This window comes from Balaenoptera ricei, chromosome 7 (genome assembly GCF_028023285.1).
Source record: "Balaenoptera ricei isolate mBalRic1 chromosome 7, mBalRic1.hap2, whole genome shotgun sequence".
Classification (NCBI taxonomy): Eukaryota; Metazoa; Chordata; class Mammalia; order Artiodactyla; family Balaenopteridae; genus Balaenoptera; species Balaenoptera ricei.
In genome coordinates, this window is record NC_082645.1 from 27,732,331 (window position 1) to 27,804,419 (window position 72,089).

Here is a 72,089-nt window from a genome sequence, read left to right on the forward strand (position 1 = left end):
ATTAGCGTTACCATATGTATACAAATTCATATTATATACATATATCAAAAAGACCGACCATATAGCAAGGAAGGTTTACGGAACACTGTGTAATAATTTACACGGGAAGAGGGTCTCTACATAAATAGGTATATAGAATATGTAGATGAACCAGAGTATGTACACCTTGGACAAGCAACATTCTAACCATTACCCCAATTGAAAAAATTAAAACAACCAACTAGGAGTAATGAGACATAAACTTATGGGGGGTTCTCCTGGCACATTCCATTCAAATTTACAACCTAGGCAAACGACTTCCAGAACGGCTCTGCTGCCCTAGTACCCAGATTTGGGAATGGAGAAATGCTGCATCCTTGTGGCCGTTTCCCACAACAGCAGCTTTAAACCCACTGCAAAAGGTCACTAAATATTCACCAATTGCAGGTCTGTAAATGACACCTGCCCTCCAAAAAATACTGAGGTCGAAAATCGACCAAAATATTCTAGAGTGCAACCTTCCAAAAAGAAAATTTGAAGAGGTATATTGTACTCACACTTTTTTTTCTTTTTTCTTTTAACAGAAAAGGAAAAGGCGTGGAAAAATGATGAATTGTAGGAATTTTTACAGACATGTAAACCCAAATTACAAAAACCTATCAGCTCACACCAGTCAGAATGGCCATCAAGAAAAATGCTGCAAACAAGAAATGCTGACGTGATTGTGGAGAAATGCGTACCCTCGATTCTAAGGGGGACGTGGTAAGAGCCACTAATGAAAGCACAATTGAGGTGCCTTGAAAAGGTAAACGTTGAGCTACCATACCAGTCAATCAATCATACCCACTGCTGGGTCTATCACCTGAGAAAATGAAAATCAAAAATCGCAGGCTGGCAATCCTGCACTCCAGCAATATTTACCATAGGCAACACTTGGAAGCAACGAAAATGTCCATCAACAGCGGAATGCACCAAGAAGAAGTGGTCCATGTACACAATGGAATATTAGCCATGGAAAACATTGAAGCACTGCTCTTTGAGGCACCATAGATGAGCCTGGAGATAATCACAAAACATGAAGTAGGTCGGAAAGCAAAAGACCTATATCTTATATTATCACTTATGGCATTATCTAATAACTGACACAGATGAACATATTTCCAAAGAGAAAGACACTCACAGGCGTAGAACACAAACTATGCTCATCTAAAAGGAAAGGAGGGGGGAAATTGAGAAATGAAGATTAGTGTTACTATACATATTCAAATACATATTATATACATGTATCAAAAAGATCGAACATATAGCAAGGGAGGTCGACGGAACACTGTAATATTTTATATGGGAAGAGGATCTGTACATTAATAGACATACATAATGTCCAAATGAACTAGATTGTGTACACCTAGGACAAACACTATTCTAAACTTTACCCAGATTTAAAAAATTTTAAAAACCAAGAAGAAGTAATGAGACATAAACTTATGGGGATTTCTCCAGGCAAATTCCATTCTAATTTACAACCTGGACAATGACTTCCAGAAAGGCTCTGCTGCCCTAGAACCCAGATTGGGGAATGGAGAAATGCTACCTCCTTGTGGACGTATCCCACAACAGCAGCTTTGAACTCACTGCAAAAGGTCACTAAATTTTCACCAACTTGCAGTTCTGTAAATTGCGCCTGCCCTCCAGAAAATTTCTGGGGTCAAAAATCGACCAAAAAATTCAGAAGAGGGCAACCTTCGAAGAAGACAATTTCAAGAGCTGTGTTGTACTCACGGTTTTTTCTTTTAAGAGAAAAGAAAAAGGCATAGGAATAGGATGAATTTTAAAAATTTTCATGACATGCATACCCATATTACAAAACCCTATCAGCTCACAGCAGTCAGAATGGCCATTAGGAAAAATGCTGCAAAAAATAAACGGTGAAGGGAGTGTGGAGAAATGCGTACCCTCGGTTGTAAGGGGGGGCATGTAAAGAGCCACTAATGAAAACACAATGTAGGTGCTTTGAAAAGGGAAACATTGAACTACCAGTCCATCAATCACAACCACTGCTTGGCCTATCACCTGAGAAAATGAGAATCAAAAAGTCACAGGCTGGGAAATCTGTATGCCAGCAATATTTACCATAGCCAGCACTTGGAAGAAATGAAAATGTCCATCAACCGAGGAATGCACCAAGAAGAAGTGGTCCACGTACACAATGGAATATTACTCTAATAATAAATATAAATTAAATTTAAAAACAAACAAAAGCAAGGAGACATCAACATTTGTGGGTTTATCCGGGCACATTGCACTCTAATTTATAACCGAAAAACACCACTGGCCAGTAGGACTGTTTCCCTAGTGCCAGCAAGGGGAACGTAGAAAGGCTGTCGCTCTCTGGCCGTTACCTGCAAAAGCAGGTTTAAAGCCTGAGCTAATGGTCACTTCATATGAACAAGTACTGCAGGGCTGTAAATGAAACCTGCCCTCAAAATGTCTTGAGGGAGATAATGGCCAAAATATTTCAAATGGTGACACATACTTTAAGAAAACACTTTGAAGAAATAAGCTCTCATCACAGCTGGAAAAAGAAAAAGGACATGTCTTACAGCTCAATTTCAACGCATTATGAGACACATGCAAATTCAACCACAAAGAGGTATCAGCTCACACCACTCAGAATAACCATCAGCAAAAACTACAAAGAATAAATGCTGAAGGTGCTGGGAAGAAATGCATACCCTCCGCTTTAAGTGGGACGTAACCTGGAAAGAGCCACTAAAGAGAACGGAATAGAGGTGCCTTTAAAAGGTAAACATTGAGCTACCATATGATCCAGCAGACCTATTCCTGGACCTATAACCTAAGAAGACAGAATTGGAAGGACACAGGTACGCAAATCTGCATTGCATAGTATAACAATCGCCAAGATGTGGAAGTAACCAAAAAGTCCAACGACGGATGGGTGGACAATGAAGAACTGCTACATGTACAGATGGAATATGAGCTAGTGAAAAAATGAAACAATGCCATTTGCAGCACCATAGATGAGTCTAGAAGTAATCACGCAACTTGGTGTAGGTGAGAAAGCCAAAGACACATATCCTATCATATCACATATAGGTGTTACCTAAAAAATGATACAAACAAAGGTATTTCCACAGAGAAACACTATCATAGATTCATTAAAAAAACTTATGGTTCACCAAATGGAAAGGTGTGAGGATTGGATACATTACCGTATAGAGGTTAACAGAGTGATACAAACATATGTGAAATATATAATCACCAAAGACCTACGCAATACCAAGAGAAGACTACTCAACATTGTGTCGTAACCTACATGGGAAAAGGATCCGAAGAAAAATAGATATATGTCTATGTGTGAAAGAACCACATCTTGCACACCTAGAACAAACAAAACATTGTAATCAAGTTTGCTGTGATAAGAAATAAAAATTAAGTTAAAGATACCAACAAGAAGTAATGAGACATAAACTTAAAGGGCTTTTTCCTCGCACATTCCATTCTAATTTACAATCTAGAACACCACTTCCAGTAAGGCTCTGTTGCCCTAGTAACCAGATTTGGTAAAGGAGAAATGCTGCCGCCTTGTGGCCGATTCCCGCAAGAGCAGCTTTTAACCCACAGCTAATGGTCACTTACCATTCACAAGGACTCAGGGCTGTAAAGGACACCTGCCCTCAAAATTGTGCTGAGGTAGGGAATGGATAAAAGAAATTCAAAACAGGCAAAATGTTCACGAAGCTAGTAGGAAGAGGTAAGTTGTACTCACTCTCTTTTTAAAGAAAGGAAAATGGATAAAAGCTCAACCTCAGGAAGTATTAGACTCATGCAATCTAATCTACAAAAAGTTTTCAACTCACACCCGTCGACTGACCATTGGCAAAAAGTCTACAAACAATCAATGCTGAAGAGGTTTTAGAGAACTGTGTACCCTTCTAGCTGCTGGTGAGATGTAAAAGGGTTAAACGCTAATAATGAGAACAGAAAGGAGCTGCGTTGAAAAGGAAAAATTGAGGTACCATTCAATCCAGCAGGCGCACCAATGGGCCTCTCACCTGAGAAGACCAGAATGAAGAAGACCCGGGCTGCAAAAGCTGCACTGCAGCCTTATTCACAATAGACAAGACAGTGAAGCAACCAAAATGTCCATCAACAGATGAAAGGAAAAAGAAGAAGCGGTCCATGTACACAATGAATACTAGCCATGGAAAACAATGAAACACTGCTCTTTGAGACACCATAGATGATCTTGGAGATAATCACAGAACATGAGGTAAGTCGGAAAGCAAAAGTCCTATATCCTATGATATCACTTATACGCGTTCTCTAATAACTGACACAAATGAACATATTTCCACTGAGAAAGTCAATCACAGACTTATTAAAAAAAACTATGCTTATCTACAAGGAAAGGTGGGGGGAATGGATACATGAAGATTAGCGTTACCATATGTATACAAATTCATATTATATACATATATCAAAAAGACCGACCATATAGCAAGGAAGGTTTACGGAACACTGTGTAATAATTTACACGGGAAGAGGGTCTCTACATAAATAGGTATATAGAATATGTAGATGAACCAGAGTATGTACACCTTGGACAAGCAACATTCTAACCATTACCCCAATTGAAAAAATTAAAACAACCAACTAGGAGTAATGAGACATAAACTTATGGGGGGTTCTCCTGGCACATTCCATTCAAATTTACAACCTAGGCAAACGACTTCCAGAACGGCTCTGCTGCCCTAGTACCCAGATTTGGGAATGGAGAAATGCTGCATCCTTGTGGCCGTTTCCCACAACAGCAGCTTTAAACCCACTGCAAAAGGTCACTAAATATTCACCAATTGCAGGTCTGTAAATGACACCTGCCCTCCAAAAAATACTGAGGTCGAAAATCGACCAAAATATTCTAGAGTGCAACCTTCCAAAAAGAAAATTTGAAGAGGTATATTGTACTCACACTTTTTTTTCTTTTTTCTTTTAACAGAAAAGGAAAAGGCGTGGAAAAATGATGAATTGTAGGAATTTTTACAGACATGTAAACCCAAATTACAAAAACCTATCAGCTCACACCAGTCAGAATGGCCATCAAGAAAAATGCTGCAAACAAGAAATGCTGACGTGATTGTGGAGAAATGCGTACCCTCAATTCTAAGGGGGACGTGGTAAGAGCCACTAATGAAAGCACAATTGAGGTGCCTTGAAAAGGTAAACGTTGAGCTACCATACCAGTCAATCAATCATACCCACTGCTGGGTCTATCACCTGAGAAAATGAAAATCAAAAATCGCAGGCTGGCAATCCTGCACTCCAGCAATATTTACCATAGGCAACACTTGGAAGCAACGAAAATGTCCATCAACAGCGGAATGCACCAAGAAGAAGTGGTCCATGTACACAATGGAATATTAGCCATGGAAAACATTGAAGCACTGCTCTTTGAGGCACCATAGATGAGCCTGGAGATAATCACAAAACATGAAGTAGGTCGGAAAGCAAAAGACCTATATCTTATATTATCACTTATGGCATTATCTAATAACTGACACAGATGAACATATTTCCAAAGAGAAAGACACTCACAGGCGTAGAACACAAACTATGCTCATCTAAAAGGAAAGGAGGGGGGAAATTGAGAAATGAAGATTAGTGTTACTATACATATTCAAATACATATTATATACATGTATCAAAAAGATCGAACATATAGCAAGGGAGGTCGACGGAACACTGTAATATTTTATATGGGAAGAGGATCTGTACATTAATAGACATACATAATGTCCAAATGAACTAGATTGTGTACACCTAGGACAAACACTATTCTAAACTTTACCCAGATTTAAAAAATTTTAAAAACCAAGAAGAAGTAATGAGACATAAACTTATGGGGATTTCTCCAGGCAAATTCCATTCTAATTTACAACCTGGACAATGACTTCCAGAAAGGCTCTGCTGCCCTAGAACCCAGATTGGGGAATGGAGAAATGCTACCTCCTTGTGGACGTATCCCACAACAGCAGCTTTGAACTCACTGCAAAAGGTCACTAAATTTTCACCAACTTGCAGTTCTGTAAATTGCGCCTGCCCTCCAGAAAATTTCGGGGGTCAAAAATCGACCAAAAAATTCAGAAGAGGGCAACCTTCGAAGAAGACAATTTCAAGAGCTGTGTTGTACTCACGGTTTTTTCTTTTAAGAGAAAAGAAAAAAGGCATAGGAATAGGATGAATTTTAAAAATTTTCATGACATGCATACCCATATTACAAAACCCTATCAGCTCACAGCAGTCAGAATGGCCATTAGGAAAAATGCTGCAAAAAATAAACGGTGAAGGGAGTGTGGAGAAATGCGTACCCTCGGTTGTAAGGGGGGGCATGTAAAGAGCCACTAATGAAAACACATTGTAGGTGCTTTGAAAAGGGAAACATTGAACTACCAGTCCATCAAGCACAACCACTGCTTGGCCTATCACCTGAGAAAATGAGAATCAAAAAGTCACAGGCTGGGAAACCTGTATGCCAGCAATATTTACCATAGCCAGCACTTGGAAGAAATGAAAATGTCCATCAACCGAGGAATGCACCAAGAAGAAGTGGTCCACGTACACAATGGAATATTACTCTAATAATAAATATAAATTAAATTTAAAAACAAACAAAAGCAAGGAGACATCAACATTTGTGGGTTTATCCGGGCACATTGCACTCTAATTTATAACCGAAAAACACCACTGGCCGGTAGGTCTGTTTCCCTAGTGCCAGCAAGGGGAACGTAGAAAGGCTGTCGCTCTCTGGCCGTTACCTGCAAAAGCAGGTTTAAAGCCTGAGCTAATGGTCACTTCATATGAACAAGTACTGCAGGGCTGTAAATGAAACCTGCCCTCAAAATGTCTTGAGGGAGATAATGGCCAAAATATTTCAAATGGTGACACATACTTTAAGAAAACACTTTGAAGAAATAAGCTCTCATCACAGCTGGAAAAAGAAAAAGGACATGTCTTACAGCTCAATTTCAACGCATTATGAGACACATGCAAATTCAACCACAAAGAGGTATCAGCTCACACCACTCAGAATAACCATCAGCAAAAACTACAAAGAATAAATGCTGAAGGTGCTGGGAAGAAATGCATACCCTCCGCTTTAAGTGGGACGTAACCTGGAAAGAGCCACTAAAGAGAACGGAATAGAGGTGCCTTTAAAAGGTAAACATTGAGCTACCATATGATCCAGCAGACCTATTCCTGGACCTATAACCTAAGAAGACAGAATTGGAAGGACACAGGTACGCAAATCTGCATTGCATAGTATAACAATCGCCAAGATGTGGAAGTAACCAAAAAGTCCAACGACGGATGGGTGGACAATGAAGAACTGCTACATGTACAGATGGAATATGAGCTAGTGAAAAAATGAAACAATGCCATTTGCAGCACCATAGATGAGTCTAGAAGTAATCACGCAACTTGGTGTAGGTGAGAAAGCCAAAGACACATATCCTATCATATCACATATAGGTGTTACCTAAAAAATGATACAAACAAAGGTATTTCCACAGAGAAACACTATCATAGATTCATTAAAAAAACTTATGGTTCACCAAATGGAAAGGTGTGAGGATTGGATACATTACCATATAGAGGTTAACAGAGTGATACAAACATATGTGAAATATATAATCACCAAAGACCTACGCAATACCAAGAGAAGACTACTCAACATTGTGTCGTAACCTACATGGGAAAAGGATCCGAAGAAAAATAGATATATGTCTATGTGTGAAAGAACCACATCTTGCACACCTAGAACAAACAAAACATTGTAATCAAGTTTGCCGTGATAAGAAATAAAAATTAAGTTAAAGATACCAACAAGAAGTAATGAGACATAAACTTAAAGGGCTTTTTCCTCGCACATTCCATTCTAATTTACAACCTAGAACACCACTTCCAGTAAGGCTCTGTTGCCCTAGTAACCAGATTTGGTAAAGGAGAAATGCTGCCGCCTTGTGGCCGATTCCCGCAAGAGCAGCTTTTAACCCACAGCTAATGGTCACTTACCATTCACAAGGACTCAGGGCTGTAAAGGACACCTGCCCTCAAAATTGTGCTGAGGTAGGGAATGGATAAAAGAAATTCAAAACAGGCAAAATGTTCACGAAGCTAGTATGAAGAGGTAAGTTGTACTCACTCTCTTTTTAAAGAAAGGAAAATGGATAAAAGCTCAACCTCAGGAAGTATTAGACTCATGCAATCTAATCTACAAAAAGTTTTCAACTCACACCCGTCGACTGACCATTGGCAAAAAGTCTACAAACAATCAATGCTGAAGAGGTTTTAGAGAACTGTGTACCCTTCTAGCTGCTGGTGAGATGTAAAAAGGTTAAACGCTAATAATGAGAACAGAAAGGAGCTGCGTTGAAAAGGAAAAATTGAGGTACCATTCAATCCAGCAGGCGCACCAATGGGCCTCTCACCTGAGAAGACCAGAATGAAGAAGACCCGGGCTGCAAAAGCTGCACTGCAGCCTTATTCACAATAGACAAGACAGTGAAGCAACCAAAATGTCCATCAACAGATGAAAGGAAAAAGAAGAAGCGGTCCATGTACACAATGAATACTAGCCATGGAAAACAATGAAACACTGCTCTTTGAGACACCATAGATGATCTTGGAGATAATCACAGAACATGAGGTAAGTCGGAAAGCAAAAGTCCTATATCCTATGATATCACTTATACGCGTTCTCTAATAACTGACACAAATGAACATATTTCCACTGAGAAAGTCAATCACAGACTTATTAAAAAAAACTATGCTTATCTACAAGGAAAGGTGGGGGGAATGGATACATGAAGATTAGCGTTACCATATGTATACAAATTCATATTATATACATATATCAAAAAGACCGACCATATAGCAAGGAAGGTTTACGGAACACTGTGTAATAATTTACACGGGAAGAGGGTCTCTACATAAATAGGTATATAGAATATGTAGATGAACCAGAGTATGTACACCTTGGACAAGCAACATTCTAACCATTACCCCAATTGAAAAAATTAAAACAACCAACTAGGAGTAATGAGACATAAACTTATGGGGGGTTCTCCTGGCACATTCCATTCAAATTTACAACCTAGGCAAACGACTTCCAGAACGGCTCTGCTGCCCTAGTACCCAGATTTGGGAATGGAGAAATGCTGCATCCTTGTGGCCGTTTCCCACAACAGCAGCTTTAAACCCACTGCAAAAGGTCACTAAATATTCACCAATTGCAGGTCTGTAAATGACACCTGCCCTCCAAAAAATACTGAGGTCGAAAATCGACCAAAATATTCTAGAGTGCAACCTTCCAAAAAGAAAATTTGAAGAGGTATATTGTACTCACACTTTTTTTTCTTTTTTCTTTTAACAGAAAAGGAAAAGGCGTGGAAAAATGATGAATTGTAGGAATTTTTACAGACATGTAAACCCAAATTACAAAAACCTATCAGCTCACACCAGTCAGAATGGCCATCAAGAAAAATGCTGCAAACAAGAAATGCTGACGTGATTGTGGAGAAATGCGTACCCTCGATTCTAAGGGGGACGTGGTAAGAGCCACTAATGAAAGCACAATTGAGGTGCCTTGAAAAGGTAAACGTTGAGCTACCATACCAGTCAATCAATCATACCCACTGCTGGGTCTATCACCTGAGAAAATGAAAATCAAAAATCGCAGGCTGGCAATCCTGCACTCCAGCAATATTTACCATAGGCAACACTTGGAAGCAACGAAAATGTCCATCAACAGAGGAATGCACCAAGAAGAAGTGGTCCATGTACACAATGGAATATTAGCCATGGAAAACATTGAAGCACTGCTCTTTGAGGCACCATAGATGAGCCTGGAGATAATCACAAAACATGAAGGAGGTCGGAAAGCAAAAGACCTATATCTTATATTATCACTTATGGCATTATCTAATAACTGACACAGATGAACATATTTCCAAAGAGAAAGACACTCACAGGCGTAGAACACAAACTATGCTCATCTAAAAGGAAAGGAGGGGGGAAATTGAGAAATGAAGATTAGTGTTACTATACATATTCAAATACATATTATATACATGTATCAAAAAGATCGAACATATAGCAAGGGAGGTCGACGGAACACTGTAATATTTTATATGGGAAGAGGATCTGTACATTAATAGACATACATAATGTCCAAATGAACTAGATTGTGTACACCTAGGACAAACACTATTCTAAACTTTACCCAGATTTAAAAAATTTTAAAAACCAAGAAGAAGTAATGAGACATAAACTTATGGGGATTTCTCCAGGCAAATTCCATTCTAATTTACAACCTGGACAATGACTTCCAGAAAGGCTCTGCTGCCCTAGAACCCAGATTGGGGAATGGAGAAATGCTACCTCCTTGTGGACGTATCCCACAACAGCAGCTTTGAACTCACTGCAAAAGGTCACTAAATTTTCACCAACTTGCAGTTCTGTAAATTGCGCCTGCCCTCCAGAAAATTTCGGGGGTCAAAAATCGACCAAAAAATTCAGAAGAGGGCAACCTTCGAAGAAGACAATTTCAAGAGCTGTGTTGTACTCACGGTTTTTTCTTTTAAGAGAAAAGAAAAAGGCATAGGAACATGATGAATTTTAAAAATTTTCATGACATGCATACCCATATTACAAAACCCTATCAGCTCACAGCAGTCAGAATGGCCATTAGGAAAAATGCTGCAAAAAATAAACGGTGAAGGGAGTGTGGAGAAATGCGTACCCTCGGTTGTAAGGGGGGGCATGTAAAGAGCCACTAATGAAAACACAATGTAGGTGCTTTGAAAAGGGAAACATTGAACTACCAGTCCATCAATCACAACCACTGCTTGGCCTATCACCTGAGAAAATGAGAATCAAAAAGTCACAGGCTGGGAAACCTGTATGCCAGCAATATTTACCATAGCCAGCACTTGGAAGAAATGAAAATGTCCATCAACCGAGGAATGCACCAAGAAGAAGTGGTCCACGTACACAATGGAATATTACTCTAATAATAAATATAAATTAAATTTAAAAACAAACAAAAGCAAGGAGACATCAACATTTGTGGGTTTATCCGGGCACATTGCACTCTAATTTATAACCGAAAAACACCACTGGCCAGTAGGACTGTTTCCCTAGTGCCAGCAAGGGGAACGTAGAAAGGCTGTCGCTCTCTGGCCGTTACCTGCAAAAGCAGGTTTAAAGCCTGAGCTAATGGTCACTTCATATGAACAAGTACTGCAGGGCTGTAAATGAAACCTGCCCTCAAAATGTCTTGAGGGAGATAATGGCCAAAATATTTCAAATGGTGACACATACTTTAAGAAAACACTTTGAAGAAATAAGCTCTCATCACAGCTGGAAAAAGAAAAAGGACATGTCTTACAGCTCAATTTCAACGCATTATGAGACACATGCAAATTCAACCACAAAGAGGTATCAGCTCACACCACTCAGAATAACCATCAGCAAAAACTACAAAGAATAAATGCTGAAGGTGCTGGGAAGAAATGCATACCCTCCGCTTTAAGTGGGACGTAACCTGGAAAGAGCCACTAAAGAGAACGGAATAGAGGTGCCTTTAAAAGGTAAACATTGAGCTACCATATGATCCAGCAGACCTATTCCTGGACCTATAACCTAAGAAGACAGAATTGGAAGGACACAGGTACGCAAATCTGCATTGCATAGTATAACAATCGCCAAGATGTGGAAGTAACCAAAAAGTCCAACGACGGATGGGTGGACAATGAAGAACTGCTACATGTACAGATGGAATATGAGCTAGTGAAAAAATGAAACAATGCCATTTGCAGCACCATAGATGAGTCTAGAAGTAATCACGCAACTTGGTGTAGGTGAGAAAGCCAAAGACACATATCCTATCATATCACATATAGGTGTTACCTAAAAAATGATACAAACAAAGGTATTTCCACAGAGAAACACTATCATAGATTCATTAAAAAAACTTATGGTTCACCAAATGGAAAGGTGTGAGGATTGGATACATTACCGTATAGAGGTTAACAGAGTGATACAAACATATGTGAAATATATAATCACCAAAGACCTACGCAATACCAAGAGAAGACTACTCAACATTGTGTCGTAACCTACATGGGAAAAGGATCCGAAGAAAAATAGATATATGTCTATGTGTGAAAGAACCACATCTTGCACACCTAGAACAAACAAAACATTGTAATCAAGTTTGCTGTGATAAGAAATAAAAATTAAGTTAAAGATACCAACAAGAAGTAATGAGACATAAACTTAAAGGGCTTTTTCCTCGCACATTCCATTCTAATTTACAACCTAGAACACCACTTCCAGTAAGGCTCTGTTGCCCTAGTAACCAGATTTGGTAAAGGAGAAATGCTGCCGCCTTGTGGCCGATTCCCGCAAGAGCAGCTTTTAACCCACAGCTAATGGTCACTTACCATTCACAAGGACTCAGGGCTGTAAAGGACACCTGCCCTCAAAATTGTGCTGAGGTAGGGAATGGATAAAAGAAATTCAAAACAGGCAAAATGTTCACGAAGCTAGTATGAAGAGGTAAGTTGTACTCACTCTCTTTTTAAAGAAAGGAAAATGGATAAAAGCTCAACCTCAGGAAGTATTAGACTCATGCAATCTAATCTACAAAAAGTTTTCAACTCACACCCGTCGACTGACCATTGGCAAAAAGTCTACAATCAATCAATGCTGAAGAGGTTTTAGAGAACTGTGTACCCTTCTAGCTGCTGGTGAGATGTAAAAGGGTTAAACGCTAATAATGAGAACAGAAAGGAGCTGCGTTGAAAAGGAAAAATTGAGGTACCATTCAATCCAGCAGGCGCACCAATGGGCCTCTCACCTGAGAAGACCAGAATGAAGAAGACCCGGGCTGCAAAAGCTGCACTGCAGCCTTATTCACAATAGACAAGACAGTGAAGCAACCAAAATGTCCATCAACAGATGAAAGGAAAAAGAAGAAGCGGTCCATGTACACAATGAATACTAGCCATGGAAAACAATGAAACACTGCTCTTTGAGACACCATAGATGATCTTGGAGATAATCACAGAACATGAGGTAAGTCGGAAAGCAAAAGTCCTATATCCTATGATATCACTTATACGCGTTCTCTAATAACTGACACAAATGAACATATTTCCACTGAGAAAGTCAATCACAGACTTATTAAAAAAAACTATGCTTATCTACAAGGAAAGGTGGGGGGAATCGATACATGAAGATTAGCGTTACCATATGTATACAAATTCATATTATATACATATATCAAAAAGACCGACCATATAGCAAGGAAGGTTTACGGAACACTGTGTAATAATTTACACGGGAAGAGGGTCTCTACATAAATAGGTATATAGAATATGTAGATGAACCAGAGTATGTACACCTTGGACAAGCAACATTCTAACCATTACCCCAATTGAAAAAATTAAAACAACCAACTAGGAGTAATGAGACATAAACTTATGGGGGGTTCTCCTGGCACATTCCATTCAAATTTACAACCTAGGCAAACGACTTCCAGAACGGCTCTGCTGCCCTAGTACCCAGATTTGGGAATGGAGAAATGCTGCATCCTTGTGGCCGTTTCCCACAACAGCAGCTTTAAACCCACTGCAAAAGGTCACTAAATATTCACCAATTGCAGGTCTGTAAATGACACCTGCCCTCCAAAAAATACTGAGGTCGAAAATCGACCAAAATATTCTAGAGTGCAACCTTCCAAAAAGAAAATTTGAAGAGGTATATTGTACTCACACTTTTTTTTCTTTTTTCTTTTAACAGAAAAGGAAAAGGCGTGGAAAAATGATGAATTGTAGGAATTTTTACAGACATGTAAACCCAAATTACAAAAACCTATCAGCTCACACCAGTCAGAATGGCCATCAAGAAAAATGCTGCAAACAAGAAATGCTGACGTGATTGTGGAGAAATGCGTACCCTCGATTCTAAGGGGGACGTGGTAAGAGCCACTAATGAAAGCACAATTGAGGTGCCTTGAAAAGGTAAACGTTGAGCTACCATACCAGTCAATCAATCATACCCACTGCTGGGTCTATCACCTGAGAAAATGAAAATCAAAAATCGCAGGCTGGCAATCCTGCACTCCAGCAATATTTACCATAGGCAACACTTGGAAGCAACGAAAATGTCCATCAACAGAGGAATGCACCAAGAAGAAGTGGTCCATGTACACAATGGAATATTAGCCATGGAAAACATTGAAGCACTGCTCTTTGAGGCACCATAGATGAGCCTGGAGATAATCACAAAACATGAAGTAGGTCGGAAAGCAAAAGACCTATATCTTATATTATCACTTATGGCATTATCTAATAACTGACACAGATGAACATATTTCCAAAGAGAAAGACACTCACAGGCGTAGAACACAAACTATGCTCATCTAAAAGGAAAGGAGGGGGGAAATTGAGAAATGAAGATTAGTGTTACTATACATATTCAAATACATATTATATACATGTATCAAAAAGATCGAACATATAGCAAGGGAGGTCGACGGAACACTGTAATATTTTATATGGGAAGAGGATCTGTACATTAATAGACATACATAATGTCCAAATGAACTAGATTGTGTACACCTAGGACAAACACTATTCTAAACTTTACCCAGATTTAAAAAATTTTAAAAACCAAGAAGAAGTAATGAGACATAAACTTATGGGGATTTCTCCAGGCAAATTCCATTCTAATTTACAACCTGGACAATGACTTCCAGAAAGGCTCTGCTGCCCTAGAACCCAGATTGGGGAATGGAGAAATGCTACCTCATTGTGGACGTATCCCACAACAGCAGCTTTGAACTCACTGCAAAAGGTCACTAAATTTTCACCAACTTACAGTTCTGTAAATTGCGCCTGCCCTCCAGAAAATTTCGGGGGTCAAAAATCGACCAAAAAATTCAGAAGAGGGCAACCTTCGAAGAAGACAATTTCAAGAGCTGTGTTGTACTCACGGTTTTTTCTTTTAAGAGAAAAGAAAAAGGCATAGGAATAGGATGAATTTTAAAAATTTTCATGACATGCATACCCATATTACAAAACCCTATCAGCTCACAGCAGTCAGAATGGCCATTAGGAAAAATGCTGCAAAAAATAAACGGTGAAGGGAGTGTGGAGAAATGCGTACCCTCGGTTGTAAGGGGGGGCATGTAAAGAGCCACTAATGAAAACACAATGTAGGTGCTTTGAAAAGGGAAACATTGAACTACCAGTCCATCAATCACAACCACTGCTTGGCCTATCACCTGAGAAAATGAGAATCAAAAAGTCACAGGCTGGGAAACCTGTATGCCAGCAATATTTACCATAGCCAGCACTTGGAAGAAATGAAAATGTCCATCAACCGAGGAATGCACCAAGAAGAAGTGGTCCACGTACACAATGGAATATTACTCTAATAATAAATATAAATTAAATTTAAAAACAAACAAAAGCAAGGAGACATCAACATTTGTGGGTTTATCCGGGCACATTGCACTCTAATTTATAACCGAAAAACACCACTGGCCAGTAGGACTGTTTCCCTAGTGCCAGCAAGGGGAACGTAGAAAGGCTGTCGCTCTCTGGCCGTTACCTGCAAAAGCAGGTTTAAAGCCTGAGCTAATGGTCACTTCATATGAACAAGTACTGCAGGGCTGTAAATGAAACCTGCCCTCAAAATGTCTTGAGGGAGATAATGGCCAAAATATTTCAAATGGTGACACATACTTTAAGAAAACACTTTGAAGAAATAAGCTCTCATCACAGCTGGAAAAAGAAAAAGGACATGTCTTACAGCTCAATTTCAACGCATTATGAGACACATGCAAATTCAACCACAAAGAGGTATCAGCTCACACCACTCAGAATAACCATCAGCAAAAACTACAAAGAATAAATGCTGAAGGTGCTGGGAAGAAATGCATACCCTCCGCTTTAAGTGGGACGTAACCTGGAAAGAGCCACTAAAGAGAACGGAATAGAGGTGCCTTTAAAAGGTAAACATTGAGCTACCATATGATCCAGCAGACCTATTCCTGGACCTATAACCTAAGAAGACAGAATTGGAAGGACACAGGTACGCAAATCTGCATTGCATAGTATAACAATCGCCAAGATGTGGAAGTAACCAAAAAGTCCAACGACGGATGGGTGGACAATGAAGAACTGCTACATGTACAGATGGAATATGAGCTAGTGAAAAAATGAAACAATGCCATTTGCAGCACCATAGATGAGTCTAGAAGTAATCACGCAACTTGGTGTAGGTGAGAAAGCCAAAGACACATATCCTATCATATCACATATAGGTGTTACCTAAAAAATGATACAAACAAAGGTATTTCCACAGAGAAACACTATCATAGATTCATTAAAAAAACTTATGGTTCACCAAATGGAAAGGTGTGAGGATTGGATACATTACCGTATAGAGGTTAACAGAGTGATACAAACATATGTGAAATATATAATCACCAAAGACCTACGCAATACCAAGAGAAGACTACTCAACATTGTGTCGTAACCTACATGGGAAAAGGATCCGAAGAAAAATAGATATATGTCTATGTGTGAAAGAACCACATCTTGCACACCTAGAACAAACAAAACATTGTAATCAAGTTTGCTGTGATAAGAAATAAAAATTAAGTTAAAGATACCAACAAGAAGTAATGAGACATAAACTTAAAGGGCTTTTTCCTCGCACATTCCATTCTAATTTACAACCTAGAACACCACTTCCAGTAAGGCTCTGTTGCCCTAGTAACCAGATTTGGTAAAGGAGAAATGCTGCCGCCTTGTGGCCGATTCCCGCAAGAGCAGCTTTTAACCCACAGCTAATGGTCACTTACCATTCACAAGGACTCAGGGCTGTAAAGGACACCTGCCCTCAAAATTGTGCTGAGGTAGGGAATGGATAAAAGAAATTCAAAACAGGCAAAATGTTCACGAAGCTAGTATGAAGAGGTAAGTTGTACTCACTCTCTTTTTAAAGAAAGGAAAATGGATAAAAGCTCAACCTCAGGAAGTATTAGACTCATGCAATCTAATCTACAAAAAGTTTTCAACTCACACCCGTCGACTGACCATTGGCAAAAAGTCTACAATCAATCAATGCTGAAGAGGTTTTAGAGAACTGTGTACCCTTCTAGCTGCTGGTGAGATGTAAAAGGGTTAAACGCTAATAATGAGAACAGAAAGGAGCTGCGTTGAAAAGGAAAAATTGAGGTACCATTCAATCCAGCAGGCGCACCAATGGGCCTCTCACCTGAGAAGACCAGAATGAAGAAGACCCGGGCTGCAAAAGCTGCACTGCAGCCTTATTCACAATAGACAAGACAGTGAAGCAACCAAAATGTCCATCAACAGATGAAAGGAAAAAGAAGAAGCGGTCCATGTACACAATGAATACTAGCCATGGAAAACAATGAAACACTGCTCTTTGAGACACCATAGATGATCTTGGAGATAATCACAGAACATGAGGTAAGTCGGAAAGCAAAAGTCCTATATCCTATGATATCACTTATACGCGTTCTCTAATAACTGACACAAATGAACATATTTCCACTGAGAAAGTCAATCACAGACTTATTAAAAAAAACTATGCTTATCTACAAGGAAAGGTGGGGGGAATGGATACATGAAGATTAGCGTTACCATATGTATACAAATTCATATTATATACATATATCAAAAAGACCGACCATATAGCAAGGAAGGTTTACGGAACACTGTGTAATAATTTACACGGGAAGAGGGTCTCTACATAAATAGGTATATAGAATATGTAGATGAACCAGAGTATGTACACCTTGGACAAGCAACATTCTAACCATTACCCCAATTGAAAAAATTAAAACAACCAACTAGGAGTAATGAGACATAAACTTATGGGGGGTTCTCCTGGCACATTCCATTCAAATTTACAACCTAGGCAAACGACTTCCAGAACGGCTCTGCTGCCCTAGTACCCAGATTTGGGAATGGAGAAATGCTGCATCCTTGTGGCCGTTTCCCACAACAGCAGCTTTAAACCCACTGCAAAAGGTCACTAAATATTCACCAATTGCAGGTCTGTAAATGACACCTGCCCTCCAAAAAATACTGAGGTCGAAAATCGACCAAAATATTCTAGAGTGCAACCTTCCAAAAAGAAAATTTGAAGAGGTATATTGTACTCACACTTTTTTTTCTTTTTTCTTTTAACAGAAAAGGAAAAGGCGTGGAAAAATGATGAATTGTAGGAATTTTTACAGACATGTAAACCCAAATTACAAAAACCTATCAGCTCACACCAGTCAGAATGGCCATCAAGAAAAATGCTGCAAACAAGAAATGCTGACGTGATTGTGGAGAAATGCGTACCCTCGATTCTAAGGGGGACGTGGTAAGAGCCACTAATGAAAGCACAATTGAGGTGCCTTGAAAAGGTAAACGTTGAGCTACCATACCAGTCAATCAATCATACCCACTGCTGGGTCTATCACCTGAGAAAATGAAAATCAAAAATCGCAGGCTGGCAATCCTGCACTCCAGCAATATTTACCATAGGCAACACTTGGAAGCAACGAAAATGTCCATCAACAGAGGAATGCACCAAGAAGAAGTGGTCCATGTACACAATGGAATATTAGCCATGGAAAACATTGAAGCACTGCTCTTTGAGGCACCATAGATGAGCCTGGAGATAATCACAAAACATGAAGTAGGTCGGAAAGCAAAAGACCTATATCTTATATTATCACTTATGGCATTATCTAATAACTGACACAGATGAACATATTTCCAAAGAGAAAGACACTCACAGGCGTAGAACACAAACTATGCTCATCTAAAAGGAAAGGAGGGGGGAAATTGAGAAATGAAGATTAGTGTTACTATACATATTCAAATACATATTATATACATGTATCAAAAAGATCGAACATATAGCAAGGGAGGTCGACGGAACACTGTAATATTTTATATGGGAAGAGGATCTGTACATTAATAGACATACATAATGTCCAAATGAACTAGATTGTGTACACCTAGGACAAACACTATTCTAAACTTTACCCAGATTTAAAAAATTTTAAAAACCAAGAAGAAGTAATGAGACATAAACTTATGGGGATTTCTCCAGGCAAATTCCATTCTAATTTACAACCTGGACAATGACTTCCAGAAAGGCTCTGCTGCCCTAGAACCCAGATTGGGGAATGGAGAAATGCTACCTCCTTGTGGACGTATCCCACAACAGCAGCTTTGAACTCACTGCAAAAGGTCACTAAATTTTCACCAACTTGCAGTTCTGTAAATTGCGCCTGCCCTCCAGAAAATTTCGGGGGTCAAAAATCGACCAAAAAATTCAGAAGAGGGCAACCTTCGAAGAAGACAATTTCAAGAGCTGTGTTGTACTCACGGTTTTTTCTTTTAAGAGAAAAGAAAAAGGCATAGGAATAGGATGAATTTTAAAAATTTTCATGACATGCATACCCATATTACAAAACCCTATCAGCTCACAGCAGTCAGAATGGCCATTAGGAAAAATGCTGCAAAAAATAAACGGTGAAGGGAGTGTGGAGAAATGCGTACCCTCGGTTGTAAGGGGGGGCATGTAAAGAGCCACTAATGAAAACACAATGTAGGTGCTTTGAAAAGGGAAACATTGAACTACCAGTCCATCAATCACAACCACTGCTTGGCCTATCACCTGAGAAAATGAGAATCAAAAAGTCACAGGCTGGGAAACCTGTATGCCAGCAATATTTACCATAGCCAGCACTTGGAAGAAATGAAAATGTCCATCAACCGAGGAATGCACCAAGAAGAAGTGGTCCACGTACACAATGGAATATTACTCTAATAATAAATATAAATTAAATTTAAAAACAAACAAAAGCAAGGAGACATCAACATTTGTGGGTTTATCCGGGCACATTGCACTCTAATTTATAACCGAAAAACACCACTGGCCAGTAGGACTGTTTCCCTAGTGCCAGCAAGGGGAACGTAGAAAGGCTGTCGCTCTCTGGCCGTTACCTGCAAAAGCAGGTTTAAAGCCTGAGCTAATGGTCACTTCATATGAACAAGTACTGCAGGGCTGTAAATGAAACCTGCCCTCAAAATGTCTTGAGGGAGATAATGGCCAAAATATTTCAAATGGTGACACATACTTTAAGAAAACACTTTGAAGAAATAAGCTCTCATCACAGCTGGAAAAAGAAAAAGGACATGTCTTACAGCTCAATTTCAACGCATTATGAGACACATGCAAATTCAACCACAAAGAGGTATCAGCTCACACCACTCAGAATAACCATCAGCAAAAACTACAAAGAATAAATGCTGAAGGTGCTGGGAAGAAATGCATACCCTCCGCTTTAAGTGGGACATAACCTGGAAAGAGCCACTAAAGAGAACGGAATAGAGGTGCCTTTAAAAGGTAAACATTGAGCTACCATATGATCCAGCAGACCTATTCCTGGACCTATAACCTAAGAAGACAGAATTGGAAGGACACAGGTACGCAAATCTGCATTGCATAGTATAACAATCGCCAAGATGTGGAAGTAACCAAAAAGTCCAACGACGGATGGGTGGACAATGAAGAACTGCTACATGTACAGATGGAATATGAGCTAGTGAAAAAATGAAACAATGCCATTTGCAGCACCATAGATGAGTCTAGAAGTAATCACGCAACTTGGTGTAGGTGAGAAAGCGAAAGACACATATCCTATCATATCACATATAGGTGTTACCTAAAAAATGATACAAACAAAGGTATTTCCACAGAGAAACACTATCATAGATTCATTAAAAAAACTTATGGTTCACCAAATGGAAAGGTGTGAGGATTGGATACATTACCGTATAGAGGTTAACAGAGTGATACAAACATATGTGAAATATATAATCACCAAAGACCTACGCAATACCAAGAGAAGACTACTCAACATTGTGTCGTAACCTACATGGGAAAAGGATCCGAAGAAAAATAGATATATGTCTATGTGTGAAAGAACCACATCTTGCACACCTAGAACAAACAAAACATTGTAATCAAGTTTGCTGTGATAAGAAATAAAAATTAAGTTAAAGATACCAACAAGAAGTAATGAGACATAAACTTAAAGGGCTTTTTCCTCGCACATTCCATTCTAATTTACAACCTAGAACACCACTTCCAGTAAGGCTCTGTTGCCCTAGTAACCAGATTTGGTAAAGGAGAAATGCTGCCGCCTTGTGGCCGATTCCCGCAAGAGCAGCTTTTAACCCACAGCTAATGGTCACTTACCATTCACAAGGACTCAGGGCTGTAAAGGACACCTGCCCTCAAAATTGTGCTGAGGTAGGGAATGGATAAAAGAAATTCAAAACAGGCAAAATGTTCACGAAGCTAGTATGAAGAGGTAAGTTGTACTCACTCTCTTTTTAAAGAAAGGAAAATGGATAAAAGCTCAACCTCAGGAAGTATTAGACTCATGCAATCTAATCTACAAAAAGTTTTCAACTCACACCCGTCGACTGACCATTGGCAAAAAGTCTACAAACAATCAATGCTGAAGAGGTTTTAGAGAACTGTGTACCCTTCTAGCTGCTGGTGAGATGTAAAAGGGTTAAACGCTAATAATGAGAACAGAAAGGAGCTGCGTTGAAAAGGAAAAATTGAGGTACCATTCAATCCAGCAGGCGCACCAATGGGCCTCTCACCTGAGAAGACCAGAATGAAGAAGACCCGGGCTGCAAAAGCTGCACTGCAGCCTTATTCACAATAGACAAGACAGTGAAGCAACCAAAATGTCCATCAACAGATGAAAGGAAAAAGAAGAAGCGGTCCATGTACACAATGAATACTAGCCATGGAAAACAATGAAACACTGCTCTTTGAGACACCATAGATGATCTTGGAGATAATCACAGAACATGAGGTAAGTCGGAAAGCAAAAGTCCTATATCCTATGATATCACTTATACGCGTTCTCTAATAACTGACACAAATGAACATATTTCCACTGAGAAAGTCAATCACAGACTTATTAAAAAAAACTATGCTTATCTACAAGGAAAGGTGGGGGGAATGGATACATGAAGATTAGCGTTACCATATGTATACAAATTCATATTATATACATATATCAAAAAGACCGACCATATAGCAAGGAAGGTTTACGGAACACTGTGTAATAATTTACACGGGAAGAGGGTCTCTACATAAATAGGTATATAGAATATGTAGATGAACCAGAGTATGTACACCTTGGACAAGCAACATTCTAACCATTACCCCAATTGAAAAAATTAAAACAACCAACTAGGAGTAATGAGACATAAACTTATGGGGGGTTCTCCTGGCACATTCCATTCAAATTTACAACCTAGGCAAACGACTTCCAGAACGGCTCTGCTGCCCTAGTACCCAGATTTGGGAATGGAGAAATGCTGCATCCTTGTGGCCGTTTCCCACAACAGCAGCTTTAAACCCACTGCAAAAGGTCACTAAATATTCACCAATTGCAGGTCTGTAAATGACACCTGCCCTCCAAAAAATACTGAGGTCGAAAATCGACCAAAATATTCTAGAGTGCAACCTTCCAAAAAGAAAATTTGAAGAGGTATATTGTACTCACACTTTTTTTTCTTTTTTCTTTTAACAGAAAAGGAAAAGGCGTGGAAAAATGATGAATTGTAGGAATTTTTACAGACATGTAAACCCAAATTACAAAAACCTATCAGCTCACACCAGTCAGAATGGCCATCAAGAAAAATGCTGCAAACAAGAAATGCTGACGTGATTGTGGAGAAATGCGTACCCTCGATTCTAAGGGGGACGTGGTAAGAGCCACTAATGAAAGCACAATTGAGGTGCCTTGAAAAGGTAAACGTTGAGCTACCATACCAGTCAATCAATCATACCCACTGCTGGGTCTATCACCTGAGAAAATGAAAATCAAAAATCGCAGGCTGGCAATCCTGCACTCCAGCAATATTTACCATAGGCAACACTTGGAAGCAACGAAAATGTCCATCAACAGAGGAATGCACCAAGAAGAAGTGGTCCATGTACACAATGGAATATTAGCCATGGAAAACATTGAAGCACTGCTCTTTGAGGCACCATAGATGAGCCTGGAGATAATCACAAAACATGAAGGAGGTCGGAAAGCAAAAGACCTATATCTTATATTATCACTTATGGCATTATCTAATAACTGACACAGATGAACATATTTCCAAAGAGAAAGACACTCACAGGCGTAGAACACAAACTATGCTCATCTAAAAGGAAAGGAGGGGGGAAATTGAGAAATGAAGATTAGTGTTACTATACATATTCAAATACATATTATATACATGTATCAAAAAGATCGAACATATAGCAAGGGAGGTCGACGGAACACTGTAATATTTTATATGGGAAGAGGATCTGTACATTAATAGACATACATAATGTCCAAATGAACTAGATTGTGTACACCTAGGACAAACACTATTCTAAACTTTACCCAGATTTAAAAAATTTTAAAAACCAAGAAGAAGTAATGAGACATAAACTTATGGGGATTTCTCCAGGCAAATTCCATTCTAATTTACAACCTGGACAATGACTTCCAGAAAGGCTCTGCTGCCCTAGAACCCAGATTGGGGAATGGAGAAATGCTACCTCCTTGTGGACGTATCCCACAACAGCAGCTTTGAACTCACTGCAAAAGGTCACTAAATTTTCACCAACTTGCAGTTCTGTAAATTGCGCCTGCCCTCCAGAAAATTTCGGGGGTCAAAAATCGACCAAAAAATTCAGAAGAGGGCAACCTTCGAAGAAGACAATTTCAAGAGCTGTGTTGTACTCACGGTTTTTTCTTTTAAGAGAAAAGAAAAAGGCATAGGAATAGGATGAATTTTAAAAATTTTCATGACATGCATACCCATATTACAAAACCCTATCAGCTCACAGCAGTCAGAATGGCCATTAGGAAAAATGCTGCAAAAAATAAACGGTGAAGGGAGTGTGGAGAAATGCGTACCCTCGGTTGTAAGGGGGGGCATGTAAAGAGCCACTAATGAAAACACAATGTAGGTGCTTTGAAAAGGGAAACATTGAACTACCAGTCCATCAATCACAACCACTGCTTGGCCTATCACCTGAGAAAATGAGAATCAAAAAGTCACAGGCTGGGAAACCTGTATGCCAGCAATATTTACCATAGCCAGCACTTGGAAGAAATGAAAATGTCCATCAACCGAGGAATGCACCAAGAAGAAGTGGTCCACGTACACAATGGAATATTACTCTAATAATAAATATAAATTAAATTTAAAAACAAACAAAAGCAAGGAGACATCAACATTTGTGGGTTTATCCGGGCACATTGCACTCTAATTTATAACCGAAAAACACCACTGGCCAGTAGGACTGTTTCCCTAGTGCCAGCAAGGGGAACGTAGAAAGGCTGTCGCTCTCTGGCCGTTACCTGCAAAAGCAGGTTTAAAGCCTGAGCTAATGGTCACTTCATATGAACAAGTACTGCAGGGCTGTAAATGAAACCTGCCCTCAAAATGTCTTGAGGGAGATAATGGCCAAAATATTTCAAATGGTGACACACACTTTAAGAAAACACTTTGAAGAAATAAGCTCTCATCACAGCTGGAAAAATAAAAAGGACATGTCTTACAGCTCAATTTCAACGCATTATGAGACACATGCAAATTCAACCACAAAGAGGTATCAGCTCACACCACTCAGAATAACCATCAGCAAAAACTACAAAGAATAAATGCTGAAGGTGCTGGGAAGAAATGCATACCCTCCGCTTTAAGTGGGACGTAACCTGGAAAGAGCCACTAAAGAGAACGGAATAGAGGTGCCTTTAAAAGGTAAACATTGAGCTACCATATGATCCAGCAGACCTATTCCTGGACCTATAACCTAAGAAGACAGAATTGGAAGGACACAGGTATGCAAATCTGCATTGCATAGTATAACAATCGCCAAGATGTGGAAGTAACCAAAAAGTCCAACGACGGATGGGTGGACAATGAAGAACTGCTACATGTACAGATGGAATATGAGCTAGTGAAAAAATGAAACAATGCCATTTGCAGCACCATAGATGAGTCTAGAAGTAATCACGCAACTTGGTGTAGGTGAGAAAGCGAAAGACACATATCCTATCATATCACATATAGGTGTTACCTAAAAAATGATACAAACAAAGGTATTTCCACAGAGAAACACTATCATAGATTCATTAAAAAAACTTATGGTTCACCAAATGGAAAGGTGTGAGGATTGGATACATTACCGTATAGAGGTTAACAGAGTGATACAAACATATGTGAAATATATAATCACCAAAGACCTACGCAATACCAAGAGAAGACTACTCAACATTGTGTCGTAACCTACATGGGAAAAGGATCCGAAGAAAAATAGATATATGTCTATGTGTGAAAGAACCACATCTTGCACACCTAGAACAAACAAAACATTGTAATCAAGTTTGCTGTGATAAGAAATAAAAATTAAGTTAAAGATACCAACAAGAAGTAATGAGACATAAACTTAAAGGGCTTTTTCCTCGCACATTCCATTCTAATTTACAACCTAGAACACCACTTCCAGTAAGGCTCTGTTGCCCTAGTAACCAGATTTGGTAAAGGAGAAATGCTGCCGCCTTGTGGCCGATTCCCGCAAGAGCAGCTTTTAACCCACAGCTAATGGTCACTTACCATTCACAAGGACTCAGGGCTGTAAAGGACACCTGCCCTCAAAATTGTGCTGAGGTAGGGAATGGATAAAAGAAATTCAAAACAGGCAAAATGTTCACGAAGCTAGTATGAAGAGGTAAGTTGTACTCACTCTCTTTTTAAAGAAAGGAAAATGGATAAAAGCTCAACCTCAGGAAGTATTAGACTCATGCAATCTAATCTACAAAAAGTTTTCAACTCACACCCGTCGACTGACCATTGGCAAAAAGTCTACAAACAATCAATGCTGAAGAGGTTTTAGAGAACTGTGTACCCTTCTAGCTGCTGGTGAGATGTAAAAGGGTTAAACGCTAATAATGAGAACAGAAAGGAGCTGCGTTGAAAAGGAAAAATTGAGGTACCATTCAATCCAGCAGGCGCACCAATGGGCCTCTCACCTGAGAAGACCAGAATGAAGAAGACCCGGGCTGCAAAAGCTGCACTGCAGCCTTATTCACAATAGACAAGACAGTGAAGCAACCAAAATGTCCATCAACAGATGAAAGGAAAAAGAAGAAGCGGTCCATGTACACAATGAATACTAGCCATGGAAAACAATGAAACACTGCTCTTTGAGACACCATAGATGATCTTGGAGATAATCACAGAACATGAGGTAAGTCGGAAAGCAAAAGTCCTATATCCTATGATATCACTTATACGCGTTCTCTAATAACTGACACAAATGAACATATTTCCACTGAGAAAGTCAATCACAGACTTATTAAAAAAAACTATGCTTATCTACAAGGAAAGGTGGGGGGAATGGATACATGAAGATTAGCGTTACCATATGTATACAAATTCATATTATATACATATATCAAAAAGACCGACCATATAGCAAGGAAGGTTTACGGAACACTGTGTAATAATTTACACGGGAAGAGGGTCTCTACATAAATAGGTATATAGAATATGTAGATGAACCAGAGTATGTACACCTTGGACAAGCAACATTCTAACCATTACCCCAATTGAAAAAATTAAAACAACCAACTAGGAGTAATGAGACATAAACTTATGGGGGGTTCTCCTGGCACATTCCATTCAAATTTACAACCTAGGCAAACGACTTCCAGAACGGCTCTGCTGCCCTAGTACCCAGATTTGGGAATGGAGAAATGCTGCATCCTTGTGGCCGTTTCCCACAACAGCAGCTTTAAACCCACTGCAAAAGGTCACTAAATATTCACCAATTGCAGGTCTGTAAATGACACCTGCCCTCCAAAAAATACTGAGGTCGAAAATCGACCAAAATATTCTAGAGTGCAACCTTCCAAAAAGAAAATTTGAAGAGGTATATTGTACTCACACTTTTTTTTCTTTTTTCTTTTAACAGAAAAGGAAAAGGCGTGGAAAAATGATGAATTGTAGGAATTTTTACAGACATGTAAACCCAAATTACAAAAACCTATCAGCTCACACCAGTCAGAATGGCCATCAACAAAAATGCTGCAAACAAGAAATGCTGACGTGATTGTGGAGAAATGCGTACCCTCGATTCTAAGGGGGACGTGGCAAGAGCCACTAATGAAAGCACAATTGAGGTGCCTTGAAAAGGTAAACGTTGAGCTACCATACCAGTCAATCAATCATACCCACTGCTGGGTCTATCACCTGAGAAAATGAAAATCAAAAATCGCAGGCTGGCAATCCTGCACTCCAGCAATATTTACCATAGGCAACACTTGGAAGCAACGAAAATGTCCATCAACAGAGGAATGCGCCAAGAAGAAGTGGTCCATGTACACAATGGAATATTAGCCATGGAAAACATTGAAGCACTGCTCTTTGAGGCACCATAGATGAGCCTGGAGATAATCACAAAACATGAAGTAGGTCGGAAAGCAAAAGACCTATATCTTATATTATCACTTATGGCATTATCTAATAACTGACACAGATGAACATATTTCCAAAGAGAAAGACACTCACAGGCGTAGAACACAAACTATGCTCATCTAAAAGGAAAGGAGGGGGGAAATTGAGAAATGAAGATTAGTGTTACTATACATATTCAAATACATATTATATACATGTATCAAAAAGATCGAACATATAGCAAGGGAGGTCGACGGAACACTGTAATATTTTATATGGGAAGAGGATCTGTACATTAATAGACATACATAATGTCCAAATGAACTAGATTGTGTACACCTAGGACAAACACTATTCTAAACTTTACCCAGATTTAAAAAATTTTAAAAACCAAGAAGAAGTAATGAGACATAAACTTATGGGGATTTCTCCAGGCAAATTCCATTCTAATTTACAACCTGGACAATGACTTCCAGAAAGGCTCTGCTGCCCTAGAACCCAGATTGGGGAATGGAGAAATGCTACCTCCTTGTGGACGTATCCCACAACAGCAGCTTTGAACTCACTGCAAAAGGTCACTAAATTTTCACCAACTTGCAGTTCTGTAAATTGCGCCTGCCCTCCAGAAAATTTCTGGGGTCAAAAATCGACCAAAAAATTCAGAAGAGGGCAACCTTCGAAGAAGACAATTTCAAGAGCTGTGTTGTACTCACGGTTTTTTCTTTTAAGAGAAAAGAAAAAGGCATAGGAATAGGATGAATTTTAAAAATTTTCATGACATGCATACCCATATTACAAAACCCTATCAGCTCACAGCAGTCAGAATGGCCATTAGGAAAAATGCTGCAAAAAATAAACGGTGAAGGGAGTGTGGAGAAATGCGTACCCTCGGTTGTAAGGGGGGGCATGTAAAGAGCCACTAATGAAAACACAATGTAGGTGCTTTGAAAAGGGAAACATTGAACTACCAGTCCATCAATCACAACCACTGCTTGGCCTATCACCTGAGAAAATGAGAATCAAAAAGTCACAGGCTGGGAAACCTGTATGCCAGCAATATTTACCATAGCCAGCACTTGGAAGAAATGAAAATGTCCATCAACCGAGGAATGCACCAAGAAGAAGTGGTCCACGTACACAATGGAATATTACTCTAATAATAAATATAAATTAAATTTAAAAACAAACAAAAGCAAGGAGACATCAACATTTGTGGGTTTATCCGGGCACATTGCACTCTAATTTATAACCGAAAAACACCACTGGCCAGTAGGACTGTTTCCCTAGTGCCAGCAAGGGGAACGTAGAAAGGCTGTCGCTCTCTGGCCGTTACCTGCAAAAGCAGGTTTAAAGCCTGAGCTAATGGTCACTTCATATGAACAAGTACTGCAGGGCTGTAAATGAAACCTGCCCTCAAAATGTCTTGAGGGAGATAATGGCCAAAATATTTCAAATGGTGACACATACTTTAAGAAAACACTTTGAAGAAATAAGCTCTCATCACAGCTGGAAAAAGAAAAAGGACATGTCTTACAGCTCAATTTCAACGCATTATGAGACACACGCAAATTCAACCACAAAGAGGTATCAGCTCACACCACTCAGAATAACCATCAGCAAAAACTACAAAGAATAAATGCTGAAGGTGCTGGGAAGAAATGCATACCCTCCGCTTTAAGTGGGACGTAACCTGGAAAGAGCCACTAAAGAGAACGGAATAGAGGTGCCTTTAAAAGGTAAACATTGAGCTACCATATGATCCAGCAGACCTATTCCTGGACCTATAACCTAAGAAGACAGAATTGGAAGGACACAGGTACGCAAATCTGCATTGCATAGTATAACAATCGCCAAGATGTGGAAGTAACCAAAAAGTCCAACGACGGATGGGTGGACAATGAAGAACTGCTACATGTACAGATGGAATATGAGCTAGTGAAAAAATGAAACAATGCCATTTGCAGCACCATAGATGAGTCTAGAAGTAATCACGCAACTTGGTGTAGGTGAGAAAGCCAAAGACACATATCCTATCATATCACATATAGGTGTTACCTAAAAAATGATACAAACAAAGGTATTTCCACAGAGAAACACTATCATAGATTCATTAAAAAAACTTATGGTTCACCAAATGGAAAGGTGTGAGGATTGGATACATTACCGTATAGAGGTTAACAGAGTGATACAAACATATGTGAAATATATAATCACCAAAGACCTACGCAATACCAAGAGAAGACTACTCAACATTGTGTCGTAACCTACATGGGAAAAGGATCCGAAGAAAAATAGATATATGTCTATGTGTGAAAGAACCACATCTTGCACACCTAGAACAAACAAAACATTGTAATCAAGTTTGCTGTGATAAGAAATAAAAATTAAGTTAAAGATACCAACAAGAAGTAATGAGACATAAACTTAAAGGGCTTTTTCCTCGCACATTCCATTCTAATTTACAACCTAGAACACCACTTCCAGTAAGGCTCTGTTGCCCTAGTAACCAGATTTGGTAAAGGAGAAATGCTGCCGCCTTGTGGCCGATTCCCGCAAGAGCAGCTTTTAACCCACAGCTAATGGTCACTTACCATTCACAAGGACTCAGGGCTGTAAAGGACACCTGCCCTCAAAATTGTGCTGAGGTAGGGAATGGATAAAAGAAATTCAAAACAGGCAAAATGTTCACGAAGCTAGTATGAAGAGGTAAGTTGTACTCACTCTCTTTTTAAAGAAAGGAAAATGGATAAAAGCTCAACCTCAGGAAGTATTAGACTCATGCAATCTAATCTACAAAAAGTTTTCAACTCACACCCGTCGACTGACCATTGGCAAAAAGTCTACAAACAATCAATGCTGAAGAGGTTTTAGAGAACTGTGTACCCTTCTAGCTGCTGGTGAGATGTAAAAGGGTTAAACGCTAATAATGAGAACAGAAAGGAGCTGCGTTGAAAAGGAAAAATTGAGGTACCATTCAATCCAGCAGGCGCACCAATGGGCCTCTCACCTGAGAAGACCAGAATGAAGAAGACCCGGGCTGCAAAAGCTGCACTGCAGCCTTATTCACAATAGACAAGACAGTGAAGCAACCAAAATGTCCATCAACAGATGAAAGGAAAAAGAAGAAGCGGTCCATGTACACAATGAATACTAGCCATGGAAAACAATGAAACACTGCTCTTTGAGACACCATAGATGATCTTGGAGATAATCACAGGACATGAGGTAAGTCGGAAAGCAAAAGTCCTATATCCTATGATATCACTTATACGCGTTCTCTAATAACTGACACAAATGAACATATTTCCACTGAGAAAGTCAATCACAGACTTATTAAAAAAAACTATGCTTATCTACAAGGAAAGGTGGGGGGAATGGATACATGAAGATTAGCGTTACCATATGTATACAAATTCATATTATATACATATATCAAAAAGACCGACCATATAGCAAGGAAGGTTTACGGAACACTGTGTAATAATTTACACGGGAAGAGGGTCTCTACATAAATAGGTATATAGAATATGTAGATGAACCAGAGTATGTACACCTTGGACAAGCAACATTCTAACCATTACCCCAATTGAAAAAATTAAAACAACCAACTAGGAGTAATGAGACATAAACTTATGGGGGGTTCTCCTGGCACATTCCATTCAAATTTACAACCTAGGCAAACGACTTCCAGAACGGCTCTGCTGCCCTAGTACCCAGATTTGGGAATGGAGAAATGCTGCATCCTTGTGGCCGTTTCCCACAACAGCAGCTTTAAACCCACTGCAAAAGGTCACTAAATATTCACCAATTGCAGGTCTGTAAATGACACCTGTCCTCCAAAAAATACTGAGGTCGAAAATCGACCAAAATATTCTAGAGTGCAACCTTCCAAAAAGAAAATTTGAAGAGGTATATTGTACTCACACTTTTTTTTCTTTTTTCTTTTAACAGAAAAGGAAAAGGCGTGGAAAAATGATGAATTGTAGGAATTTTTACAGACATGTAAACCCAAATTACAAAAACCTATCAGCTCACACCAGTCAGAATGGCCATCAACAAAAATGCTGCAAACAAGAAATGCTGACGTGATTGTGGAGAAATGCGTACCCTCGATTCTAAGGGGGACGTGGCAAGAGCCACTAATGAAAGCACAATTGAGGTGCCTTGAAAAGGTAAACGTTGAGCTACCATACCAGTCAATCAATCATACCCACTGCTGGGTCTATCACCTGAGAAAATGAAAATCAAAAATCGCAGGCTGGCAATCCTGCACTCCAGCAATATTTACCATAGGCAACACTTGGAAGCAACGAAAATGTCCATCAACAGAGGAATGCACCAAGAAGAAGTGGTCCATGTACACAATGGAATATTAGCCATGGAAAACATTGAAGCACTGCTCTTTGAGGCACCATAGATGAGCCTGGAGATAATCACAAAACATGAAGGAGGTCGGAAAGCAAAAGACCTATATCTTATATTATCACTTATGGCATTATCTAATAACTGACACAGATGAACATATTTCCAAAGAGAAAGACACTCACAGGCGTAGAACACAAACTATGCTCATCTAAAAGGAAAGGAGGGGGGAAATTGAGAAATGAAGATTAGTGTTACTATACATATTCAAATACATATTATATACATGTATCAAAAAGATCGAACATATAGCAAGGGAGGTCGACGGAACACTGTAATATTTTATATGGGAAGAGGATCTGTACATTAATAGACATACATAATGTCCAAATGAACTAGATTGTGTACACCTAGGACAAACACTATTCTAAACTTTACCCAGATTTAAAAAATTTTAAAAACCAAGAAGAAGTAATGAGACATAAACTTATGGGGATTTCTCCAGGCAAATTCCATTCTAATTTACAACCTGGACAATGACTTCCAGAAAGGCTCTGCTGCCCTAGAACCCAGATTGGGGAATGGAGAAATGCTACCTCCTTGTGGACGTATCCCACAACAGCAGCTTTGAACTCACTGCAAAAGGTCACTAAATTTTCACCAACTTGCAGTTCTGTAAATTGCGCCTGCCCTCCAGAAAATTTCTGGGGTCAAAAATCGACCAAAAAATTCAGAAGAGGGCAACCTTCGAAGAAGACAATTTCAAGAGCTGTGTTGTACTCACGGTTTTTTCTTTTAAGAGAAAAGAAAAAGGCATAGGAATAGGATGAATTTTAAAAATTTTCATGACATGCATACCCATATTACAAAACCCTATCAGCTCACAGCAGTCAGAATGGCCATTAGGAAAAATGCTGCAAAAAATAAACGGTGAAGGGAGTGTGGAGAAATGCGTACCCTCGGTTGTAAGGGGGGGCATGTAAAGAGCCACTAATGAAAACACAATGTAGGTGCTTTGAAAAGGGAAACATTGAACTACCAGTCCATCAATCACAACCACTGCTTGGCCTATCACCTGAGAAAATGAGAATCAAAAAGTCACAGGCTGGGAAACCTGTATGCCAGCAATATTTACCATAGCCAGCACTTGGAAGAAATGAAAATGTCCATCAACCGAGGAATGCACCAAGAAGAAGTGGTCCACGTACACAATGGAATATTACTCTAATAATAAATATAAATTAAATTTAAAAACAAACAAAAGCAAGGAGACATCAACATTTGTGGGTTTATCCGGGCACATTGCACTCTAATTTATAACCGAAAAACACCACTGGCCAGTAGGACTGTTTCCCTAGTGCCAGCAAGGGGAACGTAGAAAGGCTGTCGCTCTCTGGCCGTTACCTGCAAAAGCAGGTTTAAAGCCTGAGCTAATGGTCACTTCATATGAACAAGTACTGCAGGGCTGTAAATGAAACCTGCCCTCAAAATGTCTTGAGGGAGATAATGGCCAAAATATTTCAAATGGTGACACATACTTTAAGAAAACACTTTGAAGAAATAAGCTCTCATCACAGCTGGAAAAAGAAAAAGGACATGTCTTACAGCTCAATTTCAACGCATTATGAGACACACGCAAATTCAACCACAAAGAGGTATCAGCTCACACCACTCAGAATAACCATCAGCAAAAACTACAAAGAATAAATGCTGAAGGTGCTGGGAAGAAATGCATACCCTCCGCTTTAAGTGGGACGTAACCTGGAAAGAGCCACTAAAGAGAACGGAATAGAGGTGCCTTTAAAAGGTAAACATTGAGCTACCATATGATCCAGCAGACCTATTCCTGGACCTATAACCTAAGAAGACAGAATTGGAAGGACACAGGTACGCAAATCTGCATTGCATAGTATAACAATCGCCAAGATGTGGAAGTAACCAAAAAGTCCAACGACGGATGGGTGGACAATGAAGAACTGCTACATGTACAGATGGAATATGAGCTAGTGAAAAAATGAAACAATGCCATTTGCAGCACCATAGATGAGTCTAGAAGTAATCACGCAACTTGGTGTAGGTGAGAAAGCGAAAGACACATATCCTATCATATCACATATAGGTGTTACCTAAAAAATGATACAAACAAAGGTATTTCCACAGAGAAACACTATCATAGATTCATTAAAAAAACTTATGGTTCACCAAATGGAAAGGTGTGAGGATTGGATACATTACCGTATAGAGGTTAACAGAGTGATACAAACATATGTGAAATATATAATCACCAAAGACCTACGCAATACCAAGAGAAGACTACTCAACATTGTGTCGTAACCTACATGGGAAAAGGATCCGAAGAAAAATAGATATATGTCTATGTGTGAAAGAACCACATCTTGCACACCTAGAACAAACAAAACATTGTAATCAAGTTTGCTGTGATAAGAAATAAAAATTAAGTTAAAGATACCAACAAGAAGTAATGAGACATAAACTTAAAGGGCTTTTTCCTCGCACATTCCATTCTAATTTACAACCTAGAACACCACTTCCAGTAAGGCTCTGTTGCCCTAGTAACCAGATTTGGTAAAGGAGAAATGCTGCCGCCTTGTGGCCGATTCCCGCAAGAGCAGCTTTTAACCCACAGCTAATGGTCACTTACCATTCACAAGGACTCAGGGCTGTAAAGGACACCTGCCCTCAAAATTGTGCTGAGGTAGGGAATGGATAAAAGAAATTCAAAACAGGCAAAATGTTCACGAAGCTAGTATGAAGAGGTAAGTTGTACTCACTCTCTTTTTAAAGAAAGGAAAATGGATAAAAGCTCAACCTCAGGAAGTATTAGACTCATGCAATCTAATCTACAAAAAGTTTTCAACTCACACCCGTCGACTGACCATTGGCAAAAAGTCTACAAACAATCAATGCTGAAGAGGTTTTAGAGAACTGTGTACCCTTCTAGCTGCTGGTGAGATGTAAAAGGGTTAAACGCTAATAATGAGAACAGAAAGGAGCTGCGTTGAAAAGGAAAAATTGAGGTACCATTCAATCCAGCAGGCGCACCAATGGGCCTCTCACCTGAGAAGACCAGAATGAAGAAGACCCGGGCTGCAAAAGCTGCACTGCAGCCTTATTCACAATAGACAAGACAGTGAAGCAACCAAAATGTCCATCAACAGATGAAAGGAAAAAGAAGAAGCGGTCCATGTACACAATGAATACTAGCCATGGAAAACAATGAAACACTGCTCTTTGAGACACCATAGATGATCTTGGAGATAATCACAGAACATGAGGTAAGTCGGAAAGCAAAAGTCCTATATCCTATGATATCACTTATACGCGTTCTCTAATAACTGACACAAATGAACATATTTCCACTGAGAAAGTCAATCACAGACTTATTAAAAAAAACTATGCTTATCTACAAGGAAAGGTGGGGGGAATGGATACATGAAGATTAGCGTTACCATATGTATACAAATTCATATTATATACATATATCAAAAAGACCGACCATATAGCAAGGAAGGTTTACGGAACACTGTGTAATAATTTACACGGGAAGAGGGTCTCTACATAAATAGGTATATAGAATATGTAGATGAACCAGAGTATGTACACCTTGGACAAGCAACATTCTAACCATTACCCCAATTGAAAAAATTAAACCAACGAACTAGGAGTAATGAGACATAAACTTATGGGGGGTTCTCCTGGCACATTCCATTCAAATTTACCACCTAGGCAAACGACTTCCAGAACGGCTCTGCTGCCCTAGTACCCAGATTTGGGAATGGAGAAATGCTGCATCCTTGTGGCCGTTTCCCACAACAGCAGCTTTAAACCCACTGCAAAAGGTCACTAAATATTCACCAATTGCAGGTCTGTAAATGACACCTGCCCTCCAAAAAATACTGAGGTCGAAAATCGACCAAAATATTCTAGAGTGCAACCTTCCAAAAAGAAAATTTGAAGAGGTATATTGTACTCACACTTTTTTTTCTTTTTTCTTTTAACAGAAAAGGAAAAGGCGTGGAAAAATGATGAATTGTAGGAATTTTTACAGACATGTAAACCCAAATTACAAAAACCTATCAGCTCACACCAGTCAGAATGGCCATCAAGAAAAATGCTGCAAACAAGAAATGCTGACGTGATTGTGGAGAAATGCGTACCCTCGATTCTAAGGGGGACGTGGCAAGAGCCACTAATGAAAGCACAATTGAGGTGCCTTGAAAAGGTAAACGTTGAGCTACCATACCAGTCAATCAATCATACCCACTGCTGGGTCTATCACCTGAGAAAATGAAAATCAAAAATCGCAGGCTGGCAATCCTGCACTCCAGCAATATTTACCATAGGCAACACTTGGAAGCAACGAAAATGTCCATCAACAGAGGAATGCACCAAGAAGAAGTGGTCCATGTACACAATGGAATATTAGCCATGGAAAACATTGAAGCACTGCTCTTTGAGGCACCATAGATGAGCCTGGAGATAATCACAAAACATGAAGGAGGTCGGAAAGCAAAAGACCTATATCTTATATTATCACTTATGGCATTATCTAATAACTGACACAGATGAACATATTTCCAAAGAGAAAGACACTCACAGGCGTAGAACACAAACTATGCTCATCTAAAAGGAAAGGAGGGGGGAAATTGAGAAATGAAGATTAGTGTTACTATACATATTCAAATACATATTATATACATGTATCAAAAAGATCGAACATATAGCAAGGGAGGTCGACGGAACACTGTAATATTTTATATGGGAAGAGGATCTGTACATTAATAGACATACATAATGTCCAAATGAACTAGATTGTGTACACCTAGGACAAACACTATTCTAAACTTTACCCAGATTTAAAAAATTTTAAAAACCAAGAAGAAGTAATGAGACATAAACTTATGGGGATTTCTCCAGGCAAATTCCATTCTAATTTACAACCTGGACAATGACTTCCAGAAAGGCTCTGCTGCCCTAGAACCCAGATTGGGGAATGGAGAAATGCTACCTCCTTGTGGACGTATCCCACAACAGCAGCTTTGAACTCACTGCAAAAGGTCACTAAATTTTCACCAACTTGCAGTTCTGTAAATTGCGCCTGCCCTCCAGAAAATTTCTGGGGTCAAAAATCGACCAAAAAATTCAGAAGAGGGCAACCTTCGAAGAAGACAATTTCAAGAGCTGTGTTGTACTCACGGTTTTTTCTTTTAAGAGAAAAGAAAAAGGCATAGGAATAGGATGAATTTTAAAAATTTTCATGACATGCATACCCATATTACAAAACCCTATCAGCTCACAGCAGTCAGAATGGCCATTAGGAAAAATGCTGCAAAAAATAAACGGTGAAGGGAGTGTGGAGAAATGCGTACCCTCGGTTGTAAGGGGGGGCATGTAAAGAGCCACTAATGAAAACACAATGTAGGTGCTTTGAAAAGGGAAACATTGAACTACCAGTCCATCAATCACAACCACTGCTTGGCCTATCACCTGAGAAAATGAGAATCAAAAAGTCACAGGCTGGGAAACCTGTATGCCAGCAATATTTACCATAGCCAGCACTTGGAAGAAATGAAAATGTCCATCAACCGAGGAATGCACCAAGAAGAAGTGGTCCACGTACACAATGGAATATTACTCTAATAATAAATATAAATTAAATTTAAAAACAAACAAAAGCAAGGAGACATCAACATTTGTGGGTTTATCCGGGCACATTGCACTCTAATTTATAACCGAAAAACACCACTGGCCAGTAGGACTGTTTCCCTAGTGCCAGCAAGGGGAACGTAGAAAGGCTGTCGCTCTCTGGCCGTTACCTGCAAAAGCAGGTTTAAAGCCTGAGCTAATGGTCACTTCATATGAACAAGTACTGCAGGGCTGTAAATGAAACCTGCCCTCAAAATGTCTTGAGGGAGATAATGGCCAAAATATTTCAAATGGTGACACATACTTTAAGAAAACACTTTGAAGAAATAAGCTCTCATCACAGCTGGAAAAAGAAAAAGGACATGTCTTACAGCTCAATTTCAACGCATTATGAGACACACGCAAATTCAACCACAAAGAGGTATCAGCTCACACCACTCAGAATAACCATCAGCAAAAACTACAAAGAATAAATGCTGAAGGTGCTGGGAAGAAATGCATACCCTCCGCTTTAAGTGGGACATAACCTGGAAAGAGCCACTAAAGAGAACGGAATAGAGGTGCCTTTAAAAGGTAAACATTGAGCTACCATATGATCCAGCAGACCTATTCCTGGACCTATAACCTAAGAAGACAGAATTGGAAGGACACAGGTACGCAAATCTGCATTGCATAGTATAACAATCGCCAAGATGTGGAAGTAACCAAAAAGTCCAACGACGGATGGGTGGACAATGAAGAACTGCTACATGTACAGATGGAATATGAGCTAGTGAAAAAATGAAACAATGCCATTTGCAGCACCATAGATGAGTCTAGAAGTAATCACGCAACTTGGTGTAGGTGAGAAAGCGAAAGACACATATCCTATCATATCACATATAGGTGTTACCTAAAAAATGATACAAACAAAGGTATTTCCACAGAGAAACACTATCATAGATTCATTAAAAAAACTTATGGTTCACCAAATGGAAAGGTGTGAGGATTGGATACATTACCGTATAGAGGTTAACAGAGTGATACAAACATATGTGAAATATATAATCACCAAAGACCTACGCAATACCAAGAGAAGACTACTCAACATTGTGTCGTAACCTACATGGGAAAAGGATCCGAAGAAAAATAGATATATGTCTATGTGTGAAAGAACCACATCTTGCACACCTAGAACAAACAAAACATTGTAATCAAGTTTGCTGTGATAAGAAATAAAAATTAAGTTAAAGATACCAACAAGAAGTAATGAGACATAAACTTAAAGGGCTTTTTCCTCGCACATTCCATTCTAATTTACAACCTAGAACACCACTTCCAGTAAGGCTCTGTTGCCCTAGTAACCAGATTTGGTAAAGGAGAAATGCTGCCGCCTTGTGGCCGATTCCCGCAAGAGCAGCTTTTAACCCACAGCTAATGGTCACTTACCATTCACAAGGACTCAGGGCTGTAAAGGACACCTGCCCTCAAAATTGTGCTGAGGTAGGGAATGGATAAAAGAAATTCAAAACAGGCAAAATGTTCACGAAGCTAGTATGAAGAGGTAAGTTGTACTCACTCTCTTTTTAAAGAAAGGAAAATGGATAAAAGCTCAACCTCAGGAAGTATTAGACTCATGCAATCTAATCTACAAAAAGTTTTCAACTCACACCCGTCGACTGACCATTGGCAAAAAGTCTACAAACAATCAATGCTGAAGAGGTTTTAGAGAACTGTGTACCCTTCTAGCTGCTGGTGAGATGTAAAAGGGTTAAACGCTAATAATGAGAACAGAAAGGAGCTGCGTTGAAAAGGAAAAATTGAGGTACCATTCAATCCAGCAGGCGCACCAATGGGCCTCTCACCTGAGAAGACCAGAATGAAGAAGACCCGGGCTGCAAAAGCTGCACTGCAGCCTTATTCACAATAGACAAGACAGTGAAGCAACCAAAATGTCCATCAACAGATGAAAGGAAAAAGAAGAAGCGGTCCATGTACACAATGAATACTAGCCATGGAAAACAATGAAACACTGCTCTTTGAGACACCATAGATGATCTTGGAGATAATCACAGAACATGAGGTAAGTCGGAAAGCAAAAGTCCTATATCCTATGATATCACTTATACGCGTTCTCTAATAACTGACACAAATGAACATATTTCCACTGAGAAAGTCAATCACAGACTTATTAAAAAAAACTATGCTTATCTACAAGGAAAGGTGGGGGGAATGGATACATGAAGATTAGCGTTACCATATGTATACAAATTCATATTATATACATATATCAAAAAGACCGACCATATAGCAAGGAAGGTTTACGGAACACTGTGTAATAATTTACACGGGAAGAGGGTCTCTACATAAATAGGTATATAGAATATGTAGATGAACCAGAGTATGTACACCTTGGACAAGCAACATTCTAACCATTACCCCAATTGAAAAAATTAAAACAACCAACTAGGAGTAATGAGACATAAACTTATGGGGGGTTCTCCTGGCACATTCCATTCAAATTTACAACCTAGGCAAACGACTTCCAGAACGGCTCTGCTGCCCTAGTACCCAGATTTGGGAATGGAGAAATGCTGCATCCTTGTGGCCGTTTCCCACAACAGCAGCTTTAAACCCACTGCAAAAGGTCACTAAATATTCACCAATTGCAGGTCTGTAAATGACACCTGCCCTCCAAAAAATACTGAGGTCGAAAATCGACCAAAATATTCTAGAGTGCAACCTTCCAAAAAGAAAATTTGAAGAGGTATATTGTACTCACACTTTTTTTTCTTTTTTCTTTTAACAGAAAAGGAAAAGGCGTGGAAAAATGATGAATTGTAGGAATTTTTACAGACATGTAAACCCAAATTACAAAAACCTATCAGCTCACACCAGTCAGAATGGCCATCAAGAAAAATGCTGCAAACAAGAAATGCTGACGTGATTGTGGAGAAATGCGTACCCTCGATTCTAAGGGGGACGTGGTAAGAGCCACTAATGAAAGCACAATTGAGGTGCCTTGAAAAGGTAAACGTTGAGCTACCATACCAGTCAATCAATCATACCCACTGCTGGGTCTATCACCTGAGAAAATGAAAATCAAAAATCGCAGGCTGGCAATCCTGCACTCCAGCAATATTTACCATAGGCAACACTTGGAAGCAACGAAAATGTCCATCAACAGAGGAATGCACCAAGAAGAAGTGGTCCATGTACACAATGGAATATTAGCCATGGAAAACATTGAAGCACTGCTCTTTGAGGCACCATAGATGAGCCTGGAGATAATCACAAAACATGAAGGAGGTCGGAAAGCAAAAGACCTATATCTTATATTATCACTTATGGCATTATCTAATAACTGACACAGATGAACATATTTCCAAAGAGAAAGACACTCACAGGCGTAGAACACAAACTATGCTCATCTAAAAGGAAAGGAGGGGGGAAATTGAGAAATGAAGATTAGTGTTACTATACATATTCAAATACATATTATATACATGTATCAAAAAGATCGAACATATAGCAAGGGAGGTCGACGGAACACTGTAATATTTTATATGGGAAGAGGATCTGTACATTAATAGACATACATAATGTCCAAATGAACTAGATTGTGTACACCTAGGACAAACACTATTCTAAACTTTACCCAGATTTAAAAAATTTTAAAAACCAAGAAGAAGTAATGAGACATAAACTTATGGGGATTTCTCCAGGCAAATTCCATTCTAATTTACAACCTGGACAATGACTTCCAGAAAGGCTCTGCTGCCCTAGAACCCAGATTGGGGAATGGAGAAATGCTACCTCCTTGTGGACGTATCCCACAACAGCAGCTTTGAACTCACTGCAAAAGGTCACTAAATTTTCACCAACTTGCAGTTCTGTAAATTGCGCCTGCCCTCCAGAAAATTTCGGGGGTCAAAAATCGACCAAAAAATTCAGAAGAGGGCAACCTTCGAAGAAGACAATTTCAAGAGCTGTGTTGTACTCACGGTTTTTTCTTTTAAGAGAAAAGAAAAAGGCATAGGAATAGGATGAATTTTAAAAATTTTCATGACATGCATACCCATATTACAAAACCCTATCAGCTCACAGCAGTCAGAATGGCCATTAGGAAAAATGCTGCAAAAAATAAACGGTGAAGGGAGTGTGGAGAAATGCGTACCCTCGGTTGTAAGGGGGGGCATGTAAAGAGCCACTAATGAAAACACAATGTAGGTGCTTTGAAAAGGGAAACATTGAACTACCAGTCCATCAATCACAACCACTGCTTGGCCTATCACCTGAGAAAATGAGAATCAAAAAGTCACAGGCTGGGAAACCTGTATGCCAGCAATATTTACCATAGCCAGCACTTGGAAGAAATGAAAATGTCCATCAACCGAGGAATGCACCAAGAAGAAGTGGTCCACGTACACAATGGAATATTACTCTAATAATAAATATAAATTAAATTTAAAAACAAACAAAAGCAAGGAGACATCAACATTTGTGGGTTTATCCGGGCACATTGCACTCTAATTTATAACCGAAAAACACCACTGGCCAGTAGGACTGTTTCCCTAGTGCCAGCAAGGGGAACGTAGAAAGGCTGTCGCTCTCTGGCCGTTACCTGCAAAAGCAGGTTTAAAGCCTGAGCTAATGGTCACTTCATATGAACAAGTACTGCAGGGCTGTAAATGAAACCTGCCCTCAAAATGTCTTGAGGGAGATAATGGCCAAAATATTTCAAATGGTGACACATACTTTAAGAAAACACTTTGAAGAAATAAGCTCTCATCACAGCTGGAAAAAGAAAAAGGACATGTCTTACAGCTCAATTTCAACGCATTATGAGACACATGCAAATTCAACCACAAAGAGGTATCAGCTCACACCACTCAGAATAACCATCAGCAAAAACTACAAAGAATAAATGCTGAAGGTGCTGGGAAGAAATGCATACCCTCCGCTTTAAGTGGGACGTAACCTGGAAAGAGCCACTAAAGAGAACGGAATAGAGGTGCCTTTAAAAGGTAAACATTGAGCTACCATATGATCCAGCAGACCTATTCCTGGACCTATAACCTAAGAAGACAGAATTGGAAGGACACAGGTATGCAAATCTGCATTGCATAGTATAACAATCGCCAAGATGTGGAAGTAACCAAAAAGTCCAACGACGGATGGGTGGACAATGAAGAACTGCTACATGTACAGATGGAATATGAGCTAGTGAAAAAATGAAACAATGCCATTTGCAGCACCATAGATGAGTCTAGAAGTAATCACGCAACTTGGTGTAGGTGAGAAAGCCAAAGACACATATCCTATCATATCACATATAGGTGTTACCTAAAAAATGATACAAACAAAGGTATTTCCACAGAGAAACACTATCATAGATTCATTAAAAAAACTTATGGTTCACCAAATGGAAAGGTGTGAGGATTGGATACATTACCGTATAGAGGTTAACAGAGTGATACAAACATATGTGAAATATATAATCACCAAAGACCTACGCAATACCAAGAGAAGACTACTCAACATTGTGTCGTAACCTACATGGGAAAAGGATCCGAAGAAAAATAGATATATGTCTATGTGTGAAAGAACCACATCTTGCACACCTAGAACAAACAAAACATTGTAATCAAGTTTGCTGTGATAAGAAATAAAAATTAAGTTAAAGATACCAACAAGAAGTAATGAGACATAAACTTAAAGGGCTTTTTCCTCGCACATTCCATTCTAATTTACAACCTAGAACACCACTTCCAGTAAGGCTCTGTTGCCCTAGTAACCAGATTTGGTAAAGGAGAAATGCTGCCGCCTTGTGGCCGATTCCCGCAAGAGCAGCTTTTAACCCACAGCTAATGGTCACTTACCATTCACAAGGACTCAGGGCTGTAAAGGACACCTGCCCTCAAAATTGTGCTGAGGTAGGGAATGGATAAAAGAAATTCAAAACAGGCAAAATGTTCACGAAGCTAGTATGAAGAGGTAAGTTGTACTCACTCTCTTTTTAAAGAAAGGAAAATGGATAAAAGCTCAACCTCAGGAAGTATTAGACTCATGCAATCTAATCTACAAAAAGTTTTCAACTCACACCCGTCGACTGACCATTGGCAAAAAGTCTACAAACAATCAATGCTGAAGAGGTTTTAGAGAACTGTGTACCCTTCTAGCTGCTGGTGAGATGTAAAAGGGTTAAACGCTAATAATGAGAACAGAAAGGAGCTGCGTTGAAAAGGAAAAATTGAGGTACCATTCAATCCAGCAGGCGCACCAATGGGCCTCTCACCTGAGAAGACCAGAATGAAGAAGACCCGGGCTGCAAAAGCTGCACTGCAGCCTTATTCACAATAGACAAGACAGTGAAGCAACCAAAATGTCCATCAACAGATGAAAGGAAAAAGAAGAAGCGGTCCATGTACACAATGAATACTAGCCATGGAAAACAATGAAACACTGCTCTTTGAGACACCATAGATGATCTTGGAGATAATCACAGAACATGAGGTAAGTCGGAAAGCAAAAGTCCTATATCCTATGATATCACTTATACGCGTTCTCTAATAACTGACACAAATGAACATATTTCCACTGAGAAAGTCAATCACAGACTTATTAAAAAAAACTATGCTTATCTACAAGGAAAGGTGGGGGGAATGGATACATGAAGATTAGCGTTACCATATGTATACAAATTCATATTATATACATATATCAAAAAGACCGACCATATAGCAAGGAAGGTTTACGGAACACTGTGTAATAATTTACACGGGAAGAGGGTCTCTACATAAATAGGTATATAGAATATGTAGATGAACCAGAGTATGTACACCTTGGACAAGCAACATTCTAACCATTACCCCAATTGAAAAAATTAAAACAACCAACTAGGAGTAATGAGACATAAACTTATGGGGGGTTCTCCTGGCACATTCCATTCAAATTTACAACCTAGGCAAACGACTTCCAGAACGGCTCTGCTGCCCTAGTACCCAGATTTGGGAATGGAGAAATGCTGCATCCTTGTGGCCGTTTCCCACAACAGCAGCTTTAAACCCACTGCAAAAGGTCACTAAATATTCACCAATTGCAGGTCTGTAAATGACACCTGCCCTCCAAAAAATACTGAGGTCGAAAATCGACCAAAATATTCTAGAGTGCAACCTTCCAAAAAGAAAATTTGAAGAGGTATATTGTACTCACACTTTTTTTTCTTTTTTCTTTTAACAGAAAAGGAAAAGGCGTGGAAAAATGATGAATTGTAGGAATTTTTACAGACATGTAAACCCAAATTACAAAAACCTATCAGCTCACACCAGTCAGAATGGCCATCAAGAAAAATGCTGCAAACAAGAAATGCTGACGTGATTGTGGAGAAATGCGTACCCTCGATTCTAAGGGGGACGTGGCAAGAGCCACTAATGAAAGCACAATTGAGGTGCCTTGAAAAGGTAAACGTTGAGCTACCATACCAGTCAATCAATCATACCCACTGCTGGGTCTATCACCTGAGAAAATGAAAATCAAAAATCGCAGGCTGGCAATCCTGCACTCCAGCAATATTTACCATAGGCAACACTTGGAAGCAACGAAAATGTCCATCAACAGAGGAATGCGCCAAGAAGAAGTGGTCCATGTACACAATGGAATATTAGCCATGGAAAACATTGAAGCACTGCTCTTTGAGGCACCATAGATGAGCCTGGAGATAATCACAAAACATGAAGGAGGTCGGAAAGCAAAAGACCTATATCTTATATTATCACTTATGGCATTATCTAATAACTGACACAGATGAACATATTTCCAAAGAGAAAGACACTCACAGGCGTAGAACACAAACTATGCTCATCTAAAAGGAAAGGAGGGGGGAAATTGAGAAATGAAGATTAGTGTTACTATACATATTCAAATACATATTATATACATGTATCAAAAAGATCGAACATATAGCAAGGGAGGTCGACGGAACACTGTAATATTTTATATGGGAAGAGGATCTGTACATTAATAGACATACATAATGTCCAAATGAACTAGATTGTGTACACCTAGGACAAACACTATTCTAAACTTTACCCAGATTTAAAAAATTTTAAAAACCAAGAAGAAGTAATGAGACATAAACTTATGGGGATTTCTCCAGGCAAATTCCATTCTAATTTACAACCTGGACAATGACTTCCAGAAAGGCTCTGCTGCCCTAGAACCCAGATTGGGGAATGGAGAAATGCTACCTCCTTGTGGACGTATCCCACAACAGCAGCTTTGAACTCACTGCAAAAGGTCACTAAATTTTCACCAACTTGCAGTTCTGTAAATTGCGCCTGCCCTCCAGAAAATTTCTGGGGTCAAAAATCGACCAAAAAATTCAGAAGAGGGCAACCTTCGAAGAAGACAATTTCAAGAGCTGTGTTGTACTCACGGTTTTTTCTTTTAAGAGAAAAGAAAAAGGCATAGGAATAGGATGAATTTTAAAAATTTTCATGACATGCATACCCATATTACAAAACCCTATCAGCTCACAGCAGTCAGAATGGCCATTAGGAAAAATGCTGCAAAAAATAAACGGTGAAGGGAGTGTGGAGAAATGCGTACCCTCGGTTGTAAGGGGGGGCATGTAAAGAGCCACTAATGAAAACACAATGTAGGTGCTTTGAAAAGGGAAACATTGAACTACCAGTCCATCAATCACAACCACTGCTTGGCCTATCACCTGAGAAAATGAGAATCAAAAAGTCACAGGCTGGGAAACCTGTATGCCAGCAATATTTACCATAGCCAGCACTTGGAAGAAATGAAAATGTCCATCAACCGAGGAATGCACCAAGAAGAAGTGGTCCACGTACACAATGGAATATTACTCTAATAATAAATATAAATTAAATTTAAAAACAAACAAAAGCAAGGAGACATCAACATTTGTGGGTTTATCCGGGCACATTGCACTCTAATTTATAACCGAAAAACACCACTGGCCAGTAGGACTGTTTCCCTAGTGCCAGCAAGGGGAACGTAGAAAGGCTGTCGCTCTCTGGCCGTTACCTGCAAAAGCAGGTTTAAAGCCTGAGCTAATGGTCACTTCATATGAACAAGTACTGCAGGGCTGTAAATGAAACCTGCCCTCAAAATGTCTTGAGGGAGATAATGGCCAAAATATTTCAAATGGTGACACATACTTTAAGAAAACACTTTGAAGAAATAAGCTCTCATCACAGCTGGAAAAAGAAAAAGGACATGTCTTACAGCTCAATTTCAACGCATTATGAGACACACGCAAATTCAACCACAAAGAGGTATCAGCTCACACCACTCAGAATAACCATCAGCAAAAACTACAAAGAATAAATGCTGAAGGTGCTGGGAAGAAATGCATACCCTCCGCTTTAAGTGGGACGTAACCTGGAAAGAGCCACTAAAGAGAACGGAATAGAGGTGCCTTTAAAAGGTAAACATTGAGCTACCATATGATCCAGCAGACCTATTCCTGGACCTATAACCTAAGAAGACAGAATTGGAAGGACACAGGTACGCAAATCTGCATTGCATAGTATAACAATCGCCAAGATGTGGAAGTAACCAAAAAGTCCAACGACGGATGGGTGGACAATGAAGAACTGCTACATGTACAGATGGAATATGAGCTAGTGAAAAAATGAAACAATGCCATTTGCAGCACCATAGATGAGTCTAGAAGTAATCACGCAACTTGGTGTAGGTGAGAAAGCCAAAGACACATATCCTATCATATCACATATAGGTGTTACCTAAAAAATGATACAAACAAAGGTATTTCCACAGAGAAACACTATCATAGATTCATTAAAAAAACTTATGGTTCACCAAATGGAAAGGTGTGAGGATTGGATACATTACCGTATAGAGGTTAACAGAGTGATACAAACATATGTGAAATATATAATCACCAAAGACCTACGCAATACCAAGAGAAGACTACTCAACATTGTGTCGTAACCTACATGGGAAAAGGATCCGAAGAAAAATAGATATATGTCTATGTGTGAAAGAACCACATCTTGCACACCTAGAACAAACAAAACATTGTAATCAAGTTTGCTGTGATAAGAAATAAAAATTAAGTTAAAGATACCAACAAGAAGTAATGAGACATAAACTTAAAGGGCTTTTTCCTCGCACATTCCATTCTAATTTACAACCTAGAACACCACTTCCAGTAAGGCTCTGTTGCCCTAGTAACCAGATTTGGTAAAGGAGAAATGCTGCCGCCTTGTGGCCGATTCCCGCAAGAGCAGCTTTTAACCCACAGCTAATGGTCACTTACCATTCACAAGGACTCAGGGCTGTAAAGGACACCTGCCCTCAAAATTGTGCTGAGGTAGGGAATGGATAAAAGAAATTCAAAACAGGCAAAATGTTCACGAAGCTAGTATGAAGAGGTAAGTTGTACTCACTCTCTTTTTAAAGAAAGGAAAATGGATAAAAGCTCAACCTCAGGAAGTATTAGACTCATGCAATCTAATCTACAAAAAGTTTTCAACTCACACCCGTCGACTGACCATTGGCAAAAAGTCTACAAACAATCAATGCTGAAGAGGTTTTAGAGAACTGTGTACCCTTCTAGCTGCTGGTGAGATGTAAAAGGGTTAAACGCTAATAATGAGAACAGAAAGGAGCTGCGTTGAAAAGGAAAAATTGAGGTACCATTCAATCCAGCAGGCGCACCAATGGGCCTCTCACCTGAGAAGACCAGAATGAAGAAGACCCGGGCTGCAAAAGCTGCACTGCAGCCTTATTCACAATAGACAAGACAGTGAAGCAACCAAAATGTCCATCAACAGATGAAAGGAAAAAGAAGAAGCGGTCCATGTACACAATGAATACTAGCCATGGAAAACAATGAAACACTGCTCTTTGAGACACCATAGATGATCTTGGAGATAATCACAGGACATGAGGTAAGTCGGAAAGCAAAAGTCCTATATCCTATGATATCACTTATACGCGTTCTCTAATAACTGACACAAATGAACATATTTCCACTGAGAAAGTCAATCACAGACTTATTAAAAAAAACTATGCTTATCTACAAGGAAAGGTGGGGGGAATGGATACATGAAGATTAGCGTTACCATATGTATACAAATTCATATTATATACATATATCAAAAAGACCGACCATATAGCAAGGAAGGTTTACGGAACACTGTGTAATAATTTACACGGGAAGAGGGTCTCTACATAAATAGGTATATAGAATATGTAGATGAACCAGAGTATGTACACCTTGGACAAGCAACATTCTAACCATTACCCCAATTGAAAAAATTAAAACAACCAACTAGGAGTAATGAGACATAAACTTATGGGGGGTTCTCCTGGCACATTCCATTCAAATTTACAACCTAGGCAAACGACTTCCAGAACGGCTCTGCTGCCCTAGTACCCAGATTTGGGAATGGAGAAATGCTGCATCCTTGTGGCCATTTCCCACAACAGCAGCTTTAAACCCACTGCAAAAGGTCACTAAATATTCACCAATTGCAGGTCTGTAAATGACACCTGCCCTCCAAAAAATACTGAGGTCGAAAATCGACCAAAATATTCTAGAGTGCAACCTTCCAAAAAGAAAATTTGAAGAGGTATATTGTACTCACACTTTATTTTCTTTTTTCTTTTAACAGAAAAGGAAAAGGCGTGGAAAAATGATGAATTGTAGGAATTTTTACAGACATGTAAACCCAAATTACAAAAACCTATCAGCTCACACCAGTCAGAATGGCCATCAACAAAAATGCTGCAAACAAGAAATGCTGACGTGATTGTGGAGAAATGCGTACCCTCGATTCTAAGGGGGACGTGGCAAGAGCCACTAATGAAAGCACAATTGAGGTGCCTTGAAAAGGTAAACGTTGAGCTACCATACCAGTCAATCAATCATACCCACTGCTGGGTCTATCACCTGAGAAAATGAAAATCAAAAATCGCAGGCTGGCAATCCTGCACTCCAGCAATATTTACCATAGGCAACACTTGGAAGCAACGAAAATGTCCATCAACAGAGGAATGCGCCAAGAAGAAGTGGTCCATGTACACAATGGAATATTAGCCATGGAAAACATTGAAGCACTGCTCTTTGAGGCACCATAGATGAGCCTGGAGATAATCACAAAACATGAAGTAGGTCGGAAAGCAAAAGACCTATATCTTATATTATCACTTATGGCATTATCTAATAACTGACACAGATGAACATATTTCCAAAGAGAAAGACACTCACAGGCGTAGAACACAAACTATGCTCATCTAAAAGGAAAGGAGGGGGGAAATTGAGAAATGAAGATTAGTGTTACTATACATATTCAAATACATATTATATACATGTATCAAAAAGATCGAACATATAGCAAGGGAGGTCGACGGAACACTGTAATATTTTATATGGGAAGAGGATCTGTACATTAATAGACATACATAATGTCCAAATGAACTAGATTGTGTACACCTAGGACAAACACTATTCTAAACTTTACCCAGATTTAAAAAATTTTAAAAACCAAGAAGAAGTAATGAGACATAAACTTATGGGGATTTCTCCAGGCAAATTCCATTCTAATTTACAACCTGGACAATGACTTCCAGAAAGGCTCTGCTGCCCTAGAACCCAGATTGGGGAATGGAGAAATGCTACCTCCTTGTGGACGTATCCCACAACAGCAGCTTTGAACTCACTGCAAAAGGTCACTAAATTTTCACCAACTTGCAGTTCTGTAAATTGCGCCTGCCCTCCAGAAAATTTCTGGGGTCAAAAATCGACCAAAAAATTCAGAAGAGGGCAACCTTCGAAGAAGACAATTTCAAGAGCTGTGTTGTACTCACGGTTTTTTCTTTTAAGAGAAAAGAAAAAGGCATAGGAATAGGATGAATTTTAAAAATTTTCATGACATGCATACCCATATTACAAAACCCTATCAGCTCACAGCAGTCAGAATGGCCATTAGGAAAAATGCTGCAAAAAATAAACGGTGAAGGGAGTGTGGAGAAATGCGTACCCTCGGTTGTAAGGGGGGGCATGTAAAGAGCCACTAATGAAAACACAATGTAGGTGCTTTGAAAAGGGAAACATTGAACTACCAGTCCATCAATCACAACCACTGCTTGGCCTATCACCTGAGAAAATGAGAATCAAAAAGTCACAGGCTGGGAAACCTGTATGCCAGCAATATTTACCATAGCCAGCACTTGGAAGAAATGAAAATGTCCATCAACCGAGGAATGCACCAAGAAGAAGTGGTCCACGTACACAATGGAATATTACTCTAATAATAAATATAAATTAAATTTAAAAACAAACAAAAGCAAGGAGACATCAACATTTGTGGGTTTATCCGGGCACATTGCACTCTAATTTATAACCGAAAAACACCACTGGCCAGTAGGACTGTTTCCCTAGTGCCAGCAAGGGGAACGTAGAAAGGCTGTCGCTCTCTGGCCGTTACCTGCAAAAGCAGGTTTAAAGCCTGAGCTAATGGTCACTTCATATGAACAAGTACTGCAGGGCTGTAAATGAAACCTGCCCTCAAAATGTCTTGAGGGAGATAATGGCCAAAATATTTCAAATGGTGACACATACTTTAAGAAAACACTTTGAAGAAATAAGCTCTCATCACAGCTGGAAAAAGAAAAAGGACATGTCTTACAGCTCAATTTCAACGCATTATGAGACACACGCAAATTCAACCACAAAGAGGTATCAGCTCACACCACTCAGAATAACCATCAGCAAAAACTACAAAGAATAAATGCTGAAGGTGCTGGGAAGAAATGCATACCCTCCGCTTTAAGTGGGACGTAACCTGGAAAGAGCCACTAAAGAGAACGGAATAGAGGTGCCTTTAAAAGGTAAACATTGAGCTACCATATGATCCAGCAGACCTATTCCTGGACCTATAACCTAAGAAGACAGAATTGGAAGGACACAGGTACGCAAATCTGCATTGCATAGTATAACAATCGCCAAGATGTGGAAGTAACCAAAAAGTCCAACGACGGATGGGTGGACAATGAAGAACTGCTACATGTACAGATGGAATATGAGCTAGTGAAAAAATGAAACAATGCCATTTGCAGCACCATAGATGAGTCTAGAAGTAATCACGCAACTTGGTGTAGGTGAGAAAGCGAAAGACACATATCCTATCATATCACATATAGGTGTTACCTAAAAAATGATACAAACAAAGGTATTTCCACAGAGAAACACTATCATAGATTCATTAAAAAAACTTATGGTTCACCAAATGGAAAGGTGTGAGGATTGGATACATTACCGTATAGAGGTTAACAGAGTGATACAAACATATGTGAAATATATAATCACCAAAGACCTACGCAATACCAAGAGAAGACTACTCAACATTGTGTCGTAACCTACATGGGAAAAGGATCCGAAGAAAAATAGATATATGTCTATGTGTGAAAGAACCACATCTTGCACACCTAGAACAAACAAAACATTGTAATCAAGTTTGCTGTGATAAGAAATAAAAATTAAGTTAAAGATACCAACAAGAAGTAATGAGACATAAACTTAAAGGGCTTTTTCCTCGCACATTCCATTCTAATTTACAACCTAGAACACCACTTCCAGTAAGGCTCTGTTGCCCTAGTAACCAGATTTGGTAAAGGAGAAATGCTGCCGCCTTGTGGCCGATTCCCGCAAGAGCAGCTTTTAACCCACAGCTAATGGTCACTTACCATTCACAAGGACTCAGGGCTGTAAAGGACACCTGCCCTCAAAATTGTGCTGAGGTAGGGAATGGATAAAAGAAATTCAAAACAGGCAAAATGTTCACGAAGCTAGTATGAAGAGGTAAGTTGTACTCACTCTCTTTTTAAAGAAAGGAAAATGGATAAAAGCTCAACCTCAGGAAGTATTAGACTCATGCAATCTAATCTACAAAAAGTTTTCAACTCACACCCGTCGACTGACCATTGGCAAAAAGTCTACAAACAATCAATGCTGAAGAGGTTTTAGAGAACTGTGTACCCTTCTAGCTGCTGGTGAGATGTAAAAGGGTTAAACGCTAATAATGAGAACAGAAAGGAGCTGCGTTGAAAAGGAAAAATTGAGGTACCATTCAATCCAGCAGGCGCACCAATGGGCCTCTCACCTGAGAAGACCAGAATGAAGAAGACCCGGGCTGCAAAAGCTGCACTGCAGCCTTATTCACAATAGACAAGACAGTGAAGCAACCAAAATGTCCATCAACAGATGAAAGGAAAAAGAAGAAGCGGTCCATGTACACAATGAATACTAGCCATGGAAAACAATGAAACACTGCTCTTTGAGACACCATAGATGATCTTGGAGATAATCACAGAACATGAGGTAAGTCGGAAAGCAAAAGTCCTATATCCTATGATATCACTTATACGCGTTCTCTAATAACTGACACAAATGAACATATTTCCACTGAGAAAGTCAATCACAGACTTATTAAAAAAAACTATGCTTATCTACAAGGAAAGGTGGGGGGAATGGATACATGAAGATTAGCGTTACCATATGTATACAAATTCATATTATATACATATATCAAAAAGACCGACCATATAGCAAGGAAGGTTTACGGAACACTGTGTAATAATTTACACGGGAAGAGGGTCTCTACATAAATAGGTATATAGAATATGTAGATGAACCAGAGTATGTACACCTTGGACAAGCAACATTCTAACCATTACCCCAATTGAAAAAATTAAAACAACCAACTAGGAGTAATGAGACATAAACTTATGGGGGGTTCTCCTGGCACATTCCATTCAAATTTACAACCTAGGCAAACGACTTCCAGAACGGCTCTGCTGCCCTAGTACCCAGATTTGGGAATGGAGAAATGCTGCATCCTTGTGGCCGTTTCCCACAACAGCAGCTTTAAACCCACTGCAAAAGGTCACTAAATATTCACCAATTGCAGGTCTGTAAATGACACCTGCCCTCCAAAAAATACTGAGGTCGAAAATCGACCAAAATATTCTAGAGTGCAACCTTCCAAAAAGAAAATTTGAAGAGGTATATTGTACTCACACTTTATTTTCTTTTTTCTTTTAACAGAAAAGGAAAAGGCGTGGAAAAATGATGAATTGTAGGAATTTTTACAGACATGTAAACCCAAATTACAAAAACCTATCAGCTCACACCAGTCAGAATGGCCATCAAGAAAAATGCTGCAAACAAGAAATGCTGACGTGATTGTGGAGAAATGCGTACCCTCGATTCTAAGGGGGACGTGGTAAGAGCCACTAATGAAAGCACAATTGAGGTGCCTTGAAAAGGTAAACGTTGAGCTACCATACCAGTCAATCAATCATACCCACTGCTGGGTCTATCACCTGAGAAAATGAAAATCAAAAATCGCAGGCTGGCAATCCTGCACTCCAGCAATATTTACCATAGGCAACACTTGGAAGCAACGAAAATGTCCATCAACAGCGGAATGCACCAAGAAGAAGTGGTCCATGTACACAATGGAATATTAGCCATGGAAAACATTGAAGCACTGCTCTTTGAGGCACCATAGATGAGCCTGGAGATAATCACAAAACATGAAGTAGGTCGGAAAGCAAAAGACCTATATCTTATATTATCACTTATGGCATTATCTAATAACTGACACAGATGAACATATTTCCAAAGAGAAAGACACTCACAGGCGTAGAACACAAACTATGCTCATCTAAAAGGAAAGGAGGGGGGAAATTGAGAAATGAAGATTAGTGTTACTATACATATTCAAATACATATTATATACATGTATCAAAAAGATCGAACATATAGCAAGGGAGGTCGACGGAACACTGTAATATTTTATATGGGAAGAGGATCTGTACATTAATAGACATACATAATGTCCAAATGAACTAGATTGTGTACACCTAGGACAAACACTATTCTAAACTTTACCCAGATTTAAAAAATTTTAAAAACCAAGAAGAAGTAATGAGACATAAACTTATGGGGATTTCTCCAGGCAAATTCCATTCTAATTTACAACCTGGACAATGACTTCCAGAAAGGCTCTGCTGCCCTAGAACCCAGATTGGGGAATGGAGAAATGCTACCTCCTTGTGGACGTATCCCACAACAGCAGCTTTGAACTCACTGCAAAAGGTCACTAAATTTTCACCAACTTGCAGTTCTGTAAATTGCGCCTGCCCTCCAGAAAATTTCTGGGGTCAAAAATCGACCAAAAAATTCAGAAGAGGGCAACCTTCGAAGAAGACAATTTCAAGAGCTGTGTTGTACTCACGGTTTTTTCTTTTAAGAGAAAAGAAAAAGGCATAGGAATAGGATGAATTTTAAAAATTTTCATGACATGCATACCCATATTACAAAACCCTATCAGCTCACAGCAGTCAGAATGGCCATTAGGAAAAATGCTGCAAAAAATAAACGGTGAAGGGAGTGTGGAGAAATGCGTACCCTCGGTTGTAAGGGGGGGCATGTAAAGAGCCACTAATGAAAACACAATGTAGGTGCTTTGAAAAGGGAAACATTGAACTACCAGTCCATCAAGCACAACCACTGCTTGGCCTATCACCTGAGAAAATGAGAATCAAAAAGTCACAGGCTGGGAAACCTGTATGCCAGCAATATTTACCATAGCCAGCACTTGGAAGAAATGAAAATGTCCATCAACCGAGGAATGCACCAAGAAGAAGTGGTCCACGTACACAATGGAATATTACTCTAATAATAAATATAAATTAAATTTAAAAACAAACAAAAGCAAGGAGACATCAACATTTGTGGGTTTATCTGGGCACATTGCACTCTAATTTATAACCGAAAAACACCACTGGCCGGTAGGTCTGTTTCCCTAGTGCCAGCAAGGGGAACGTAGAAAGGCTGTCGCTCTCTGGCCGTTACCTGCAAAAGCAGGTTTAAAGCCTGAGCTAATGGTCACTTCATATGAACAAGTACTGCAGGGCTGTAAATGAAACCTGCCCTCAAAATGTCTTGAGGGAGATAATGGCCAAAATATTTCAAATGGTGACACATACTTTAAGAAAACACTTTGAAGAAATAAGCTCTCATCACAGCTGGAAAAAGAAAAAGGACATGTCTTACAGCTCAATTTCAACGCATTATGAGACACATGCAAATTCAACCACAAAGAGGTATCAGCTCACACCACTCAGAATAACCATCAGCAAAAACTACAAAGAATAAATGCTGAAGGTGCTGGGAAGAAATGCATACCCTCCGCTTTAAGTGGGACGTAACCTGGAAAGAGCCACTAAAGAGAACGGAATAGAGGTGCCTTTAAAAGGTAAACATTGAGCTACCATATGATCCAGCAGACCTATTCCTGGACCTATAACCTAAGAAGACAGAATTGGAAGGACACAGGTACGCAAATCTGCATTGCATAGTATAACAATCGCCAAGATGTGGAAGTAACCAAAAAGTCCAACGACGGATGGGTGGACAATGAAGAACTGCTACATGTACAGATGGAATATGAGCTAGTGAAAAAATGAAACAATGCCATTTGCAGCACCATAGATGAGTCTAGAAGTAATCACGCAACTTGGTGTAGGTGAGAAAGCCAAAGACACATATCCTATCATATCACATATAGGTGTTACCTAAAAAATGATACAAACAAAGGTATTTCCACAGAGAAACACTATCATAGATTCATTAAAAAAACTTATGGTTCACCAAATGGAAAGGTGTGAGGATTGGATACATTACCGTATAGAGGTTAACAGAGTGATACAAACATATGTGAAATATATAATCACCAAAGACCTACGCAATACCAAGAGAAGACTACTCAACATTGTGTCGTAACCTACATGGGAAAAGGATCCGAAGAAAAATAGATATATGTCTATGTGTGAAAGAACCACATCTTGCACACCTAGAACAAACAAAACATTGTAATCAAGTTTGCCGTGATAAGAAATAAAAATTAAGTTAAAGATACCAACAAGAAGTAATGAGACATAAACTTAAAGGGCTTTTTCCTCGCACATTCCATTCTAATTTACAACCTAGAACACCACTTCCAGTAAGGCTCTGTTGCCCTAGTAACCAGATTTGGTAAAGGAGAAATGCTGCCGCCTTGTGGCCGATTCCCGCAAGAGCAGCTTTTAACCCACAGCTAATGGTCACTTACCATTCACAAGGACTCAGGGCTGTAAAGGACACCTGCCCTCAAAATTGTGCTGAGGTAGGGAATGGATAAAAGAAATTCAAAACAGGCAAAATGTTCACGAAGCTAGTATGAAGAGGTAAGTTGTACTCACTCTCTTTTTAAAGAAAGGAAAATGGATAAAAGCTCAACCTCAGGAAGTATTAGACTCATGCAATCTAATCTACAAAAAGTTTTCAACTCACACCCGTCGACTGACCATTGGCAAAAAGTCTACAAACAATCAATGCTGAAGAGGTTTTAGAGAACTGTGTACCCTTCTAGCTGCTGGTGAGATGTAAAAGGGTTAAACGCTAATAATGAGAACAGAAAGGAGCTGCGTTGAAAAGGAAAAATTGAGGTACCATTCAATCCAGCAGGCGCACCAATGGGCCTCTCACCTGAGAAGACCAGAATGAAGAAGACCCGGGCTGCAAAAGCTGCACTGCAGCCTTATTCACAATAGACAAGACAGTGAAGCAACCAAAATGTCCATCAACAGATGAAAGGAAAAAGAAGAAGCGGTCCATGTACACAATGAATACTAGCCATGGAAAACAATGAAACACTGCTCTTTGAGACACCATAGATGATCTTGGAGATAATCACAGAACATGAGGTAAGTCGGAAAGCAAAAGTCCTATATCCTATGATATCACTTATACGCGTTCTCTAATAACTGACACAAATGAACATATTTCCACTGAGAAAGTCAATCACAGACTTATTAAAAAAAACTATGCTTATCTACAAGGAAAGGTGGGGGGAATGGATACATGAAGATTAGCGTTACCATATGTATACAAATTCATATTATATACATATATCAAAAAGACCGACCATATAGCAAGGAAGGTTTACGGAACACTGTGTAATAATTTACACGGGAAGAGGGTCTCTACATAAATAGGTATATAGAATATGTAGATGAACCAGAGTATGTACACCTTGGACAAGCAACATTCTAACCATTACCCCAATTGAAAAAATTAAAACAACCAACTAGGAGTAATGAGACATAAACTTATGGGGGGTTCTCCTGGCACATTCCATTCAAATTTACAACCTAGGCAAACGACTTCCAGAACGGCTCTGCTGCCCTAGTACCCAGATTTGGGAATGGAGAAATGCTGCATCCTTGTGGCCGTTTCCCACAACAGCAGCTTTAAACCCACTGCAAAAGGTCACTAAATATTCACCAATTGCAGGTCTGTAAATGACACCTGCCCTCCAAAAAATACTGAGGTCGAAAATCGACCAAAATATTCTAGAGTGCAACCTTCCAAAAAGAAAATTTGAAGAGGTATATTGTACTCACACTTTTTTTTCTTTTTTCTTTTAACAGAAAAGGAAAAGGCGTGGAAAAATGATGAATTGTAGGAATTTTTACAGACATGTAAACCCAAATTACAAAAACCTATCAGCTCACACCAGTCAGAATGGCCATCAAGAAAAATGCTGCAAACAAGAAATGCTGACGTGATTGTGGAGAAATGCGTACCCTCGATTCTAAGGGGGACGTGGCAAGAGCCACTAATGAAAGCACAATTGAGGTGCCTTGAAAAGGTAAACGTTGAGCTACCATACCAGTCAATCAATCATACCCACTGCTGGGTCTATCACCTGAGAAAATGAAAATCAAAAATCGCAGGCTGGCAATCCTGCACTCCAGCAATATTTACCATAGGCAACACTTGGAAGCAACGAAAATGTCCATCAACAGAGGAATGCGCCAAGAAGAAGTGGTCCATGTACACAATGGAATATTAGCCATGGAAAACATTGAAGCACTGCTCTTTGAGGCACCATAGATGAGCCTGGAGATAATCACAAAACATGAAGTAGGTCGGAAAGCAAAAGACCTATATCTTATATTATCACTTATGGCATTATCTAATAACTGACACAGATGAACATATTTCCAAAGAGAAAGACACTCACAGGCGTAGAACACAAACTATGCTCATCTAAAAGGAAAGGAGGGGGGAAATTGAGAAATGAAGATTAGTGTTACTATACATATTCAAATACATATTATATACATGTATCAAAAAGATCGAACATATAGCAAGGGAGGTCGACGGAACACTGTAATATTTTATATGGGAAGAGGATCTGTACATTAATAGACATACATAATGTCCAAATGAACTAGATTGTGTACACCTAGGACAAACACTATTCTAAACTTTACCCAGATTTAAAAAATTTTAAAAACCAAGAAGAAGTAATGAGACATAAACTTATGGGGATTTCTCCAGGCAAATTCCATTCTAATTTACAACCTGGACAATGACTTCCAGAAAGGCTCTGCTGCCCTAGAACCCAGATTGGGGAATGGAGAAATGCTACCTCCTTGTGGACGTATCCCACAACAGCAGCTTTGAACTCACTGCAAAAGGTCACTAAATTTTCACCAACTTGCAGTTCTGTAAATTGCGCCTGCCCTCCAGAAAATTTCTGGGGTCAAAAATCGACCAAAAAATTCAGAAGAGGGCAACCTTCGAAGAAGACAATTTCAAGAGCTGTGTTGTACTCACGGTTTTTTCTTTTAAGAGAAAAGAAAAAGGCATAGGAATAGGATGAATTTTAAAAATTTTCATGACATGCATACCCATATTACAAAACCCTATCAGCTCACAGCAGTCAGAATGGCCATTAGGAAAAATGCTGCAAAAAATAAACGGTGAAGGGAGTGTGGAGAAATGCGTACCCTCGGTTGTAAGGGGGGGCATGTAAAGAGCCACTAATGAAAACACAATGTAGGTGCTTTGAAAAGGGAAACATTGAACTACCAGTCCATCAATCACAACCACTGCTTGGCCTATCACCTGAGAAAATGAGAATCAAAAAGTCACAGGCTGGGAAACCTGTATGCCAGCAATATTTACCATAGCCAGCACTTGGAAGAAATGAAAATGTCCATCAACCGAGGAATGCACCAAGAAGAAGTGGTCCACGTACACAATGGAATATTACTCTAATAATAAATATAAATTAAATTTAAAAACAAACAAAAGCAAGGAGACATCAACATTTGTGGGTTTATCCGGGCACATTGCACTCTAATTTATAACCGAAAAACACCACTGGCCAGTAGGACTGTTTCCCTAGTGCCAGCAAGGGGAACGTAGAAAGGCTGTCGCTCTCTGGCCGTTACCTGCAAAAGCAGGTTTAAAGCCTGAGCTAATGGTCACTTCATATGAACAAGTACTGCAGGGCTGTAAATGAAACCTGCCCTCAAAATGTCTTGAGGGAGATAATGGCCAAAATATTTCAAATGGTGACACATACTTTAAGAAAACACTTTGAAGAAATAAGCTCTCATCACAGCTGGAAAAAGAAAAAGGACATGTCTTACAGCTCAATTTCAACGCATTATGAGACACACGCAAATTCAACCACAAAGAGGTATCAGCTCACACCACTCAGAATAACCATCAGCAAAAACTACAAAGAATAAATGCTGAAGGTGCTGGGAAGAAATGCATACCCTCCGCTTTAAGTGGGACGTAACCTGGAAAGAGCCACTAAAGAGAACGGAATAGAGGTGCCTTTAAAAGGTAAACATTGAGCTACCATATGATCCAGCAGACCTATTCCTGGACCTATAACCTAAGAAGACAGAATTGGAAGGACACAGGTACGCAAATCTGCATTGCATAGTATAACAATCGCCAAGATGTGGAAGTAACCAAAAAGTCCAACGACGGATGGGTGGACAATGAAGAACTGCTACATGTACAGATGGAATATGAGCTAGTGAAAAAATGAAACAATGCCATTTGCAGCACCATAGATGAGTCTAGAAGTAATCACGCAACTTGGTGTAGGTGAGAAAGCCAAAGACACATATCCTATCATATCACATATAGGTGTTACCTAAAAAATGATACAAACAAAGGTATTTCCACAGAGAAACACTATCATAGATTCATTAAAAAAACTTATGGTTCACCAAATGGAAAGGTGTGAGGATTGGATACATTACCGTATAGAGGTTAACAGAGTGATACAAACATATGTGAAATATATAATCACCAAAGACCTACGCAATACCAAGAGAAGACTACTCAACATTGTGTCGTAACCTACATGGGAAAAGGATCCGAAGAAAAATAGATATATGTCTATGTGTGAAAGAACCACATCTTGCACACCTAGAACAAACAAAACATTGTAATCAAGTTTGCTGTGATAAGAAATAAAAATTAAGTTAAAGATACCAACAAGAAGTAATGAGACATAAACTTAAAGGGCTTTTTCCTCGCACATTCCATTCTAATTTACAACCTAGAACACCACTTCCAGTAAGGCTCTGTTGCCCTAGTAACCAGATTTGGTAAAGGAGAAATGCTGCCGCCTTGTGGCCGATTCCCGCAAGAGCAGCTTTTAACCCACAGCTAATGGTCACTTACCATTCACAAGGACTCAGGGCTGTAAAGGACACCTGCCCTCAAAATTGTGCTGAGGTAGGGAATGGATAAAAGAAATTCAAAACAGGCAAAATGTTCACGAAGCTAGTATGAAGAGGTAAGTTGTACTCACTCTCTTTTTAAAGAAAGGAAAATGGATAAAAGCTCAACCTCAGGAAGTATTAGACTCATGCAATCTAATCTACAAAAAGTTTTCAACTCACACCCGTCGACTGACCATTGGCAAAAAGTCTACAAACAATCAATGCTGAAGAGGTTTTAGAGAACTGTGTACCCTTCTAGCTGCTGGTGAGATGTAAAAGGGTTAAACGCTAATAATGAGAACAGAAAGGAGCTGCGTTGAAAAGGAAAAATTGAGGTACCATTCAATCCAGCAGGCGCACCAATGGGCCTCTCACCTGAGAAGACCAGAATGAAGAAGACCCGGGCTGCAAAAGCTGCACTGCAGCCTTATTCACAATAGACAAGACAGTGAAGCAACCAAAATGTCCATCAACAGATGAAAGGAAAAAGAAGAAGCGGTCCATGTACACAATGAATACTAGCCATGGAAAACAATGAAACACTGCTCTTTGAGACACCATAGATGATCTTGGAGATAATCACAGAACATGAGGTAAGTCGGAAAGCAAAAGTCCTATATCCTATGATATCACTTATACGCGTTCTCTAATAACTGACACAAATGAACATATTTCCACTGAGAAAGTCAATCACAGACTTATTAAAAAAAACTATGCTTATCTACAAGGAAAGGTGGGGGGAATGGATACATGAAGATTAGCGTTACCATATGTATACAAATTCATATTATATACATATATCAAAAAGACCGACCATATAGCAAGGAAGGTTTACGGAACACTGTGTAATAATTTACACGGGAAGAGGGTCTCTACATAAATAGGTATATAGAATATGTAGATGAACCAGAGTATGTACACCTTGGACAAGCAACATTCTAACCATTACCCCAATTGAAAAAATTAAAACAACCAACTAGGAGTAATGAGACATAAACTTATGGGGGGTTCTCCTGGCACATTCCATTCAAATTTACAACCTAGGCAAACGACTTCCAGAACGGCTCTGCTGCCCTAGTACCCAGATTTGGGAATGGAGAAATGCTGCATCCTTGTGGCCGTTTCCCACAACAGCAGCTTTAAACCCACTGCAAAAGGTCACTAAATATTCACCAATTGCAGGTCTGTAAATGACACCTGCCCTCCAAAAAATACTGAGGTCGAAAATCGACCAAAATATTCTAGAGTGCAACCTTCCAAAAAGAAAATTTGAAGAGGTATATTGTACTCACACTTTTTTTTCTTTTTTCTTTTAACAGAAAAGGAAAAGGCGTGGAAAAATGATGAATTGTAGGAATTTTTACAGACATGTAAACCCAAATTACAAAAACCTATCAGCTCACACCAGTCAGAATGGCCATCAAGAAAAATGCTGCAAACAAGAAATGCTGACGTGATTGTGGAGAAATGCGTACCCTCGATTCTAAGGGGGACGTGGTAAGAGCCACTAATGAAAGCACAATTGAGGTGCCTTGAAAAGGTAAACGTTGAGCTACCATACCAGTCAATCAATCATACCCACTGCTGGGTCTATCACCTGAGAAAATGAAAATCAAAAATCGCAGGCTGGCAATCCTGCACTCCAGCAATATTTACCATAGGCAACACTTGGAAGCAACGAAAATGTCCATCAACAGCGGAATGCACCAAGAAGAAGTGGTCCATGTACACAATGGAATATTAGCCATGGAAAACATTGAAGCACTGCTCTTTGAGGCACCATAGATGAGCCTGGAGATAATCACAAAACATGAAGTAGGTCGGAAAGCAAAAGACCTATATCTTATATTATCACTTATGGCATTATCTAATAACTGACACAGATGAACATATTTCCAAAGAGAAAGACACTCACAGGCGTAGAACACAAACTATGCTCATCTAAAAGGAAAGGAGGGGGGAAATTGAGAAATGAAGATTAGTGTTACTATACATATTCAAATACATATTATATACATGTATCAAAAAGATCGAACATATAGCAAGGGAGGTCGACGGAACACTGTAATATTTTATATGGGAAGAGGATCTGTACATTAATAGACATACATAATGTCCAAATGAACTAGATTGTGTACACCTAGGACAAACACTATTCTAAACTTTACCCAGATTTAAAAAATTTTAAAAACCAAGAAGAAGTAATGAGACATAAACTTATGGGGATTTCTCCAGGCAAATTCCATTCTAATTTACAACCTGGACAATGACTTCCAGAAAGGCTCTGCTGCCCTAGAACCCAGATTGGGGAATGGAGAAATGCTACCTCCTTGTGGACGTATCCCACAACAGCAGCTTTGAACTCACTGCAAAAGGTCACTAAATTTTCACCAACTTGCAGTTCTGTAAATTGCGCCTGCCCTCCAGAAAATTTCGGGGGTCAAAAATCGACCAAAAAATTCAGAAGAGGGCAACCTTCGAAGAAGACAATTTCAAGAGCTGTGTTGTACTCACGGTTTTTTCTTTTAAGAGAAAAGAAAAAAGGCATAGGAATAGGATGAATTTTAAAAATTTTCATGACATGCATACCCATATTACAAAACCCTATCAGCTCACAGCAGTCAGAATGGCCATTAGGAAAAATGCTGCAAAAAATAAACGGTGAAGGGAGTGTGGAGAAATGCGTACCCTCGGTTGTAAGGGGGGGCATGTAAAGAGCCACTAATGAAAACACAATGTAGGTGCTTTGAAAAGGGAAACATTGAACTACCAGTCCATCAAGCACAACCACTGCTTGGCCTATCACCTGAGAAAATGAGAATCAAAAAGTCACAGGCTGGGAAACCTGTATGCCAGCAATATTTACCATAGCCAGCACTTGGAAGAAATGAAAATGTCCATCAACCGAGGAATGCACCAAGAAGAAGTGGTCCACGTACACAATGGAATATTACTCTAATAATAAATATAAATTAAATTTAAAAACAAACAAAAGCAAGGAGACATCAACATTTGTGGGTTTATCTGGGCACATTGCACTCTAATTTATAACCGAAAAACACCACTGGCCGGTAGGTCTGTTTCCCTAGTGCCAGCAAGGGGAACGTAGAAAGGCTGTCGCTCTCTGGCCGTTACCTGCAAAAGCAGGTTTAAAGCCTGAGCTAATGGTCACTTCATATGAACAAGTACTGCAGGGCTGTAAATGAAACCTGCCCTCAAAATGTCTTGAGGGAGATAATGGCCAAAATATTTCAAATGGTGACACATACTTTAAGAAAACACTTTGAAGAAATAAGCTCTCATCACAGCTGGAAAAAGAAAAAGGACATGTCTTACAGCTCAATTTCAACGCATTATGAGACACATGCAAATTCAACCACAAAGAGGTATCAGCTCACACCACTCAGAATAACCATCAGCAAAAACTACAAAGAATAAATGCTGAAGGTGCTGGGAAGAAATGCATACCCTCCGCTTTAAGTGGGACGTAACCTGGAAAGAGCCACTAAAGAGAACGGAATAGAGGTGCCTTTAAAAGGTAAACATTGAGCTACCATATGATCCAGCAGACCTATTCCTGGACCTATAACCTAAGAAGACAGAATTGGAAGGACACAGGTACGCAAATCTGCATTGCATAGTATAACAATCGCCAAGATGTGGAAGTAACCAAAAAGTCCAACGACGGATGGGTGGACAATGAAGAACTGCTACATGTACAGATGGAATATGAGCTAGTGAAAAAATGAAACAATGCCATTTGCAGCACCATAGATGAGTCTAGAAGTAATCACGCAACTTGGTGTAGGTGAGAAAGCCAAAGACACATATCCTATCATATCACATATAGGTGTTACCTAAAAAATGATACAAACAAAGGTATTTCCACAGAGAAACACTATCATAGATTCATTAAAAAAACTTATGGTTCACCAAATGGAAAGGTGTGAGGATTGGATACATTACCATATAGAGGTTAACAGAGTGATACAAACATATGTGAAATATATAATCACCAAAGACCTACGCAATACCAAGAGAAGACTACTCAACATTGTGTCGTAACCTACATGGGAAAAGGATCCGAAGAAAAATAGATATATGTCTATGTGTGAAAGAACCACATCTTGCACACCTAGAACAAACAAAACATTGTAATCAAGTTTGCCGTGATAAGAAATAAAAATTAAGTTAAAGATACCAACAAGAAGTAATGAGACATAAACTTAAAGGGCTTTTTCCTCGCACATTCCATTCTAATTTACAACCTAGAACACCACTTCCAGTAAGGCTCTGTTGCCCTAGTAACCAGATTTGGTAAAGGAGAAATGCTGCCGCCTTGTGGCCGATTCCCGCAAGAGCAGCTTTTAACCCACAGCTAATGGTCACTTACCATTCACAAGGACTCAGGGCTGTAAAGGACACCTGCCCTCAAAATTGTGCTGAGGTAGGGAATGGATAAAAGAAATTCAAAACAGGCAAAATGTTCACGAAGCTAGTATGAAGAGGTAAGTTGTACTCACTCTCTTTTTAAAGAAAGGAAAATGGATAAAAGCTCAACCTCAGGAAGTATTAGACTCATGCAATCTAATCTACAAAAAGTTTTCAACTCACACCCGTCGACTGACCATTGGCAAAAAGTCTACAAACAATCAATGCTGAAGAGGTTTTAGAGAACTGTGTACCCTTCTAGCTGCTGGTGAGATGTAAAAAGGTTAAACGCTAATAATGAGAACAGAAAGGAGCTGCGTTGAAAAGGAAAAATTGAGGTACCATTCAATCCAGCAGGCGCACCAATGGGCCTCTCACCTGAGAAGACCAGAATGAAGAAGACCCGGGCTGCAAAAGCTGCACTGCAGCCTTATTCACAATAGACAAGACAGTGAAGCAACCAAAATGTCCATCAACAGATGAAAGGAAAAAGAAGAAGCGGTCCATGTACACAATGAATACTAGCCATGGAAAACAATGAAACACTGCTCTTTGAGACACCATAGATGATCTTGGAGATAATCACAGAACATGAGGTAAGTCGGAAAGCAAAAGTCCTATATCCTATGATATCACTTATACGCGTTCTCTAATAACTGACACAAATGAACATATTTCCACTGAGAAAGTCAATCACAGACTTATTAAAAAAAACTATGCTTATCTACAAGGAAAGGTGGGGGGAATGGATACATGAAGATTAGCGTTACCATATGTATACAAATTCATATTATATACATATATCAAAAAGACCGACCATATAGCAAGGAAGGTTTACGGAACACTGTGTAATAATTTACACGGGAAGAGGGTCTCTACATAAATAGGTATATAGAATATGTAGATGAACCAGAGTATGTACACCTTGGACAAGCAACATTCTAACCATTACCCCAATTGAAAAAATTAAAACAACCAACTAGGAGTAATGAGACATAAACTTATGGGGGGTTCTCCTGGCACATTCCATTCAAATTTACAACCTAGGCAAACGACTTCCAGAACGGCTCTGCTGCCCTAGTACCCAGATTTGGGAATGGAGAAATGCTGCATCCTTGTGGCCGTTTCCCACAACAGCAGCTTTAAACCCACTGCAAAAGGTCACTAAATATTCACCAATTGCAGGTCTGTAAATGACACCTGCCCTCCAAAAAATACTGAGGTCGAAAATCGACCAAAATATTCTAGAGTGCAACCTTCCAAAAAGAAAATTTGAAGAGGTATATTGTACTCACACTTTTTTTTCTTTTTTCTTTTAACAGAAAAGGAAAAGGCGTGGAAAAATGATGAATTGTAGGAATTTTTACAGACATGTAAACCCAAATTACAAAAACCTATCAGCTCACACCAGTCAGAATGGCCATCAACAAAAATGCTGCAAACAAGAAATGCTGACGTGATTGTGGAGAAATGCGTACCCTCGATTCTAAGGGGGACGTGGTAAGAGCCACTAATGAAAGCACAATTGAGGTGCCTTGAAAAGGTAAACGTTGAGCTACCATACCAGTCAATCAATCATACCCACTGCTGGGTCTATCACCTGAGAAAATGAAAATCAAAAATCGCAGGCTGGCAATCCTGCACTCCAGCAATATTTACCATAGGCAACACTTGGAAGCAACGAAAATGTCCATCAACAGAGGAATGCACCAAGAAGAAGTGGTCCATGTACACAATGGAATATTAGCCATGGAAAACATTGAAGCACTGCTCTTTGAGGCACCATAGATGAGCCTGGAGATAATCACAAAACATGAAGGAGGTCGGAAAGCAAAAGACCTATATCTTATATTATCACTTATGGCATTATCTAATAACTGACACAGATGAACATATTTCCAAAGAGAAAGACACTCACAGGCGTAGAACACAAACTATGCTCATCTAAAAGGAAAGGAGGGGGGAAATTGAGAAATGAAGATTAGTGTTACTATACATATTCAAATACATATTATATACATGTATCAAAAAGATCGAACATATAGCAAGGGAGGTCGACGGAACACTGTAATATTTTATATGGGAAGAGGATCTGTACATTAATAGACATACATAATGTCCAAATGAACTAGATTGTGTACACCTAGGACAAACACTATTCTAAACTTTACCCAGATTTAAAAAATTTTAAAAACCAAGAAGAAGTAATGAGACATAAACTTATGGGGATTTCTCCAGGCAAATTCCATTCTAATTTACAACCTGGACAATGACTTCCAGAAAGGCTCTGCTGCCCTAGAACCCAGATTGGGGAATGGAGAAATGCTACCTCCTTGTGGACGTATCCCACAACAGCAGCTTTGAACTCACTGCAAAAGGTCACTAAATTTTCACCAACTTGCAGTTCTGTAAATTGCGCCTGCCCTCCAGAAAATTTCGGGGGTCAAAAATCGACCAAAAAATTCAGAAGAGGGCAACCTTCGAAGAAGACAATTTCAAGAGCTGTGTTGTACTCACGGTTTTTTCTTTTAAGAGAAAAGAAAAAGGCATAGGAACATGATGAATTTTAAAAATTTTCATGACATGCATACCCATATTACAAAACCCTATCAGCTCACAGCAGTCAGAATGGCCATTAGGAAAAATGTTGCAAAAAATAAACGGTGAAGGGAGTGTGGAGAAATGCGTACCCTCGGTTGTAAGGGGGGGCATGTAAAGAGCCACTAATGAAAACACAATGTAGGTGCTTTGAAAAGGGAAACATTGAACTACCAGTCCATCAATCACAACCACTGCTTGGCCTATCACCTGAGAAAATGAGAATCAAAAAGTCACAGGCTGGGAAACCTGTATGCCAGCAATATTTACCATAGCCAGCACTTGGAAGAAATGAAAATGTCCATCAACCGAGGAATGCACCAAGAAGAAGTGGTCCACGTACACAATGGAATATTACTCTAATAATAAATATAAATTAAATTTAAAAACAAACAAAAGCAAGGAGACATCAACATTTGTGGGTTTATCCGGGCACATTGCACTCTAATTTATAACCGAAAAACACCACTGGCCAGTAGGACTGTTTCCCTAGTGCCAGCAAGGGGAACGTAGAAAGGCTGTCGCTCTCTGGCCGTTACCTGCAAAAGCAGGTTTAAAGCCTGAGCTAATGGTCACTTCATATGAACAAGTACTGCAGGGCTGTAAATGAAACCTGCCCTCAAAATGTCTTGAGGGAGATAATGGCCAAAATATTTCAAATGGTGACACATACTTTAAGAAAACACTTTGAAGAAATAAGCTCTCATCACAGCTGGAAAAAGAAAAAGGACATGTCTTACAGCTCAGTTTCAACGCATTATGAGACACATGCAAATTCAACCACAAAGAGGTATCAGCTCACACCACTCAGAATAACCATCAGCAAAAACTACAAAGAATAAATGCTGAAGGTGCTGGGAAGAAATGCATACCCTCTGCTTTAAGTGGGACGTAACCTGGAAAGAGCCACTAAAGAGAACGGAATAGAGGTGCCTTTAAAAGGTAAACATTGAGCTACCATATGATCCAGCAGACCTATTCCTGGACCTATAACCTAAGAAGACAGAATTGGAAGGACACAGGTACGCAAATCTGCATTGCATAGTATAACAATCGCCAAGATGTGGAAGTAACCAAAAAGTCCAACGACGGATGGGTGGACAATGAAGAACTGCTACATGTACAGATGGAATATGAGCTAGTGAAAAAATGAAACAATGCCATTTGCAGCACCATAGATGAGTCTAGAAGTAATCACGCAACTTGGTGTAGGTGAGAAAGCCAAAGACACATATCCTATCATATCACATATAGGTGTTACCTAAAAAATGATACAAACAAAGGTATTTCCACAGAGAAACACTATCATAGATTCATTAAAAAAACTTATGGTTCACCAAATGGAAAGGTGTGAGGATTGGATACATTACCGTATAGAGGTTAACAGAGTGATACAAACATATGTGAAATATATAATCACCAAAGACCTACGCAATACCAAGAGAAGACTACTCAACATTGTGTCGTAACCTACATGGGAAAAGGATCCGAAGAAAAATAGATATATGTCTATGTGTGAAAGAACCACATCTTGCACACCTAGAACAAACAAAACATTGTAATCAAGTTTGCTGTGATAAGAAATAAAAATTAAGTTAAAGATACCAACAAGAAGTAATGAGACATAAACTTAAAGGGCTTTTTCCTCGCACATTCCATTCTAATTTACAACCTAGAACACCACTTCCAGTAAGGCTCTGTTGCCCTAGTAACCAGATTTGGTAAAGGAGAAATGCTGCCGCCTTGTGGCCGATTCCCGCAAGAGCAGCTTTTAACCCACAGCTAATGGTCACTTACCATTCACAAGGACTCAGGGCTGTAAAGGACACCTGCCCTCAAAATTGTGCTGAGGTAGGGAATGGATAAAAGAAATTCAAAACAGGCAAAATGTTCACGAAGCTAGTATGAAGAGGTAAGTTGTACTCACTCTCTTTTTAAAGAAAGGAAAATGGATAAAAGCTCAACCTCAGGAAGTATTAGACTCATGCAATCTAATCTACAAAAAGTTTTCAACTCACACCCGTCGACTGACCATTGGCAAAAAGTCTACAAACAATCAATGCTGAAGAGGTTTTAGAGAACTGTGTACCCTTCTAGCTGCTGATGAGATGTAAAAGGGTTAAACGCTAATAATGAGAACAGAAAGGAGCTGCGTTGAAAAGGAAAAATTGAGGTACCATTCAATCCAGCAGGCGCACCAATGGGCCTCTCACCTGAGAAGACCAGAATGAAGAAGACCCGGGCTGCAAAAGCTGCACTGCAGCCTTATTCACAATAGACAAGACAGTGAAGCAACCAAAATGTCCATCAACAGATGAAAGGAAAAAGAAGAAGCGGTCCATGTACACAATGAATACTAGCCATGGAAAACAATGAAACACTGCTCTTTGAGACACCATAGATGATCTTGGAGATAATCACAGAACATGAGGTAAGTCGGAAAGCAAAAGTCCTATATCCTATGATATCACTTATACGCGTTCTCTAATAACTGACACAAATGAACATATTTCCACTGAGAAAGTCAATCACAGACTTATTAAAAAAAACTATGCTTATCTACAAGGAAAGGTGGGGGGAATGGATACATGAAGATTAGCGTTACCATATGTATACAAATTCATATTATATACATATATCAAAAAGACCGACCATATAGCAAGGAAGGTTTACGGAACACTGTGTAATAATTTACACGGGAAGAGGGTCTCTACATAAATAGGTATATAGAATATGTAGATGAACCAGAGTATGTACACCTTGGACAAGCAACATTCTAACCATTACCCCAATTGAAAAAATTAAAACAACCAACTAGGAGTAATGAGACATAAACTTATGGGGGGTTCTCCTGGCACATTCCATTCAAATTTACAACCTAGGCAAACGACTTCCAGAACGGCTCTGCTGCCCTAGTACCCAGATTTGGGAATGGAGAAATGCTGCATCCTTGTGGCCGTTTCCCACAACAGCAGCTTTAAACCCACTGCAAAAGGTCACTAAATATTCACCAATTGCAGGTCTGTAAATGACACCTGCCCTCCAAAAAATACTGAGGTCGAAAATCGACCAAAATATTCTAGAGTGCAACCTTCCAAAAAGAAAATTTGAAGAGGTATATTGTACTCACACTTTTTTTTCTTTTTTCTTTTAACAGAAAAGGAAAAGGCGTGGAAAAATGATGAATTGTAGGAATTTTTACAGACATGTAAACCCAAATTACAAAAACCTATCAGCTCACACCAGTCAGAATGGCCATCAAGAAAAATGCTGCAAACAAGAAATGCTGACGTGATTGTGGAGAAATGCGTACCCTCGATTCTAAGGGGGACGTGGTAAGAGCCACTAATGAAAGCACAATTGAGGTGCCTTGAAAAGGTAAACGTTGAGCTACCATACCAGTCAATCAATCATACCCACTGCTGGGTCTATCACCTGAGAAAATGAAAATCAAAAATCGCAGGCTGGCAATCCTGCACTCCAGCAATATTTACCATAGGCAACACTTGGAAGCAACGAAAATGTCCATCAACAGAGGAATGCACCAAGAAGAAGTGGTCCATGTACACAATGGAATATTAGCCATGGAAAACATTGAAGCACTGCTCTTTGAGGCACCATAGATGAGCCTGGAGATAATCACAAAACATGAAGTAGGTCGGAAAGCAAAAGACCTATATCTTATATTATCACTTATGGCATTATCTAATAACTGACACAGATGAACATATTTCCAAAGAGAAAGACACTCAC